This window comes from Apium graveolens, chromosome 3 (genome assembly GCF_009905375.1).
Source record: "Apium graveolens cultivar Ventura chromosome 3, ASM990537v1, whole genome shotgun sequence".
Taxonomy (NCBI): Eukaryota; Viridiplantae; Streptophyta; class Magnoliopsida; order Apiales; family Apiaceae; genus Apium; species Apium graveolens.
The window spans coordinates 159,735,854-159,807,942 of record NC_133649.1 but is presented as its reverse complement, the minus strand read 5'-3'; the positions used below and the strand labels follow the sequence as shown (position 1 = coordinate 159,807,942).

General features: G+C 35.0%; 1 protein-coding gene, 1 non-coding gene and 1 pseudogene across 3 annotated transcripts; 2 read left to right on the top strand and 1 right to left on the bottom strand.

Moving 5' to 3' along the window:
• The first annotated feature begins 26,177 nt into the window (after positions 1-26,177).
• On the top strand, positions 26,178-31,146 carry LOC141712899 (ras-related protein RABC1-like). 2 transcript variants are annotated; one of them, XM_074516022.1, is made up of 8 exons: positions 26,178-26,379; positions 26,488-26,638; positions 27,501-27,569; positions 27,829-27,894; positions 29,840-29,961; positions 30,165-30,293; positions 30,878-30,985; positions 31,107-31,146. In XM_074516022.1, the coding sequence occupies exons 1-7, from the start codon at positions 26,194-26,196 to the stop codon at positions 30,980-30,982; spliced, it is 828 nt and encodes a 275-aa protein (XP_074372123.1). In that variant the 5' UTR covers positions 26,178-26,193; the 3' UTR covers positions 30,983-30,985; positions 31,107-31,146. The 2 variants fall into 2 exon arrangements, with proteins under 2 accessions (XP_074372123.1, XP_074372122.1); XM_074516021.1 differs by having other exon boundaries at positions 30,878-31,146.
• Positions 31,147-32,673: 1,527 nt separating this feature from the next.
• LOC141714676 (putative DEAD-box ATP-dependent RNA helicase 29) lies at positions 32,674-43,257 on the top strand (annotated as a pseudogene).
• LOC141716255 (small nucleolar RNA R71) lies at positions 36,351-36,457 on the bottom strand. The gene has a single exon (XR_012572972.1). It is a non-coding gene; the product is annotated as a small nucleolar RNA R71 (small nucleolar RNA).
• Positions 43,258-72,089: the final 28,832 nt, after the last annotated feature.

Genomic DNA, 72,089 nt, shown 5'->3' with positions numbered 1-72,089 from the left:
GTTAAGGGATATGGAACTCGTGACAACCCGAATCCTGACCCCGGATTTGGGGGTGTTACAGAAATGGTATCAGAGCTAAGCGTTATAAACCTCAGAGATGATGTGACGTTAAAATAATAAATTCACTAAGATAATAAGAACTCTTGCCAAGTTCATAGTCGGGCTACCTAACGTAGTACTGACAGTTAAAACCCTTATGGGAACCCTTATAAATATCGTGATGGAAGCGTAGTTCGTTATCGTATATGGTAGCGGGACTCCGAACCCTGAGGTTGAGGAGCAACAACGCGATGATGTTTTATTACTTATTGGAGATTAGATTATGGATCCGATAGAGCGTCCTAACGCGGGATCGGAGGATGTTCATATTGAGGATGTTGTCCTAGAAGGGATAGTGGCTGAGGAGGATCCCATGGAGGATCCTGACAAGAATGAATAAAGGACCACTGAGGAATTGATGACCATGGTTAGGGGAATTACCAGAGGTAGGATTGGCTGGTCACTACCGAAGGTTCGTTCAAGTTTGTAAAGATAGCAGCCCCTTTAACACGACTTACTCGTAAGACTCAGAAGTTCGAATGGACAGAGAAATACGAGAATAGCTTTCGAGAACTGAAGCAAAGATTGGTGACGGCCCCTATGATGGCGTTGCCGGATGGAAAAGGAGATTTTGTGATGTGTAGTGACGCTTCGCATAAGGAGTTAGGGTGCTTCTTATACAGCACAACAAGGTAATTGCGTACGCATCAAGACAATTAAGGGAATATAAAATTCGATATCCCCACCCATGAGTTTGGGCTCGTGGCAATAGTTTTGCCCTAAAGATTGGAGGCACTACTTGTATGGAGAAAAGTGCGAGATTTACACAAGCCATAAGTGCTCTAGTACATTTTCACGCAGAAAGAGCTCAACATGCGCCAAATGAGGTGGTTAGAGCTAATCAAGAATTAGGATTGGGAGATTCTTTATCATTCAGGGAAAGCCAATGTGGTGGCTGATGCCCGTAGTAAAAAGGAGAGACTCAAGATAATAATGTCTTTGGGAGAGTTTATAAGAGATTTTGAGAAAATGGAAATAGAAGTGAAGTTAACCGGAGCCGGTACCGAAAAGCTGTTTGAGATTGCAATACAGACCGAATTTTTGGAAAAGAACATATTGTGCCAGAAAAAGTGATGAATGAAGGCAGAGAGTCAATGACTGGAGAAGAGATCCATACCGAGAAAGATGATAAGGGGATAGTGAGGTGTTCCTACAGAAATTGGGTTCCAAAAGTTCAAGAGCTTAAGGATGAGAACTTAGATGAGAGCCATAGTTTGAGGAATAAGATTTAGGGCAAACCCTGAATGTGATAGTCAGGGAGGTTGCCATCAAGAAAGAAAGAACCCATAACATAATAGAGTGGAAAACAAGGTTTTTAATGTATAAGATAACCCCGATTATGGGAGAAGGTTGAAACATTTCATACTAAGGAAACAGAAAGTCGAGTAAGGAAAGGAGACCCGAGACGGTACTCCTATACGGCAATTTATGGACCTGTCTAGACAGAACTTAGACTATTATCCCCAACCACCACCTTGAGGAAACAATGCGGTAGGAAATTCTTTCAGGACCTTTAAGTCTCTAAGCTCTCAGATTTCCAAGGAACAGGTTGACCTAGTCGAGGCAAGAGCCTGGCTAAAAGAAATAGAGGAATCATTTGAGATTCTGAATGATTGACGAATCACAAAAGACTGTTTTTGTCACTTACCCTCCTAAGAGAGAGACCACCCGTTGGTGAAAGGCCAAGGAAGGCACGAAGCAAGAGATTATAATAAACTGATTTAAGTTCAGTCAATTGTTTTCGGGAAAGTAATTCCCAAAGATAAGGAGATAGTGTAAAAGCTTTGGAGCTAGAACAAAAGCGGATGAGTATGATGAATTATGAATCTAAGTTGTAAAAGTTGTCAAGATTCATTCTGAGGACACGAATCCAGAATGACGGGATGTTTGAAATCAATACTTATGTTGTGTTGGTTCATGAACTAAGGATAAGATAAAGGAAAATAAAAAGAAACTGAAGTGGAAAGGAATATAAAGGCAAGAGAGTTTGAGGAATGATAAGGGAGTTGGATATGAGGAAACCCTAAAGACTCGTAGTAATAGAAATAGAAAAGTATGTAATCGTCAGGATGAGGGTGATTCACCATGAGTTAAATTGATGGTTGAAGGTATAAGAGATACATATATTTTATCCCCTGTAAGTTGGGAGGATTCGAGGAAACCTTGAGATAGTTCGAAGGATAAATAATGAGACGCAGATAGACTGAGGAGACAAGGAAGTAAGAAATTAGGAAAATTGGATGAAGGAAGTGACCTTCAAGAATGTGAAGTGTAAGACCAGTGGCTTGATACCCAGAAAGGGAGACGCCAGGTATGAACGATATCCCAACATTGAGATGACTATTGAGATAAACAACAAAAGTAAATACGGAATTATTAAGAAGAAGTTCACGTTGACCACGACCAATATCTTCCAGAACATCCCTGTTGTCATTACCAAATTGGGAAAGAAAAGCATATAACCGTTGTTATCTTTTGAAGGCCATAATTGATTGACCTCATTTTGAATACAGATTTTATTGTGAAATTCGGTATAGACTATCGAGGTGGAAATGATTGAATAAGATACCCTTATCAGGGATATATGACTTTATTTATCCATGGAAGGATGCTTGTACCTTTTTAAAGGTGGAATTAAGGATAGAATATCGGTAACTTAAAACGAATCCTAGGGGAATGCATAAAGGTTGGCATTTCACCCTTAATAGGGATAGTATGAGTTTTGACAGTATGAATTGGAAAGGATTAAGGTAATAACAACCTTTAAGAATCAGTGGAGAAATTTTTCAGAAGTATATAGACAATGATTCTGGTATTAGTAAACGGTATTTTGATATGCCCTGTATCTAGGGAATACAGGAGGAACGATTCAAGGATAACCCTAGAGGTTTTACAAGGAGAAAGGTAATATTCAAAATTCTCAAGAATAGAAATTATGATAAAGGAAATGTGACGTAATTATAATGATGCCAAGTGGGGCACGTGTTAAACCACGAGAAAGTATGGATCGAACCAGTAAAGGTCGAAATTGTTCAGGGCAATTAGGACCTAAGATAAAAGATGTTCTAAGTATGATTGAGAGTCAGTCGTGACAGTGATTAACCTCTAAAGACTAAGGCAATAACTTATGGAAAAAGGGTGATATTTTTTTTACTCATCAGATTTTAAGGAAAACATCTTCACATAAGCTGTGATTGAAATAAGGTAGAAAATTTATTTGGAGGTGGTTAAAATGACATTGACTGTAAGGAAATTTTACTATCAGGAAAGGCCAAAGAGGTGGCCGACACTTTAAAGGTAAGAGGATAATTATAGGCGCTTGTGCCAAAGGAATACAGTGATGATGGTTAAAGCTATGCAGGTTGTATTATGGTTTGGAAGATTGACATTCCTTCTGATGACTGTGCAATACCCAACCGTAATAGTAGTTGGTAAAGGTTTAATTCGTGTAATCGCCATGAGCGGGCTATCTATCTCAGAAGATACTATCTTGCGATAAGCCAGGACCATGTTTCAAAAAGGACTAGACGAACCCTTGAGTTAAGTCTTCTATTTAAGGTATACGATTAAGAATGGTATTAACCTGCTATCGTTGCTTCGACTGAAACTCTTCTGCAATTTTATCTACTTCATGTCATGAAAGTACGTCAGAGTTTGGAGTGTTCTTCATAAATCATGAAAGGTGATTATGTTAACTCCTTAGAAGAATTTGATACGACAGTTATGGACTCCGTATGGTTAGCTATTAAGATTCCAAAGAAAATGAATGACGACAGTAGGTCAGTGGTGGACCATAGTAATGCAGCAACGATTCTTTGAATAATGAGCCGATTACAACCGTGAGAGTTGTAGTGTAATGGATGTTGAGATTGGGTACCCCTAATCGGGTTGTGGTGATGTATAAGTTGTCGTTGAATAGACTGGTTAAGTAGATTATCTACCTATTGAATATTTATTCCTTCTTATCAATAGAGAGTCGTATTACTATACGAGGAAGGTTGCGATGCAAGCATAGAATTCTAGTAACAATGATGTCTAGAATGAGATCCCAGATTCGAATTTCGATATCGAGGGAGTTTCAAAGGTGATTGTGTATAAGCTCGAGGAAGAGCATGGGTCCATAGAATGATGGACGGAATAACAAAAATATTTAGGCATGTGAAATACGATGCTATAATACTTGATGTTGATATAAATACATATATATTTTGTTCTCCTATGACAAACCTCTATAGTTCAGAGGTAGATTCCAAGCCAGATATTTATGGCAATATTTTTTTACATATATACAATTCTCTTCAGTTCGTTCTTTTCTCTTCTTTTCATTTCATGTGAGCTGAGAAGAACAACCCTTCCAGAAGGGGAGGTATTACCGAATGACTATCTATCTTTGTGATAGAAGCCTAGTAGGATACCACATGTTATTTAATTGCTTGTCAAGTACTAAAGGCTGGCCACATTCTATACTAACTATGCAATAGAACAAGTGTTCATGATCATAGTGATCTCTCAACAAATTCCTTTACTTCTATATGATGGATCAAGCTTTCGAAGATGGAAGCAGCTAAAGGAAGTAGTATCAGTACGGTGGTATTCCGATTCTAACGCGTTCGTGATACTAAGGTTGACGTGGTTATTAAAAGGTTATAGAACGCTAACGAGCAAAAGTATAACCAGTATAATATTAGGAACGGAAGGTAGTAGAGATTACGAACTGGAAAAGAATGGGTATTGAGAAGCAAAAGCTCTAATGCTAAAAGCTATAATGAGAGTCTGTGCAATAGACTTGAAAGAAATTGGAATGATCACTTAACACGGATTGAGTTTTCTTACGACAATAGATCATATGTCAGTATTGAGATATCGCCTTATGAGATCCTTGAGGGAAGACAATGTCGATCTCCCTTATGTTAGGATGAAGTTGTAGAGCGCAAGATGCTCGGACCCGCAGTATCCAAAGGACCAAGGATATAATAGATCTAATCAGAGGACGGCTGGTGGTAGCCCAAGATGGACATAAGAAGTATGTTGATTTGACACGAAAGGACAAAGAATAGGAAGTAGGGGACCTAGTGTTTTAAAGGTATCCCCTTGGAAACCCTTGGAAAGGATTGATGAGATTCGGAAAGAAAGGAAAGTTAAGTCCACAAATTGTTGGACCCTTGGATATATTAAGACGTTTTGGGAAGTTAGCATATGAGCTAGCCCTACCCCCGAACATGTAGCAAGTCATAACGTGTTCCACGTATCAATGTTAAGGAGGTGTAATTCGGATGCCAGATAAATAGGGGCATATGAGCGCATAGACATGCAACCCGACGTAACCTTTATGGAACAACCAGGAAGGGTTATAGAGTGAAAAGGAACAAGTGCTTAGGAGAAAGGTTATCAAACTAAGCAGAGTTTGGTGGTAGGACCACAATGTGGGAAAATTTACTCGAGAGTAGGGATGGCAATCGGGTCGGTCGGAACGGGTTTGGCAAAAACCAAACCCGAACCCGATTATTTTTTGCTAAACCCGAACCCGAACCCGGAAAAACCCGAACCACTAAACCCGAACCCATCGGGTTCGGTTCGGGTTCGGTTCGGATTCGGGTTTGTAGATCACTATCAAATTGTACCTTAATTTGCACAAACTCTAGTGAAAAATTATTATGATTTGATATGAGCAAAGTGCTCATCAATACGACGATATTGAAATTTTTGGGATTGAATTAGAGGGTTCAGATAAGACAATGAATCATACCTCTATGATTAAAACTGTTAGTAAAATAATGCAACAATCTTGACCTTTAGTATACTTGTATTGAACATACTTGCTAAAAACATATTTAAACGACTTTAATGCAATAATTTATAAAAATTAATTTTTTTAGTACTAATATTAGTAATATATTATATTATATATTATATTACTACTTATAAAATATAAAATATTATTTATATATTAACACGGGTTTCGGATCGGGTTCGGGTTCGGGTCGGAATGAAACGGGTTTCGGGTTTTCGGGTTCGGGTCGGAACGGTATGCCTTAAACCCAAACCCGACCCGAAAATGGTTCGGGTTTAAAAATCAAACCCGAACCCGAATCCAAACCCGAAATATTCGGGTTCGGTAAAACCCAATCGGATCGGTACGGATCGGGTATCCATTAGTTCGGTATAAATTGCCATCCCTACTCGAGAGTTAGAAAGTGCAATGCTAAGAGAGTATCCCTATTCATTTTCTATCTGATTCCAGGACGGAATCCTTTTAAGGAGGGGAGACTGTAATAACCCCAATTTTTGGAAATTTTTGAAACCCTTATGAATAGTGATTTTGCATATTATGCTGAATGAGAAAACTTTTCATGCCACACTATGTAGGGGTTCTGTTATGGATATTCTGAGATTTTATTAGTACTCTACATGGTATATAAGTGTATGTAAAGATCGTTAGAATCCAATTCCGAACACTTTGATTTTTCCCGGAAATCCACTACATACGGAAAGAATTGAGTATAAGGTAACAGGATAAGAAGGATTTAAATTAAAGGATTATAAGAGAGGATCATAAAAGTGTTCTAATGTATGGAGAAAGGTTAAGGAAACCCAAGTAATAAGATCCCGGGTATGATCCCTCAAACGAGAAACGAGAACGAAAGTTAAGCGAACCGTATAACAGATCGACGGTCATTAGGCAAACAATTAGAAGCTAATCAAAGGGATTAGTGGGGATGATGTCATCAAACCAATAGGAAGAGGACAAAGGAGGGAGGGTGACATCACTTGATGATGTAAGCATGACATGGGGGGGAGGAAGTGTGGTTGAATGATAACCACACAAAATCAAGGTTAATTAGGTAATTAACCTAAAACAAATCAAAATTCAACCAACCAAGCCAAACATTTCATTTTTCACCAAACAAAACACAAAACCCTCCATTTTCTTCATGAAGCTCTCGGCCCCTTTTCTTAAAAAATGAAGATCCAAGCTCCACCACTTACTATTTGGCAAGGTATTTATCTAAGCTTCCCCATGGATAGTTACATACTTCCTATAAGTTTAAGCTTCTAATTCCAAGCCAATCTTTTTTTATAAATCAAGGAAGAAAATGGTGAATAGTACTTTATTGAAATTAATTTTTGTGTTCTTGATTTCTTTGAAAGAACAAGCTTGTAGGAGGTTAGATTAAGGCTTCCATGGGCACTCCAAGGATCTTTCATGGATTAAAAGCTTCAAGGAAGGTATAACTCTTCATGATCTTAGTCTTAAGCTTTGTTGTTTAGATTTCCTAATGTTTAGATGACGGGTTAGTGTAATGGGTGTGTAATCATGTTTAAAGCTTGTTATGAGTAGTTTAGTTGATGAGAGGCATGATTATTGTGTGTTTAGAGATTGGTTGGTTTTGTGATATTTTTGGAGTTGGAAGTCTTGGTTATTAGTTAATGAACTTAAGTAAACTCTTAGTTCATAATTGAGAAATAAGTATGAATTGGTAATATTGAGTTGTTGGGGCTGTTGTAGTATGGTATGGATGGAGTTTTGATTGGGTTGTGATTATGGATTGATTGGTGGTTGAATTGGAATGGTATAAAATTGGGAAATCGCGTAAATATAGTCGTCGTAATGCCCGATTTACTTTAGACTGCTTTTGTTCATAACATTAGGACCCGAGAACTCCCTGCTAGATTTTGACCATTGCCATGTTTAGATAGTTCATGTTACGAGCTTCGTTTTGATATGTAGTTCGTTTGATTCCAATGTACGGTTTAGGAGAAACGGCCGTTTTAAGTAACGACGTTTCGCGAACGAATCATTACCCCTCTCCTCACTTTGAAACCTTGGTTAAGGACCTTAAATGACTAATTGGGGTAAGAAACAATTATGTAAAGTGGATTAGGCAGTTGGTAAGATACTCGCGAAAGAATCGCCTTAAAACCCTTAGTGGTTAAATTATTAAAAATGGTGGAGCCGAGGGTACTCGAGCGACTTAAGTAAATCGTTAAGCTCGAAAGCGAACGTTAGGACTCTAAATGGTTAAAGTCTAGTTTCTTAAGCGACCGGGGTTTAATTCCGACTTATGTTGTTGTTCATAGGTTATCGGACCCACTCTAAGCTTAAGCCTATCCGGGAGCACTCAGGCAAGTTTTCTACCCGTTATACTGTTGTTGTGATGTATATGTGTATATGCATGATCTTGCGATAAATGCATATTTGTTATTAGCAAATTCTTGTGATATATTGTAGCATGTGATATGGTATATATGCATGCCTTTTTCATATTCTTGATTTATATATCTGTTGGTTCAATTGCTTATAAAGTTGCATAATACATATGCTAGAGATAAGCAGTAGTTGTGTATACCCTTAGTATAGGGACCCAAAGGTGAAAACATTTTCTAAAACCGGGAGTCGAGGATCCCGAGTAGATTTTATATATATATATATATATAAATTTATATATATATATGGTTATAGTTTTCAAAACTATTAATCGAATAAGGTTTATTCGATAACTTTATATTATTTAATGAATATTATTTCGAATATTCATTCGAGGGCTTATGACTCAGCTTATTTTATTAATTGAATATTATTTGAATATTCATTCGAGGAATTATGACTTAATTTATATTATTTATTGAATATTATTTTGAATATTCATTCGCGGATTCATGACTCTGATTCTTTATATAATTATTATTCTTTATTTTATTAAAGGATAATGTGTCGATAATCAAACTTACTTTTGATTATTCAAATAAAGATATTACTTTCGTATAAGTATATATTTGGTTATTTAATAGTCATTTCAAGTATAAGTTTTACAACATCTACTTCAATTATTTTTATAAAGATTATTCTTTATGGGAATATTATTTAAATAATAATATTCAGATATTTTATATATATTGGGACTGATTTATTTTATTAAATCAGCATCACTCTGAACATTCTTAAAAATGTTTTGCGAGTCTTCAAAATAATTTTTAAAAGTTAGAGCGGATCCCAAAACTCATTTTTATATTTAAGATCCTCCTTTCGAAGGGGATTTAAATACTCGCTCAAAAACTGAGGGATCCGGCTCTGTGGTGTGTTTTAAATTCGCAACAAGGTTGCTGTCCTGATAAAAGAATTTTGATTACTTACCCAACACTCGGGAAGTAAAAATCTTGGAACAAGTTAATCCATTAACAGGCATCGCCTGGGAAATATCGGTGAGTTTTCCTTTCCAACTAGATACGACTTCTTGGTGGAGCCATATCAACAAGTTTCTACTTGGGGAAAGGGGGGACGAGCTTTACGTTTCAGAGTCATGGATTTTATCTGAACTAGGAGTGGCGTAAGTGGTCGAGTGGTGCCGGCCTAGCCTTATTATATTGGCCCAAAATGGCCTGGAAGTTCCGCTAAGACGGCTCATTCCTTAGGAGTCCAGTGTTCGGTTGACAAGTAAATCCGACAGGTTCTCCTCTACATGTAGAAAATGGTGGGGTTGTACTACTACGGCTGATCATCGTAAGTGGTCTTCCTGGCACGGCAAACTCCCGTAATGAGTTCATCATCCAATTGGATATTTCTGCAACACTACCCAGAGCACTTCGATAGAAAGGCTACGGTTGGGCGATTGTTGAGTGTTGGCAGGGTCGAGTTTTTAAAATGATGTTTGCATCAAATGAAGTATCTCGTAACTTCATTTTATTTTGATGATATTTTAAAGATTGATTCTATACAAGTTTTGTCTTGTAGCTTAATCTATGGGAGGAACTAATTATAACTTGAACGGTGGTAGTTCAAGTAGTATTCGGAAAGATATAAGTAAATTGGAGTATCTTGTAACTTCATCTTTTAAACTTATATCTAGTAAATGATTATCTTATGCATGACAAAGATTTTCAGAAAAATGTTGAGACAAGGTTAGATATATGAGATCACCTTGCAACGATATTTTATACAGTTATAAACTGGAACTCTGTGTATATTATGCATGGAAGAGGACTTCCAAGATTTTGAAAAGTATATATGTATATATACTGAATATTTTGCGACTTCATCGCATTAAGATATCAAACTTGGTTCATTTCTTCTTGACCAAGACTTTCATGAGTACTATGAGAATGCTCATATATTGTAAATCATTATACATATTATTTTGGTGGGCTTGTTGCTCACCCTTGCTTTCTTCTTTCATCACACAACATCAGATAGACAAGATGAACAGGACCAAGCTTCCAATTCGCAAGCGGTTAGAAAATGTTCCGCAGTTTTCTGGAAGCGTTGATGCCGCCGTAGCTGAGGTAGGAGCTACCAATAGGCTAGGTTTTCAATTATTGATAAACTAGACTTATGTATAATATGAATTGTAATAATGGCAAAGAAATGTAAATTTATTTAGAACCTTCTTGAGGTGTAATGACTTATTATATAGAATAAAATGACTTGTGTTATTTTTTTTTGGGTATTCATCTCTGAGACTATAACTTGCGGTGTGTGTGTGTATATTGTGGGGTCACAGTACGCAGAAATTGGTTGATTGTTAAGATTAAGTGTTGTTAAGGGATATGGAACTCGTGACAACCCGAATCCCTGACCCCGGATTTGGGGGTGTTACAACAACCCTGATTCAACTTATAAATCAGGCAAATTCTGCTCTTCAAACCGCCACAAATGCCAGCACCAAAATGCTCCTTCAAGCACATCTTGCTTCTCTGCAACTACAACAAATCCAAGGTCTTCAACATGCTCAAGATATCAACACTATCAAAGGTGATATTGATCAGATGAAAAAGGACATTTCTGACAGGATGGACTCTAAACTTCCAAAAGCTACAATGTTTGACATTAAGAGACAACTCAGGAAAAATTCTAATTTTGCTACAAAGATAGATGCCTTAGATACAAGAATGACAGCAATAAAAGCATCTCTTACAGCAATCCATCTACACCAAGCTCAACAAACAGACTTGCTTCAGAAAATGGTGGCTATACAAACCTCCTCCTCTACTCAGCTTGATGATAACAAAAAGGGGGAGAAAGAGAGCTCTAGGAGTGAGGGGGAGCAAAAAGTACTCAACATTCAAGTTAGTAAAGCAATTGTGCCAATAATTGCTTTCACAAAGCCACCAGCTAAAGATAGCATTAATCTAATTAATGAAGCAGCAACCACTTTGAGAGTAGCTGAGAAGAAGCAGTTTAGTACAATAAACTGGGAGAAAATTGATGAGGATATTCAAAAGAAATTTGGCCTAGCAAAGAAGCCAGAAAAATCAACCATTCATCACTCTCAAGTCAGGAAAATTTCTGTGAATGAAATGAGCATGAACTATCGGGAAAGAGGCCAGACATCCTGCATCAAATCTCCAAAGGCAGATCTAATCATGAAGCCAAAGGTGAACTACCCAAAATCTTCACTAAAGAACCCTTTGGACACAGTGTATGAGACACCAAAGCCTGATAAGAAGAAACTGTTGTTAAGATCTATTGCATTCTACAAGGATCCAGCTGATTCAGCATTGAAAAAGAGAATTGTAAAGATTTTCAGAAATGGTAAGGAAATTTGTGTGGTGGCTGGACACCCCCAATTTGTTGAAGCAAAAAGGGAAGAAAAGGCAAGATTGAAGCAAGAAAAGAAGCAAGTTGCTCTAGATGCTAAAAAGCTCAAACAAAAGAAGGAGCAAGCTGCTATCTTGGCCAAGTTGCAAGCTGTGAAACCCACACAACAAATTTCTGCACAACCATCTGTCATTGCTGAATCTCAAGATCAAATAGTGCAAGATGAACCTCCAAAGACCAAGAAGCCAAGGTACAAGCAAAGAATCAAGAGAAAATTGGATTTCAGTGATGAGGAGATGGAAGGATACTTTCCCAAAGAGTCTACTTCTATAACAACTCAAACATCCATGCCCTCTGTGGCACGTGAAGAATTCAAGATAGATCCATCCAAGAATTTCCATGGTGAACATATCATTCCAAAGGATGAACCAATAGACTGGGACAGTCTACCAATTCCTGAACTTAACCTACCTCATTTCATGGAGCCAAAGAAGACAAAGACCAGGGCAGTCAAGAAAGTGAAGCCCTCAACTCTCAGATCCAAGTTCCTAACCAAAGCTCAAACAAAAGTCAACAAGGAAGATATCATGTACATCTGTGATATCAAGGAATTCTCTGATCTAAACCACTATCTGGATGAACTGGAAGAAGTTAGAGGGATTGATGCTTACAGGAATCTACCTGAAGGTTAGTATTCAAGTACAAGGGAGGAAAAGAGATACCACTGCCACTTTACAGGATTCTTCAAGAGAGCCAATCTGTACTAATAAAAGTTTATTCATCCTTCAAAAAGAACTTTGGATTCAATGTGACAGCTAGAAGATTAGTTCCAAAGAAGATTGAAAAACTAAGGAGTATTAGAGCCAAAGATGCACTCCCAAATACTTTAACCAATCCTTACACAAGGAGTAGAGTGCATCTAAGGCCCTACTGGCTAATGGAATTCATGGATGATAAGGGAGTTAGAAGATTCTTCAGATTAGAAAACCACTTGAGCATCTCTAGCAATGAGACTCTTCTGGAAATGTAAGGAATGCAAGATCTCTCAGAATCTGATGAACTTGAATTCCACAAACAGCTCCAAAATCAGATTGAAGAAAATAACAGGAAGCTTGGGAAGAAATCCATACTATCAAGGAAATAGATCAATCTGCTCAGACTAGAGGAGCACCTTGAAAATGATTGTGAGCAAATCTTTGTACACTTTGTCTTGTAAATTTTTCAGTGACTAATGCAGCACTTTTCAGTTGTATCTACTATTTTTTTTAAATCTGTATTCTTAGAGTATTTTGTTATCATCAAGTTTCTCTTAATTTATGGCTACAATTCTAGTAGACATAAATTGGGGGTGATTGTTGGGAATATGTTGTGAACTTGATGATTTCATTAACAAAACACTTTAGCAGATTTAATTTAGTGAAAAAAGTAGCACTCGGCGGATAATCAGATATAGTCCCGACGGATGACTCAATATAGTCCCGACGGATGATGATTTGACATTCATCGAGTGAGTAGCTTATGTAACAATAAGTCATGTAGCACATTTCTGCAAACACCTTTGTATAGACTCTGTAGTAGCATATAAGTCATGTTGACTTTAACTAGATATGCAGAATAGGTTGATTAATTATAAATATAAGATGTCTTGTAATTCTGCATAAGTGAAATGAAGTCAAGTGACAAATACCTACTCGACGGATGATCAACAAAGCTACCGACGGATGATCAACAAAGCTCCCGACGGATGATCAACAAGGCAACCCAACGGATGATAATCATGTACCCGATGGATGATCAATTCAAACATCTGTTGATAGTGACAACACGGTCACATGCGTCGAGTGTTTGCAAAAGGAATGTGGCAGACTATTCAGCTGGGTTTTTGAGAACAAAAAAGCATTACCATTTACATGCTATTATGAAGATATTCAAAGATGCTGGAATAGAGTAGTGAAGTAGCATGGTATTAGACTTGATAGGTTTTGTTTTATTATCTTGTCTTATTACTATGTAATCTTGGTGATATATAAACCAAGAGTAGCAAATAGAACAACAAGAAGACTAAGCAATTACATTCTCAGAGAAACAACTGTAAGATGAATCCTATAGCATTTATTTAGTAAGTTTAGTTGTTCATATTTGTAAGCAGTTGTGAGCTATTCAAGCTTCACAGGGTTCTCTTGATATATATATATATATATATATATATATATATATATATATATATCTAGTGGATACATTCAAATCCACCAGAAAGTTTTTAAAGACTTGTATTTTTAATTACTTGTGTTTTGATTTATCTAACTCTTCATTCCGCACTTTGCAAATCAAACACTTATATATTATTAAGTTAGAACCATTTTTCTTTAATCTTAAAAAGTAGCTAAAATTACATTCAACCCCCCTCTGTAATTCTTGTTGTATTGTTAGGGACTAACATAACTACAGAGGTATGATTGGCTCTTTACTCTATTTAATTGCATGTAGACCTGATATCATGTATGCTACCTGTATTTGTGCAAGATTTCAGGATGATCCAAGAGAACCTCATCTAATAGCTGTGAAAAGAATTTTCAAGTACCTCAAGGGTACAGCTGATCTAGGATTGTGGTATCCTAGGGAATCAGATTTTAAGCTAATAGGTTACTCAGATGCAGATTTTGCAGGATGTAAAATAGATATGAAAAGCACTAGTGGAAGCTGCCAATTTCTTGGAGGCAGATTGGTTTCTTGGTTTAGCAAGAAACAGAAATCAATTTCCACATCAACTGCAGAAGCAGAATATATTGCTGCAGGAAGCTTCTGTGCACAGATTCTTTGGATGAAGAATCAGTTACTGGACTATGGGTTAGAATTTTCTAAAATACCCATTTACTGTGATAATCAAAGTGCTATTGCTATGACAGGTAATCCAGTTCAACACTCAATGACAAAACACATCAGCATTAGGTACCATTTCATAAGGGAACATGTGATGGAAGGTACAGTGGAATTACATTTATCCCAACAGACCAACAACTAGCATATATCTTCACAAAACCACTATGTGAAGCTACTTTTACAAGACTGGTCAATGAACTTGGAATGGTTTCAGGTTCTTTCTCAAAATCTGTTTAGTTTTTGTTCTCATACATCAGACTTTATGATCAGTGTTTACAGATTTTCTTATCTCTATGTAATTTGTGCCTAAATTGTAACATATTATACATTGCTTGTTATCTGATGTGATTCTATATACTCTGAAAGTGTTTTGAATGTTCTGTGACTATTCAATCCAATAAGGATTATCTTGTTAGATGCTGACTTAGTGGTCTTTAACAAATTATGAATCCCATGTTTGAATTAGTTATTTATGTGGAAATCAATAACACAAGCAAATTCTGATTTTGATCTGAGTCAAATTTACTTTGTGTATCTTATTACTAAGTCACAAACTAGATTATTGCTTCTTATCTGTCAAATTCTGATTTCAGGAAATCTTAAGGATGAACTACATGCTTGATAAGCCTCACTTATCTGGAAAAAATAATAAGAAAAAAAAATTGAAATCAGGTACTCCTTTAAGATCTAGAGTAAATATGTGACAGGGAAGACCCAAGTGCATTTCTAGTATTAAGTAATATGCATTAGAAAAGCAAATTTTTCTTGGTGACTTTTCACATTCTCTGATTACTGGAGAAATATTCTGATAATAACATAAATTCTGATAGCAGTTGTAACTCATTTACACTGAAAAGCCACTGTCAAAAGAATTTCAAAAGATGCATAAAATGAGCACAAACAGTTGAGGTGGATACTTGCATAACTTTATTCTATAGTAGACTTCACAATTCAAGACAGATTTTTAGCACTTTTCTTAGTTATGCCTTATTTCTAAGATATACTGAAGTTTATCAGACTTTAGTCTTTATCTGATCATTTGCACATACACACACTATCACTCCATATGAATGATGAAAATTATTGTGGTGATTAAGTTGTTTCTGACAAACAATTAAGTATTATTTGCATAAATTCTGAGGACAAGTTCTGATGAAAGTTCTTTGATTTAACTCTGAAGAAACCAGTCAGTATTTGTGTGAAGAAACACAAAAACAGTCATTCATTTTTTTGAGTACAGGAGCCATACTCTGATGATCGCTAAATTCTGATGATAGTCAAGTTCTCATGCAAATCCTGATGCTTATGTGGCATTATTTATTTACTTGACTTATTTATAGTTTTTACTGTAACGGTCATATTATCTGAAAATATTTAAGTGAGATAAAAACATTGTTAATCATTTGGTTAATGGGTTGCGTGTTTGTTTTGGTAACCGCATGTGAGCAATAATTATTGCACGTTTACCGTGCCCACTAATAATGTTTTGACTGTTTACATGCTGCCAGGTGTAAAATGTTTGTTCTACTTCCAAAAAGAGCCGTTATCACGTGAAAAGTATAAATACTAGAGTTAAAAGATTTCAACAATCTTTTACCTACTTTTATTATTTTCTAATCTCTCTTATTTTACTCTCTCTCTCTCTCTCTCTCTTTTTCTATCTATCTTCTGACGGACTTTCTTACAAGCATTTAATCAAACACCTTGCAAACACACAACTTTTCACTTAATTTTTCACAGAAATGGCACTAAAGGATCTTATTTATGATGGAGCCAAGTTTGTTCCCAACAACTACATGGCTATTCTCAACAAGGACGAGTCTCCTTCTGAACTTCACTTCATTCAAGATTTTCTTGCTCAAAGTGAAATTGGGTATGCTCTGACCCAACCACAACTTCTCTCAGGCAAACAAATTCTGGAGTTCTGGAGGTCTAGGGTATATGATGATGGTGGTGAAAATGGGTCCCCAAGTATTATTTTTTCAAAGGGGAAGATGAGCATCTGGTTACCTTGTCTACTATTCTATAAGCTTTGCATCTACCAGAAAACTGTACTTACAGTTCACAAGTTGGGGAGTCAGCTCTTCAAAATATGATTGCAAATCTTGGGTATGAGAAATCTTTGTCCAAGTTGGGACAACTGAAGAGGCCCTACATCAGGAAGGAGTGGAGCTTCTTTTTCGACTGCATTACCAAAGCTTTTACCAACAAATGCTCCAACTTTGATGTTATACCAATCCCGAGTCAGCAAATTTGGTATGCCCTTCTTAATCAAACTCATTTTGATTATGCTACTGTAATTTTGGGTTTTATAGGTGATAGGATGAAAGAAGATAGCAACACAGTTTATTTTGCTAGATTTTGTCAGCTTATATATAATTTCTATTGTTCTGATACACCTCAAAACTTTAATGAGACAATTGAACTCTTTAAACTTCACAAAAGGGCTTTCACAGACTTATAATCTGCTGATAATAAGAAGAATGTACTAAAACCTTCCAAATTCCTCAATCTGTCAAATAATTCTTAGTAAATTATGATCCTCACACATACAAATCTAAATATCCAGATGTTGCACCTACACAACCTACCAATTCTCAACCTCCACCAACCCAGCCTTCCAATACTCAACCACAACCTACCATCAGAACCTACTTTCAACCAGCACAATCCTCTCAACCATAATCATCAGTACCTACCATTAGAACCTCACCTCTCAAATCCAAACCAACCTCTGGTACTTCTTAAAAGGTGTCAGTTGTAAAATCTGACACATCCTCAAGGCCCAAAACCAAAAGGACCAAATATGTTCCTCAATCTCCACCAAGGAGAAAGAGAAGGCGGATTATGAGAGATGAATCAGATGAGGATAAACAGGTCCAGGTTCCAGCATCAGAACCTGTGACAGTAGAAGCTGAAAAGATAATTTTTCAGAAGGAGGTTGAAGCTAAAGAGGTAACTCCTCAGAAAAAAAATGAAGCTGAGGGTTCTGGAATTTTAAAAAGGAAAAGAACTTCAAGTTCTGATGCTGCTCAAGCAACACCTTCACAACCAAAGTCCAGATCAAAGAAGAAGAGAGCAGGTGTGATACACAAGCTCAATATGAGGATGCTGAAGAAGCTTTTGAAGGGGATCAGGAATCTCTGATCTCATCAGAACCAATAGTCATTGAAGCCCTTCCAGCACCTGAAGACACTGTTCCAGACACAGTGATCACACCTCTCATCTCTTCATTCAAAGAAACAGCTACAGTTGAAGATTCAGGATTTAGTCCTGAAATTGATATTCACAGGTTACATATACCAACTGTCTTGTATTTGGAAGCACCACAAGCAAATGAGTCAACTCCACCTGTTTCTCCATTAAATGCTGATATTCTTACTACTCCAATTCTGGATTTGGATCCTGAAACAGATAAAGTAGTTCCAGAATCTCCTTCAGCTACACACACTCTTGTGTTATCAGAAGATGAGGAGATGTTATCAAGTTCTGGAGATAGTGCTACAGTTAATGCTCTAATTCTTGGAAAGGAGGCACTACTTAAATTTGTTGAAGAAGATGCTCATGTTCCATGGGAAGAAACTCACAGAGGAGTTGAATGGACCAAGAAGTGGAATGAACCTGAATTCATTCCAAGCTCAAATGTTCTGAAAGATCATATTTCAAAAGCTGATGAGTTGCTGGAAAATTCTGATTTTAAGACACAACTTAAAGTCACTGCTCTCAGTACTAAATCTCTTCAAGGTCTACACTCCACAACTCAAGCAAAGGTTGATAAACTTCAAGAAATAGCTGATAAACTAGACATGGAGATTAAATTAGACAAAAAGAGGTTTATCAGACCTATTCAAGAGAAAGTGGAAGCAATTGAGAAAGTTCAAGAAAAGCAGCAGGCCCAACTGGATGAGGTCTTGCAAAATCAAGCTGCTCAACAAATTCAATTAACTGAGATCCAATCTTCAGTGGAACTCCTTCTTTCTCAACTCCTACCAGATGATGCCAAAAAGGGGGAGAAGGTAGTTAAGTCCAAATGCTCAACTAGCCAAACTCTGAAGAAGAAGGATGATAAAGGAGATGACCAGGGAAACTCTAGCAAGGGCAAAGATCAAGGTCAAGGAAAGCAAAGCAGCAAAGTTTCTTCACAAAAACTAATTTCTAATTCTAGCAAATCTTCTACACAGAAGAATTCAAATTCTGAAGCTATGAATGTGCAAACTGTGATAGCAAGTTCTGATAATCAAATTCTGATGACAAAGTCTGATGTTCTGATTCAGTCTGGAAGTCAAGACTCTCAGAAGTTTTTACAAACTCTGAAGCTTAAGGGAAGGGAGATACTGTCTACTATAAGGATCCCAAGATTCAGACTCTTGATGAAGAAATTGCTAAAAGATTATTTCTCAAGCATAATCCTGGAATGGATTTAGAGACTCTAAAGGAGGAAAAAGCTAGATTTGAAGCTGAGAAGACAAATCTTAAATCTAAAGCTTCTAATGCAAAGAAACCTCCAAGGCCTAAGGAAAAAGGCATTGTGATCAAGGAAAGGTCAACTTCTGAGGCTTCAAAGCCCAAGACAAGATCACAAGTTGAAATTGATCCCAAAAAAAGGGAAAGCAAAGATTGATGAACCAATAAAGAAGCAGAAAATGAAGATTCCTCAAATTCTGATGAATCCTGTGTGCAAAATGGTTCAAGTCTTTGATGATACTGTTGCAGAAGATGAAACTGTTGAAACTCTGAAAAGAAGAAAGATGACAGAATAATCTAAGACAACCTCTGACATAGCTCAAGTTATTCAAAGTGAAGAACAGCAAGCTACAGGAGGATCTGCAAATCCTAATCAAGTTATCAAAACATCACCCTCTAACAGAGCTCAAGTTGATTTGGGCAAGATGATAATTGCTGATAAGATGAAGCTGCTATGGAACAAAGCTACTCCAGTAGAACTTAAGACCAATCTAATGATTAATCAACTTGCAACATTTGGGTTGAGAGCCAAGCAACCTAGAGATAGAGTTGGATTAGGTTCTAATGAAGAAAAGATACAAACAGGAGTATAAGTCACTCTCAGAGATCCTTTCATTTTGACAGATAAACCATATGAACAAATCAAACAAAAGCACCTTGACAAAGTGTTGTCTGCTCAAATTGTCATGGATACTCATGATAAATCAGATGTGAAAAAGAAGTTATTTTTATTTCTCAATGATGGTAGAACTTACAGATTAGCTGATACTGATGTGCTAAAGAAGTCTGTCAAAGAGCTTCAACATATTCATTATCTTCTGGAAGTAAAATCTGATGTTACAAGAAGATGGTCAGATTACATATTGAAGGCTATAAGAGATCTTCTCAGAATCTCTGGTACAAAAGCTTCTCAATACATTCCAAAAATAACTGAAGATGATGGAAGAGAAATTCCTATGAGGAAGAATTCTGCTAAGGTAGAAGTAATTCTGAAAGGAAAATGCCTATGTTACAATGAAGACTCTTCACATTCTAGAGTTATCAGACTTGGATATGGTCTTGAAAGAACATCAATTTTATGCACTCAGAACAGCCATTTATCAGATTGGTGACAATGAAGATGAAGAACTGATGTAAGTCAAAGCAGAGTTAGTTGAAGCTCTGAGAAAAGCTGAAGACAAGCTGGTAACAGACTTTACAAGGAATCACTTTGGATTCAGATTGATCAGTGAAATTGGTAAAGCTACATGTATTGTAAGTTATAGTTAGTTGTCTTAATAAACTCTCATTGCATTTGTACTTAAATGTTTTTGACATCATCAAATCTATTAACTTGTATATTTTTCATAATTTACAAGTTGAGGGGGGATTGTTAAATATATTTGTGATGTCATGTCTAATCTGATGTGTTTAGTTTCAGAACTTAATATCAGGACTTACTAGAAATCAGAACTTACTGAAGTCAGAACTTATATGAGAACTTAAGGCATCAGAAGATATATCAGGACTTAAGTGCGGGAAGACTTCAGATAAGGAATGCGGCTGATTTACAGGAGAGGATATGGATTAAACAAATAAAGATATGCATGGAAAGTTGAACAACTATAGGATTACAGAAGATAATATCTGATTGATATATTTTAGGAAGAGATATATTTCATATCAATTAGAAGATATCTTGTAACTGTGTACTATATAAACACAGCTTAGGGTTTACACTATATGTGTTATCATTCACGTGAATATTATTCATTGTAACCTAGCAGCTCTTAGTGATATTGTTCATCACTGAGAGAGTAGTTTAACCTACTTTGTAACAGAGCTTATTATATTGAATAAACTTGATTACTGTTACATACTTTGTGTTCTAAATCGATTTGATTGTAAAAACACTATATTCAACCCCCTTCTATAGTGTTGTGTGACCTAACAGAATCAAATTTTGTTACCCAACTTTGTACCTTTAGCACGATGCATACTCATTTAAGAAACCAACTTAAATACTCCATATTTATACAAGTAAAATATTAAGGGAGTGGTACTAATTTCGTCATTTCAACTTATTTTCTTATGTTATATAAATTAATTATAGCATATTATAAATATTGTTTAAAAATCTTTCTTTGTAAATAATTTGGGTAAAATTATTTTATCTAACTCGATTTTGTTTATATCATAATAATTAGCGTGTTTATTTTTAATTCTTTGCGAATATAATATGATTTTTCTTTTTGATATAGCAATTTTTTTTATTCTTGACTTTTGATCATGGATTTTGTGCAATAAATTATATTTTATCTTAAATATCATATATAATTAATTTAATATTCAAATATTTTTCGGTATAGCTTTATATTTGTATCCATATTCAAAATTATTGAATAAGAATAAAATGTAGTTTCTTTCGGATGTGATTAGAACTATTATTTAAATTATTATATTAATATTTTGTTTTTTTAATGATAAACTTTATTTACTAAATATATTACCAACTTATAATCAAAATTATCTAACCACATAATTAACCTTTACGTCACTTATATGTAATTTCTCACTTTAAATCATAAATTAATTTTTTTAAGAAATGTCAAACGCTTCGTAGAGCATCTCCAATCGGAGTGTTAAATAAAGATTGTCAATATTGCCAACTCATCAATTATACTAATGTATTATTATCTATTTCTTCAATTATACTTTTGGTACCCTTGTTACCAAAATTTATTTCAACGATTTGTATTAAAATTTATCAACTATTCATATACAAGTATAATTTAAAATAGATATGAAGATAAATGCCATTAGTAGTATTTCTAGCATTTTTATCATTTTGGGGGTGCCAAATGATGTCAAAAGGTGACTACTGTGATTGGCACCTCTAAAATTTCAATGAGTAGCCAACAAGACTATCATGCCACATGACATTTTTACACTCTTTTTGACACCCCAATTGAAGCAGTAGAGGTTGCCAAATCTTATGTGACAGGTTGACAATCTAATAGAGTTTTAGAGTTGGCAAGAGGTTACCCATCAAGATTGCCATAATTTGGCAACTTCTCGAATTGATATATATATATATATATATATATATATATATGTGTGTGTGGTCTTACTCAAATGAGAACCCATTTTAAAATAATATATGAGATTTAATCTACACCACACAAATTTAAAATTACTTTTAATCTTCACCACTAATTTTAAATCTCAACATCATCTTCTCCAACCATCACCTCCTCCTTCATCTTCTTTCTAACCCAACCCTCCGCCACCACCTAAGATCACTATTTCCAGCGACTACCAGAAAATCACCACCGTCAAAATAAGAAATCACCACTGGAAATACTAGAATCACCACTCCAGCCACCTATAAATAATAAATCACCACCGAAAAATGAAAATCACTACAACTGATATCATCAACTACAATCAACTACAAAACACCAACTCCAGTCACCAACTCCGTTCATCAACTACAATCACCAATATCATCACAAAAATCACCAGATCTAATTAAAAAACACAATGATAAAATTATAACCATCACATCACCACCACCAAATATTTCAATAAATAAATCTGAGCACGAAAAGAGTGAATTCGTCGGAGAAAGAAAGCTTATGGGCGAGGAAGTGGTGACAACGAGGGGGCGGTAAAAGGAGGCACAGCGGCGTAAGGTTGTGGGGCGGGATGTATAGCAGGTTGTGGTTGTTATCGGTAGTGAAAGTAGGGGGGATGATGGTGGTGGACAAGAGAGAGAGAGAGAGAGAGAGAGAGAGAGAGAGAGAGAGAGAGAGAGAGAGAGAGAGAGAGAGAGAGATTTGATGGATGGGTGGTGAGTGTCAAGAGAAAAGAAAGGATATGTGAGTGATGATTACCGACAATACAGCGGAGCAATGACGGTGTTGGGAGAAGAGAGACGGGGGAGGGGTGGGGGTGTCGATTAGAGAGATGAGATATGGTTGGGTGAATGATCAGGAGAGAGAAATATATGATGTGGATTGGAAGAAAAATATAAAAATATTTTAAAATGGAAGGTTGAGATTATATCTCAGTTCTCACAATTATTTGGTTTCTCATTTGAGTAATTCATATATATGTGTGTGTGTGTGTGTATGTATGTAATATAGGGGTCTGATCAAATAGAACCGCCTTAAAATAAAAATTAGAAAATCATGCCCATTTCATTAAATTTTAACCCAGTATATTGCACTCTCCTCTTTGCTCCCCGACGCACTTCTTCTTTTTAGTAAAAGATACATGCATAATACATACACATACAAAAAAAACAACCAATACTACATTCTTGGATTACAGATTCGTCAAAATTATACTTAAAATCACTAATATAAGAACATAAATTGACGATTTACATAGAAAGTTCACCAAAACTTCAGATATATAACCGAATTTCATATTTTATATAACACAAATGACCGAAATACTAGTTAACGTTGAAATTACTAATTTTCCTTACACAAATCACTAATATAAGCTATAAAAATCACCGATTTATATTATAAAAATTACAAAAATTGATATCGGGTTATACACATACATTATAGCGCTACTGCATATCTCACCATTATTGTCACTTCCAATCAAATCCTCACATTTATCGCGCAAGAATCATAATCTCAAATAAAAATCACTAAATAGAACTATTAAAATTGTAATTACAATAGAGAGATATGGGGAAGAGAGAGAGAGAGAGAGAGAGAGATGCGAGAGAGGGGGTGGGGAAGAGAGAGAGGTCATCAAGAAAAATTTCAAAGAATATGAAAGGAGGAAGATGATAAAAATGAAGGGCAACTAATGGGATGACGGTTTTGAAAGGGGGCTATTTTGGTGGGGAGGAATGATGGAGGTAGTGGGGGTGATGGCGGTGGTAGCAGGTTGGTAGGTTCAAGGGTGGGGTTTTGGGATTTGGGGGAGGACTCGGGGTTTTGGGTTACAGTAAAGTGAAAGTAAAGTGAAAGTGAGGTGGATGAATAATGTTAAATAGGGGGTTTTAGTTTTTATTTTAAAACATGAGTCTATACACACACAGACATGCATATATATAAATATGAATGATCAAATACAAACCACTTTTAAAATAGAAACTAGAAACTAACCATACCCACTCATTATTTTAAATTACATTAAATCTGGACCACACAAACTTCTTTCATCTTTATCTCACGCCCGGCTGGTATCCCATTAATTTCCCAGCCCCCTGTTTTACATTATCAACATGTTGCATCTTCACCATCGTTTCAAAATTCAATCAAGCACAATATTACACCTCTATCATAACAGCAATTCATGCCATTAACACATCCTCTAATTATCACAAATTATCTCATTATCAACACTAAACATCATTATATATATTATACATATGTATATCTTCATAACCCCTATTCACACATCATCGTTGTTTATAGTCACACACACTCCAGCTATTAGCCCAAATTTCAAACATCAACAAAAATATAAATTAATGATTTTTATAATACACCCAGTGATTTTCGTGATATTAATTAGTGATTTTTGTCATACAATTTAGTGATTTATACATGAATCAGTGGCGAAAAGTTAAATCCGGTATCTTTAAATATAATCGAATTTAATGAGTGTAGATAAATGAAGATCGAAGCGGAAGAAAGAAGAAGTCGTCAAAATTTATGTATTTGACAATTGGGATTGAAAAGTTTAGTAGTAGGTGTTGGTGTAAAATATTTGGAGATCTAAAATGGCGGAAGTAGATCAACGATGACAGTGATCATTAGAGATATGTGGTGATTTAATATGGTAATTGACTAGCTGTAATGGAAGATGGAGAAGAAGGTGTAAGCGATTGTAGTGCTAATGGTGATATAGAGTTGGGTGTATGTATATCTGCTTTAATATGTAAATGAATTGATTTAATGGGTTGGGCTGAGCCGTTATAATTAGGTGGGTTTCACTAGTTTCTAGTTTTTATTTTAAATAGGATTCTATTATAGTAGCTTATATATATATATAGGGGCTATTTCAATAGAAACCAATTTAGAATAGAAACTAGAAACCAAATAATTTTTTTAAAAAAATTAATTCGAAATATAACACATATGGTATGCAAATCGATTGTTGAGAGATGTAGAAAATATAGTCAAATCGGATTTTAAAAAAAAAACTTACGGTTTGACGGGAAAAATCAAATTAAAAACGGAACGGAAAAGTTAAAATTGGGTGTAGGAAGGTGCATAGTAATTGGGTGGGGTGATTTAGGGGGACCAGTAGATTAGGTAGATCTAATGGTTTAGATTGGTTCATAGTTTCTATTTTAATTTTAGTTTGTATTTGATCATTGTTTTATATATATATAAGTATAAGAAGTGTATATTAATAATAAACTTTTTAGTTTATGGGTCATTTATTATTTATTTTAGAGAAAAAATTTAAAAATTGCTAACTATTATAATAGAAGTTTATTTAAAATTGAGTAAAAATAAAATATTAATTAATATATATATAATAATAATTTGACAAAATTAGCAATTATGTTGGCTATCTCTTGTTGAATATGCTCTTGTATACACATGAATTTAACTCTATTTTTTTCTCTTTAAATGACCAATTAAAATTTGAGTTAATTATGAATTAGGTCACTTACTAGTTCAAATATATCAAGTGAGTCAGTGATTACAAAACTGACTAAAATAAGTCACTCATTTGAAAATTTGTATCAAAACTATCACGCTATCGTTAGTAGAAATTCTTAAAAATATTATATACTGAGTAACACACATTTTTTATGAATGATATTAATATTACATCCAAATGAAAGGTTATGAATTCTGCTATTTTAAATAATATTTTTAGTTTTTTAAATTTTTATCAACTATTTATTTTTAATTTTTTGATTGTTTTATTTGATCTAAATAAAAATAAATAATAGATAGATTTTTAAAAATCTAAAAAAATTATCTAAAATACTACAACTCAGAATCTTTCATTTGGATATAATATTATTTATGAAAAATATGTGAAATTTAATATATAATATTTTTAAAAATTTTGACTAACGATATAATATATTTTTGATACAAATTTTTAAATGAGCTTTGAGTCAAATCTGTAATTAGTAACTTTCTTGATACACTTAGAAACGGTAATTATATCTCTACTTGGTAATTAACTCATTAAAATTCGGAAAAAGAAATTGTGGGACCACAGCTTTACCGACTACCTTAATGAGGGACAATAAACAAAAGGACTTTGTAGTGCGCTCTGCAACTTCCTTTCGCTTTTATCTCATTTCTTCAATCTTTTCTATTTTATTCTTCATCATCAAAGTACACAACACGCAATTATACATACACAATCTCTGTATCTGTATTCATCCTCATCAATACCCTAATTCATACTCGTTAACAAAGGTACCTTCTCTTCAATTCATTTGACTTTTACATCGCGCTAGTAATCTTCATTTTTTGTATTTTTATTAATAGTAATAAATTAATTTATCTGTAATTAATTAATTTTAGGGTTTGAAAAGGATGGCAATGGATCAATCGAGTCAACCAGAGTTTGATTACTTGTTCAAATTACTGATGATTGGGGATTCAGGTGTAGGCAAAAGTAGTTTGCTTTTGAGTTTCACTTCTAACACCTTTGAAGATCTTTCTCCTACTATTGGTATTTTCTTTTTCCTTTTTTTAATTTCATTTAATGTTGTTCTTTTATTTTTGCTTGTTTTTAATTTTGTTGCTTGTACTGTTTTGTTTAGTGATTTGAGTATTTTTTTTGATTAAGTTTCGGAAGTGGAGAACTCTGATTGTTCAAATGAGACTATACACTGCTCAAAATTACGGATATTACAGATATAAGTGAGATCCTTGTATTTTTTACTTCATTACACATAAAAGATTGGGGTATGGTACTAGTGGCAGTGATCTTCTACGTAGTTATTTTGCACCCAAATAGTGGTTAATCATTTGCAGTCGAGGTTTTAATTGAAGGTTTAATGTGATGTTTGGTTTCCTGGACTTGAGAAGCATAACAACAGAGATTACATGTTTTTTTAGTATTTATTAGAATAACGCAGCAATAAAGGGGACTGAGACAGGGAGCCTGTTGTGTAGGCTTGAAGTGATTTTCTACTTTCAGTTGAGAAATGTATGTTTTTTTTCAAAAAATGACAAATTAAAAAAAACAGCTTAAAGTAAGAAGTTGGTGTGAGTTACTTTCTCAAGCAATTTTTTTTATGATTTTATTTTTATAAGTTAATATCATCATTCAAATGGACAAGTCACCAAATTTATTTATTTTTTTACATTTTTAATAAGTCATAAGTTACCTATAATACGAAATTACCTATTGACTTCAAATTTTCACATTTTACTTACCACTTTAAGCAACTTTTAAGTCGCAAGTATTAATTTTAAGTTTATCCAAATGGGCAGAGTAAAAGGTTAATTTTATGTGGGGGATAGCTATGTTATTTATATGTGTGGTTTGTTGTCATGATATTGCTAATATTGCTATCCACATTGTGCAGGGGTGGATTTTAAGGTTAAGCATGTTACCCTTGGGGGTAAAAAGTTGAAGCTTGCAATTTGGGACACAGGTAAAATATATTATATTATATATATACTTGAAATTTGTATATTTTGTGTCATGAGGGATGAAATTGAATGAAAAGTGTGGAGATATTGCAGATCCGCTTCAACTTGTATGGAACATACAGCCATACAATTTATATGTACCCCTCCCTGGCTTCTTGCAATAATGATATATGCTCAATAATTTGCTTATACCATTTTTTGTGCTATATAATTAGGATATAATTAGAACAACTGAACAAGTTTTCTTAATATATTATGCAGCTGGTCAGGAGCGATTCCGAACTTTAACCAGCTCATACTACAGAGGAGCCCAAGGAGTGATAATGGGTATGATTTCTTTTGCTTAAGCAATTTATTGATTATGTATGCATTGTATTAGCGTTAAACATTCCTATGTTTATTCTTCTGAATAATCTGCATGTTCTTCGGGAAATCACATATGGATATCAAATAATCCATTAGGTATAAATTCATATGGATAAAATTGCTTCTTACCCTTATTATTATGTAAAGGATCTAGTTGGTTGGATAGCCTTTCTTCCATTTTCATTTTTTATGCTCCTAATGTTTTGGGGCATCCCGACAATTATATACCGCATGTTCATCGGGAAATAGACTTTTTTTGTTTGTGTATGGACAACATTGCTTGTGTAGCATTTTAGCTGTAAGACTTGGTTTAATTTTCTAGCTCGCCACTATTAGAATTTCTTGATTAATAAAGTAATTTAAGTGTGATTTTGAGGCATATAATGTTTATTGCCATCAGTTTAAAAAGCATGGAGAGACATCGTAAACCGAACCAGATGGACACAACGTATCCCACTCGTATAAAGAGTGAGATGCAGATACCCCTCCTTGAAGTATAGACTGCAGACCTTGCCCTACTTCTCGAGTGAAGAAGTTTTATTGTGCCTCCTCGGAAATGTTTGGGATGGTGAATGTTTCACAGTTAATTTACCCGAGCTAGTTTAATGCACCATCATCATCCGTTCATGATTCCTAGTTCTCAAATTATGTAATATTACTTTTAACCAGTTTCGTTGGAATAAATAGGAAAGATAATTTATAAATACGTAAATACTATATAAAGTTAGAGAAAACAGTTTCAAAATAAGGGAATTCTCATATATAGTTTCCTGAAAATTTTTGTTGTTTTACGGGACTCAATAATTACCAAATATTTCTGGAAAACCTTCTAAATGAAGCCGAAACCGAATCTCCTGATGGAAAAAGAAGTGTAATTTTTTTCTAAATGGTTTAGTTTTTGGTTACGTGACACAATTATAAAGAATGCTCGAAAGGTATATGATTCAGTGCCCGGGAGAAATATTGTTTCATGCACTATAAGGGTTAGAGGTTATTTGAAGAAAGGATCAATTACAAAGGCAGAAACACTTAATAAACGAATTCCAGAAAAGAATATTATCTCTGAGATTGTGATGTCGAGTGGGTTAATTTAAGATAATTAATTTGTTAATATTCATAGATTGTTGACATGATGCCAATTAAAGATGCAGTTGCTAGGACTAATATGATTGCTAGGTATTGTCTGGGTAGTTCTGGAGTTTTGATTTTCATCTTCCCTTCCTAGTTATGACCGTCTATGTTCCACATATCCAAAATACCATAAAATTTTGAGTATTTGAGGCGGTTAGCTTTTATTGACAAACAATTGTGAAAGGGATGAAAAGTTTAGTGGGTCAAAGTGTAGTTTATAAATTGATGGGTTGCAAAGTCCTATGTGAAGTTATTCCGGACAGAATTTCAGGGATGTACCGCAATTAACTCTTATTATTATTTTGTAGTTGTGGTGGGGGTATAGCATGCGGTCCCCCTAGACTTCTTGTTTTGGAAGTTGGTAAGGGGGATATACAATGAATTTGTTATAGTTATTGGACTTGAGTGAAGTTTTGATGTTGCAGCTTGTTAGATGCCCAGCACTAGTAAATATTTTTTCAATCCAATTGATTTCTAATGTTTTTTATAAGTAACAAGATATTGATGTGGAATGAGGTTTAGATTTGTTATGAAGGTCGAAGCTGTTACTGCCAATTACTTTCACATATGTTCTTTGTCAATGCTTATCCATTGCATACTTTTTCTAATTTTGTCAAACCTCTCAATCTGCCTTGTTTGAGATTGTCACAGTATTACGTATGATATTTAGCAAAAACACTTATTACTTCTGATCCTGATTTATGACTGTTTAACTTAGAATTATGTGATTTGTACTTCATATTACATACCTAAATATGTCCTTGCACCTGAGCAGTTTATGATGTAACACGGAGAGACACTTTCACAAATTTGTCGGACATATGGTCCAAAGAAATTGATCTGTATTCAACAAATCAAGATTGCATCAAGATGCTTGTTGGCAACAAAGTTGATAAGGTATCTGCTTATAAACTTGATCAAGATCTCGTGCACCTGCACCGGTACACTTAGTTGCTTGTACCCTAATGCCATCATACTACTTTATAGTATCTGTGAGAAAATTTATGTTATTTCACAAGCTCTTGGCATTCTTAGACAATGGAGCAATTTTTTTTTTTTGTGGGTGGGTTTCATTTAGTTCTTGCTGACCTTCTTGTCAGGAAAGTGAAAGGGTTGTCACCAAGAAAGAGGGGATTGACTTTGCTCGGGAATATGGATGCCTCTTCATTGAATGCAGTGCAAAAACAAGGGTCAATGTAGAGCAATGTTTCGAGGAACTGGTATTGAAGGTATAAGTGATCCTTAACATCTTATATCCTTGCAGTTTTTGTGTATGTTCATTAAGTTCTCACTTGTATCTCATGCTCTATTTTGAGCATCAAGTATGTTTTACTTGATTTTATGTCATCATGATAAATCTTGATTTGTCTTGTGACCATGGAATGGTACAAATTTCATTACCAAAACAATTTTGGACAAATAAAACAAATGCCCTTAAAATAAAACAAAAATCACCGAAAGTGTTGCTTCAAGATGAAAAGATGTGCTGTGACGTGTGCCATTTAGTTACCAATGGTCCTATCACAAATTGGTTCAATTTTGTGGAAGCAATATGCAAGGAACTGTTAGTTAACTGAAACGTTGGATTGTGGTCCATTTATATATCACATATATATTATTTTACTACATACCAGGTCGATAGTTTCCGTCGTGCATCTGTTGATTGCTTATGTATAGATACTGATTGTGTGGCTGTGCTCTTATTTGATATATTGGAACTTCTCTGATGTTTGTTTAAACCTTGACAAGAATTACAATTGTGCTCACCTGCAGTACGTTAACCATCTCTGTTTGTGTTTTTTCTTATATGCAGATTTTGGAAACACCTAGTCTCTTAGCAGACGGGTCTACTGCTGGCAAACGGAATATATTCAAACAGGCTCCTGCACAAGATGCAGCAGCTAGTGGTTGTTGCTGAAAAGTACATGCCTTAGTTTCCTGTTAACCTGTTCCGTTTAATGCTTTTATCAATTTGTTTTCTGTTCAATAGCAAATTTATTTCCAATCTATGTTTTGAAGTGTATATTTTGTTGCTTGGATAGGCACATGGTGACAATATATCTTGGCCTCTTGTTCCTTTCATGACAAATTTCTTGATCTAGACAAACACCCTTATCGACAATAACCAAAGATTGATATGCCGAAGCAGCCAATTTTTCTGAAAAAATAGTGGATAAATGTGAATAAATTACAGTAAACAGAATAACAGAATTCAGAATGGGGTTTTGGTTTTGGGGTCATCCTTTGTGGTTCAAATTTGCCTCCCAGTAATGTGTGGCCACTTTGTTAGCCTGCAGGTTATACTCTGTTGCACCTTGTGGGTGGCTAGTGGCTTAATAGCTTGCAGTGCTCTTGGCAGTGATGTTGGAGATTTGTGTGTAACTACTTGTTGACGCTTTTGGCTGTCCGTCACAATGTAGTTGCCTTGTTAGAGTTGTCAATGTGGCTTTGTTTCCGTCTTCTTGCCTTGATAAATGTAATCAAAAAAATTCTTGTTAGGGGGACCATCGTGGCTTTGTTCCGGTTTACTTATCTTGATCATTGTACTTCAGTAAGTAAAAAAGGAACTGCAGAATAGGACACCTGCATTTGCAATCGTGTACACATAACTAAATCACTAGACATTTAGAACTCTGTACAACGTATGACAGTTGTCAACATTACTGATTTTTTTTATATATTTGATTAATTAGCCTTACAATTTATTATATGTTCTAACAAAGTGCTTGATAATTGTACTCAATACCTGAGACAATAAGTAATAAACCTAAGACGATAAGTGATAAACAAGTAAGAATTAAGAAGTATAACTGTAACATGTACTTCTTGAATATCATTTTTTAGTAGATTGAGGCTGGGATGAGTTTATGAGGATAGATGCATTTGGAAGATAAATATGAGGTACTAAAGAGAAATGTTTTCTCTAAAGAATAAAATGAAATAGAAAAAATAATAGAAAAAAAAAGTTTGAGAAGGAATAGTGCACAAGGGAGCGCAAAGGCCCATCATGTAGAAGGGGGTTTAACGTAGTACGTATTTAACAAAACCCTACGTCTGTTGTATTCGTTAACCTGTAAATTAACACTTACATGCAAACTCTCACTCCTGGGTATTCTAGGAAGAACCCACACCGATACGGGGACACGGGATACGGGGATTCGTCAATTATTAAAGTATCCTGGATACGCGACACGGCAAAAAAAAGTTATAAAAATATAAAAAATATATTTATATGTATTTTATATATATAGATGTATGTATATATTTGATTGTATATATATAGGGTTATAAAAGATGAAGAGGGGAGGTTATAAAAGACAGAGATACACAAAATTAGGGTTAATATAAGATGATTTGAGTTTTAAAAAAAGATTTTGGGTTTTTTTAAGATGATTTTGGGGTTTTTTATATGGGCTGAGTCGGTGGGCCGTGTCGAACCCGTGTCGGTCGCGTGTCGGTTGACTTTTTTTGTCGACACGCCATGTGGCGTGTCGGACACGTACTCAGCCGTGTCGGTGCCGTGTCGCCGTGTCGGCCGTGTCCGACACACATACGGCATCATTTTTGGAGTGTCGTGCTTCCTAGTGTGTAGCTAATCAAACTCAAATAATGGCCATAACTTTCCAGTCGTCAGGTTTAAATCCAAGTATAATAAAAGGAATTGAACGAAAAGGATACGACGTTCCCACCCCAGTTCAACGCAAAACCATTCCGCTTATAAACTCTGGATCAGATGTTCTGGCCGTGGCTAGCAACGGTTCTGGCAAAACGGCGGCGTTTCTGTTACCCATGTTCGAGATGTTGCGGAATCATTCTCATCAAGCCGCTGGCCCCAGGGCTTTAATTTTGTCCCCCACTAGAGTTTCTGCGCTTCACACTTTTAAATCTGCTCAGGATTTTGGATTATTTACTGGTACCTATTTTATTAATTATTACTATTTATTTTCATTAACTCGTTTTTTTAACCCCATGTTTTTAATGGATGTGAATGATAATTCCTTGTTTCGGATAACACTAGGTAAAGATTCCTGTTTTTTAATGCAGATCTTCAAATTAGTTTATTAACACAAGGGGATAGTTTGGAAAGTCAATTTATAAAAGAGTTGGCGCTGAACCCTGATATCATTATTGCAACCCCTGATAGGCTCTTACACCATTTGTCGGAGGTTGAACATGTGTCATTGCGTAGTGTGGAGTACCTGGTTTTTTATGAAGCTGACTCTATTTTTAGCATGGGATTTGATGAGCAGCTGCATCAATTTTTCTCCCATTTAAATGACAATCGCCAAAACCTTGCTCTTCAGTGCAACTTTACCAAGTGCCCTTGTCGAATTTGCTAAAGCTAGTTTACGAGATCCTCATCTTGTTCTGCTTGATTTGGAGACTAAGATTAGCCCTAACTTGAAACTTTTCTTTTTCACTTTAAGGCAGGAAGAAAAACATGCTGCATTGTTGTACTTAATTGAGGAGATGATTAGTTCTGGTGAACATACGTTAATTTTTGTTTCCACAAAATATCATGTTGAGTTTCTCAATGTTCTTTTTGAAGAAAGGGGTATTCAGCCATCTGTTTGCTATGGTGATATGGACCAAGATGCTCGCAAGATGCATGTATCAAAGTTTAGGGCAAGAAAGAATATGCTGCTGATCGTGACTGATGTTGCAGCTAGGGGAATTGACATTCCTTTGCTTGATAATGTAATTAACTGGGATTTCCCATCTAGACCTAAGCTTTTTGTCCATCGAGTAGGACGAGCTGCAAGGGCTGGTCGAACTGGTACTGTATTTTCATTTGTCACTTCTGACGATATGCCTCATATTTTAGATCTTCATCTCTTTCTCTCAAAGCCAATCAGGGCTGCTCCAACTGAGGAGGAGGTTTCACATGATGTGAATAATCTCATGTCTAAAATTGATCAAGCAATTGCTAGTGGAGAAACTGTTTATGGGCGTTTCCCTCAGACAATACTTGATCATTACTCAGATGTGGTTCGGGTGTTACTGGATTCTTTTACTGAAATAGATGCATTGGAGAGGCCCTGTGCTAAAGCATTTTGTTTATATTACAAGAGAAAAGAAAAGCCTTCGGAGGAATCTGTTAAAAGAGAAAAGAAGTTTCCTCGTGATGGACTTCATCCTATATTCAAAAGTTTTCTAGGTCCGCTGGCCGTCCTTGAGCACTTGAAAGCATACACGTACCTTATATATGTTACTTACAGTTTTTTTGAAGTAATATTGCTTGGTATAATAACTTACTGAGGCTTCTAGTTAGTAATTGATAAGTGTATTTATATTCACTTGGAACGCTTCATTACAAGCTTAAATTGGTGTTTTGAACTCAATTTGTTGGTATTTTGATGTGTTTTGTGTTATTGCATTTCAGGTATTAGTTAACTGAAGAAAAGAGTTTTTAAAGGAATTATGATAAAAAGTGATCAGAATTGGAAGCCTAGGCCATTTTCAAGTTGTAGAGAATCTCGTTAGCTTCGCGTGGGCAGTTGAATCGCCTAATTCTGACGAGTAGAACTCAAGTTATGGCCAAAACAAGATTCATCAGAATTTTTTCCAAACAGGCTCCAGGCGCCCGCCTGGGAGCTGGGGCGGCCGCCCGGGAGCTGAGGCGCCCGCCCGGAGAGCTGAGACGGCCGCCCGAGGCGCGGCTGGTCGCCGATTTCGCTGAAAAAGCCTTTTTTGAGTGGAATTTGACGATTTTAAGGGTCCAGGTCCACTAGGGGCGTATATATACTTAAAAAAAGGTTTTCATCATCCAGGAAGATTGGGATACCAAGGAGAAGACCTAGAAGCACAGAACAACTCCGAAAAAGATCTTGTTTTCAACTTGTGATTCTTTGAATTAGTTGTAACTTTGGATGCTCGTTTTCATTCTTGTTGAACCTAGATCTCATTTATTCGTACTTTAATTATTATTCAGTTTATTAAGACCCTGTTTTATACCATACTTTCATTGGAACCCATGGTGACGATGAGTTCAATTATGGACTAATCGTTATCATGGGATTCTAGCGGATTTACTTATGGATTTCAATAGTTAATTATTTTGATATCTTGGTGTATGGTGATTGATTGATATCCTAGTATTGGTTGTGCTTATTCGTCTTATGTGCGTAGCTAACATATAAGATAGCGTGTTAATCTCTATTGAAGCGATAATGAATATAGAGGTTTAGAACTTGCCATGCTAGCATAGGTTCATGTATTGTATGCATGATTAGTGGGTAACTCTAACCGTTTTACTTGCCCTATGTAATCATTATGGATAACTTGTGCTTAAACCGTTATGTTGTCAAATTCTATAGACATATAGGGTCTCAATATAATTGGTGCATATTCAGCTTCTATCTCTTTTGTGGATGTCTGGTAGAATGGTACTGGTGCAACAAAAGTTGGCGTTTATCAGTTTAGTGTTATCTGATTAGTGTCATCACCATCACATGCTAAGGTTAAGTACGAAAAAGCTATTGAATGGAGTATTTAATGAAGTTAGGATCACATGTGTGTCATATATATTAATTCAACCTCAATTCTCTTAGTTAATGTTATTTAGTATAATCTCTTAGTTTGATAAAAACCCAATTTGTTATTTGTTTTAGCATTGAGCGATAACCATATATTGTTGTATGGGTGCATAAATTGAACTTAACCTAAACCAGTCTCTGTGGGAACGAATCTAATTTATATCTTATACTACTTGCGAACGCGTATACTTGCGTGAATATTAGCGTGTGTTTTTGCCCTAACAAGTTTTTGGCGCCTCTGCCGCGGACTCGGTGTTAATTTTTAGTTTATGTGCTTGTCATCAGTGGTTGTTAAATTTCACTGACTCGGATTCTTTTACTTTCACGGTTTATTTGTTTGTGTTTCAGGTACTCATTACAATGGGAGATCCAGCAGCACGAACGAAAGCCTTGATGGATTTTTCTCAACCCAAGAATAATGACATTCAATCTAGCATTGTCAGGCCAGCTATCACAGCTAATACCTTTGAGATCAAGCCTGACATAATTCAGTGGGTACAGAATTCAGTCCAGTTTGGGGGTTCTCCAACGGAAGATCCCAATACACACATTAGGGATTTCATAGAGATTTGCAACACCTTCAGGTTCAATGGTGTTTCTGAAGATGCTATTAAGCTGAGACTTTTCCCATTCTCTCTGAGGGACAAGGCTAAGAGCTGGTTACACTCTCTACCAGCTGGTTCGATTGCTACTTGGGAAGATCTTGCTCAAAAGTTTCTCACTAAATTCTTCCCTATGGCAAAGACAGCTGCATTCAGAAACGCTATTACTCAATTTGCGCAGCAAATGGGAGAATCTTTGTGTGAAGCTTGGGAGCGCTACAAGGAGATGCTTAGGAAGTGTCCTCATCATGGAATTCCTGATTGGATGATTATCACTTGTTTTTACAATGGGTTGGGAGCGCAGTCCAGACCCATGCTCGATGCAGCATCAGGCGGAACATTATGGGCAAAGAGCTATGAGGAAGCTTATGATCTAATTGAACTGATGGCTGCTAATGAATATCAGTATCCAACCCAGAGATGTCCACAGGGCAAGGTAGCAGGAGTTCTTGAAGTGGATACAGCTACGGCTATCACTGCTCAACTAAAGGCGTTGTCTATGAAGATCGATTCTCTGGCTAACTATGGTGTTAAGCAGATAATTAGTGTTTGTGAGTTGTGTGCAGGTCCGCATGTGACGGAACAATGCGCTATATCTAGTGACTCAGCTCAGTTTGTGAGCAACTTTCAGAGATCGCAGCAGCCAGTTCCTGCCACTTATTATCCTGACAATTAGAATTATCTTAACTTCAGCTGGAGCAACAATTAGAATACGATGCAACAGCCGTTCCAACAGTTTGGAGCAAAAAAATTCAACCCTCCTAGTTTTCAGCAACAATGTGCACCAAAACAACAACTCTAAATTCAACAACAAAATCATGATGCAGGTCTATCTTCGAATGAAAAATCTGAATTGGAGGAGTTGAGACTTATGTGCAAAAACCAGGCGCTTATATGCCAAAGCCAGGCTATTTCTATCAAGACTCTAGAGAACCAAATAGGGCAAATTGCTAATGCCTTATTAAATCGGCCAGCAAGAACGCTTCTTAGTGATACAGAAGCCAATCCAAGAAAGAGGGAAGTTGAAGAACATGTGAACGCCATCACCTTAAGGTCTAGAAATGTCGCAAGCCCCCAAATTTAGCAAGACGAAGAGCCTGAAAAATCTCAAGATTCAGAAAATGCAGTTGTGGCTGAAGAAGAAGTGTAGAAGGAAGCAGAGGTGGAACCAAAGAAGACTACTGTGGAACACACTCCTCCTGAGGGTAATACAGGGGAGAAACAGATCTATCCACCACCTCCTTTTCCTAAGAGGCTGCAGAAGAAAAGGCCGGATAAGCAGTTTGAGAAGTTTTTGGAGGTGTTCAAGAAACTTCATATCAACATACCTTTCACTGAAGCTCTTGAACAAATGCCTAGCTATGCGAGGTTTATGAAAGGTATTCTCTCTCGGAAAGTGAAGCTCGATGACTTAGAGACCGTTGTTCTAACGGAGGAATGTAGTGCTGTGCTGCAACAGAAGTTGCCTCCGAAGCTTAAAGATCCTGGAATCTTCACTATTCCTTGCACCATCGGAAACTTGTCGTTCGACAAGTGCTTATGTGATTTAGGAGCTAGCATCAATCTGATGCCCTTGTCTATCTTCAAGAAGCTTGGTCTGCCTGATCCGAAACCAACATACATGTCATTGCAACTAGCTGACCGTTCCATCGCTTATCCATGAGCTATAGTGGAGGATGTCTTGGTCAAGGTGGATAAACTCATCTTCCCTGTTGACTTTGTAATTCTTGATTTCGAGGAAGATAAGAAGATTCCCTTTATCTTGGGAAGACCATTCTTGGCTACAAGCCAAACTATGATCGATATGCAAAAAGGAGAGCTTTCGATGAAGGTTTACGATCAAAAGGTCACTTTTAATGTGTTCAAGGAAATAAAGTTACCCACAGCTAAAGAGGAGTGCTTTAAAGTAGAGCAACTGCAGGTTTTGAATGCACCTCCGTGGAAGAGGAAGTTGGATATGCCATTCGATTCTCTTGGGTTAGCAGAGCTGAAAATTTCTCAGGAATATTTTGAACCATTTATTAAAGAAGCTCCCACACTTGAGCTCAACCGAATGCCAGATCACTTGAGTTATGCATTCTTAGGTGCACCCCATGATAAGGGCTTGAGATATATTTTTGATGATGTAGAGAGTGGTTGGACGGATCTTCCAGTGCCTACAGAGGGTTCTTCTCATGCGTCACAGGTAGTTGATAGGACTTGTGTTGGTGATGAGCAGTACATGCGAGTGACTAGGCGTATGGAGGCCATGCACGACATTCACCATCATTTTACTGAAGATTTAACACACGCTTTCGGTATTATTTTCTGAGACACTAGTGGCGAGGTTGATTGGCCACCTGATCCTCCACCCGAAGAGGGTGATATTTACGACGACTAGGTATGCCTGAAATCCTTATTATTACCTTCAATGAGGACATTGAAAATTTTAAGTTTGGGGGTGATAATGTAAGGATTAGTAGTGTGTGTCCATATAGATTCATATAAATTCATATTGCATGTTTAGTTGTGGTTCATTCATATTTTTGCATGATTATTCATTTAGGACATATTTGTTTATTTTTATGTGATTTCATATAGTTGTATTTGCATGCATATTTAGCATGATCCCTTAAGATGAACTATGATATTTGATAAGTTGATGTTGATTTGTGTGTGGTGATAACGAATAGAGGGATGTTTAAGTCCTAATGAATTGATTTGCATGCCAGAAACAAATATTTTCACAAAGTCTTATTGGGTTTATTTTGATCTAGATCATGATCATACCCTTTTGTTGTTGAGATTTAATCACTTGGTTATATTTAGAATTTGTGATATTCTCATAATGACGTAAAAATACTGATTTTTTTATCTGGAGAAAAACTTGGATTTCATTGCTAGTTGTTGTAAGGCTAGGCGTCAAATGGCTAGTAGCCGGCTCATATTTTTATGAGTAGTCTAGGATTGAATGAGATGGAGCGAAACGCACTCATTCAGAAATTATTGAAAAAAAAGGAAAAAAAAAGAAAAAAAAGAAAAAAGAAAAGAAAAAAAAGTATGTGTTTATGCATAATTGATCAAGAGTGAGCACTTTAATACCCGAGTTATTAAGTTCTAGGGGACTTTGTGCCTAGTGACCTAAGACTTTTATAGTCTGTGATCGGCTAACCTAACGCTCACTACATGGGTATTATTGCATAAGTCTTTTGGGACCTCATTCATTGCACGGTCAAATAAGCATCTTTGCTATGTGTTCAATAATAGTGTGAATCCCTGTATAACTCTAGTAGAAAGGAGGTGTTGTGAGTCATAATGTGTTTATTGTCTATTCTGTTTATAAACTTTTGATTGTTTCGATGATAGATAAGTTATGGTTATTGATCTAGTATCGAGAGATATCTGTTAAGCATTCCACACACGCACGTTTCTGGTTTGTGAGTTGGTTTGTGGGATTTATTCGAGCTCTATTTAAAGTCATTGCATTCTTAGAGGCATTGGCTTATTCATTTGGTTATGTTATTCTGAGGGGATCGATCGCATTATCATTTAGTTGCATTCACGTAGTTGCATTCATGCAATAGGTTTGTTTTATAGTTTTGAGTCTGTTTATGCTTGAGGACAAGCATCGATTCAAGTTTGGGGGTGTGATAAATGGATTTTATATCCACTTGGAACGCTTCATTACAAGCTTAAATTGGTGTTTTGGACTCAAGTTGTTGGTATTTTGATGTATTTTTGTGTTATTGCATTTCAGGTATTAGTTAAATGAAGAAAAGAGTTTTTAAAGGAAATATGATAAAAGGTATCAGAATTGGAAGCCTAGGCCATTGTCAAGTTGTAGAGAATCTCGTTAGCTTCGTGTGGGCAGTTGAATCGCCTAATTCTGACGAGTAGAACTCAAGTTATGGCCAAAATAATTTTCATCAGAATTTTTTCCAGACAGGCTCCAGGCGCCCTCCTGGGAGCTGGGGCGGCCGCCCGGGAGCTGAGGCGCCCGCCCGGAGACTGAGGTGACCGCCTGAGGCGCGGCTGATCGCTGATTTCGCTGAAAAAGCCTTTTTCAAGTGGAATTTGACGATTTTAAGGGTCCAGGTCCACTAAGGGCGTATATATACTTATAAAAAAAGGTTTTCATCATCCAGGAAGATTGGGATACCAAGGAGAAGACCTAGAAGCACATAACAACTCCGAAAAAGAAGATCTTGTTTTTAACTTGTGGTTCTTTGAATTAGTTGTAACTTTTGATGCTCGTTTTCATTCTTGTTGAACCTAGATCTCATTTATTCGTACTTTAATTATTATTCAGTTTATTAAGACCTTGTTTTATACCATGCTTTCATTGGAACCCATGGTGACGATGAGTTCAATTATGGGCTAATCGTTATCATGGGATTCTAGAGGATTTACTTATGGATTTCAATAGTTAATTATTTTGATATCTTGGTGTATGGTGATTGATTGATATCCTAGTATTGGTTGTTCTTATTCGTCTTATGTGCGTAGCTAACATATAAGATATCGTGTTAATCTATTGAATCGACAGTGAATATAGAGGTTTATAACTTTCCATGCTAGCATATGTTCATGTATTGTATGCATGATTAGTGGGTAACTCTAACCGTTTTTTGCCCTATGTAATCACTATGGATAACTTGTGCTTAAACCGTTATGTTGTCAAATTCTATAGATATATAGGGTCTCAATATAATTGGTGCCTATTCAACTTCTATCTCTTTTGTGGATGTCTGGTAGAATGGTACTCGTGCAACGAAAGTTGGCGTTTATCAGTTTAGTGTTATCTGATTAGTGTCATCACCATCACATGCTAAGGTTAAGAACGAAGAGGCTATTGCACGAAGTATTTAGTGAAGTTAGGATCCCATGTTTGTCATATATATTAATTCAACCTCAATTCTCTTAGTTAATGTTATTTTGTATAATCTCTTAGTTTAATAAAAACTCAATATGTTATTTGTCTTAGTATTGAGCGATAACCATACATTGTTGCATAGGTGCATAAATTGAACTTAACCTAAACTAGTCTTTGTGGAAACGAATCTGATTTATATCTTATACTATTTGTGAACGCGTATAATTGCGTGAATATTAGCGCGTGATTTCGCTCTAACAGTAATAATCAGTCTGTTGTATACTAGATCCAAGCAGACCATCTTGGAAGCTGAAGGTGATGTTGCTAAATCAAAGCATGGAAAAGTAAGGTTTACATTGGTCGTTATGAATTACGTTGGTGATTTTAAATTTTAAATGTGCAACATGAACTTATTGTAGTTTATGCATACATATGTTCTTTTTAGTGGGTTCTCGTTGAGTTTACTTTGGTCTCAAAAATATAAAATATTGTAATTCAATTTCTAGTAGGAAATTTATCCCATGTATTATTAAATGAAGCTATGTTTTCCTGAAGCTATGTTTTCCTCTGTATAAATTAGTGTAGTGGTTTACTGATCTATTAAACAATACATTCTTACATCCACCATCTGTTGTGTTTGTTTGGGAGGATTTTAGTTCCCTTTCTATTTTTGTTGGGATTTGGGGTAAACCGTCAACCTCTCCTTACCAAGAGAAGAGGGGGCTATTCACTCTGAGGATTTTGGCTCCTTTCCTACACTGTTCTTTTAGAGTTGTCTGTGAGCAGGAACACAAGGCCTACACTAATTAAATGACTGTTTTGTCATATTATGTGATATACATTGAGGTTAATGTGTTCAAGAGAGGAAGGGAAGTGTTGTACGACACAGGCACAAATTAATCTTAGAATTGTCTTTGAGCAGGAACCCAATGTTTGTTCTAATTGGAAATGACTTATAGACATTAGATATCTAGTGCATTGTGATGTTATGTGATTGCAGGAGGATCTTGAAGCAATGAAATGAAAAAGAGCAGTTCATGAGCAGATCATTAGTCAAGAACATCAGAAACGCTCCAGAGAGCTCGCTAAAAAGGTATGCTGCGATGTTATAAACATATAAGTTGACATTTTGACTTTATTAGCATACAAGGAACTTTGTTTTATATATATATATATATATATAATCTTGTTTTGTATTCTTAGAGCAACTTACAAAACATCTGTATCAGACTGGTAAGTACTTGAGGGAGCTGCTCTGATAGGCTTGCAAATGCTGAAAATTTAGACATTAGTATTTTGTCTCCGAATCTTCCTAGGGTTCAGTTTTAAAACCGTAAGTTAAGATGATCATATTCAGAAACCCTTGGCTTTCAAATAGATTGTTTGTCGTGTGCAACTGTGCAAGTGCCTCATAGCAGTGTCTGATATCTAATTCATCCTGTTTTGTAGAGAACGGTTATATATGATCAACTTTAAGATATATCCGAAGTGTCAGCTGATGTTAAAATACCTTCACTTAAGTTGATATTTTGAGTTGTCAAATTGTGAAGCTGAATAAGAACATGTCCAATGTAATAAAAAGTTTTCTAGATCTATGTGACGTTATTGACCTACCTTTTTGCATGTGTTTAGGATGATAAAATGGACGATGACATGAATGATGAAACAGAAAACTCTCTTTAGGCTGGCAATGAGAAAAAGAAAGGTTTGTCCTTAGTTACCTGTTTATTGCATATTTCAGTCTTACGTAATATGTAATTTTAGGGCTTGTTCGGCCCTTTTTTAATGGGAAGGAAGTGATTAGCAGGTAAATTATTTCATCTCATTTTTGGAGTGAAAGATTGTCAAATTTGCATTCACTAACATTTACTTTTATTTTTTTTAAAAACTCTGAAGTACGATTACGGAAAGAAGTGAAATTACTTTACTTAACCTTCACTTGTTTTCCTTCCTTTTTAAAACTTGGGAGTAAGGGGTTAATGAAGTTGAGCCAACAAATGTTCTTTCCTTAATACTGGCTTCTATATTGAAGATGTATCTTTTCGTTGCATTTCTAGTTAGATGTTCTAATACTATAAAATGTGATACAGGATACTTTTAAGAGAAGAAAAAGATGGTGAAATGGCTGATATTAGGATTTAGGAGAAAAGAAGAATGTGAAGGTTGAAAGGTCCAGAAAAGTGTTTACTATAGTAACAATATCTTCAAATTAGAAATTCTTTGTTTATTATTTTAATTACAAAACTTGATATATTTTAAGTTCCCTTTGGTATTTAGATGTTTTAATTTTTTATTGTTTTGATATTATTGTTTTAGAAATTTAAATAACAAAGACCACCTAATTTCAATCTATTTGACAAAATTAGTCAGTATTCTCTGAATTTAAGTTGGAAATTCACAAAAAATGCACTAAATTTGGTACGAACATATGAAAATCTACAATTTTGACAGAAATTTTTAATTTTTTTTGATGCTCTAGTTTTGGCACTCAAATTAAAAATATAAAAATTTAAACTTCCAAATTTTAACAATAGAATTTTAGTTCTCTAGCCGTAAAGCAAAATATTTTTGACACTAAAATTCGTAATTTTTAAAAAATCAACATATAGTTAAAAATTGATATGAAAAAACCTAACTTTTCAATCTTTTGACACTAAAATAATAATTTCGAATATTAGGAACTACATTTTAAAAATTAGAATTTGATGCGGGGAAAACAAATTCTCAATTTCTAAAAACTTATCCCTAAGCCGCAGTTCTTCTTTCTTCTTCTTTACTTAACCGTCTGGAGCTTTACCCGCGGAAAGCCTCAAACTTATTCTTTTCATTTGTTTTTAGTTTTTTTTCTTTTTATAATCAAATTCCATTAAAATAAAGGCACACACTACTTAGATACAAAGGTAGTACTTACATACAAAGGTGATTTTAGCTTCGTGAAACCTATTGATATGGAAAATAAAGTGTTTAGTTATAGAAGTTACATGTCGATCCACAAAAATTACGAATTTTTAAAATCCTAATTAACAATTTAAATCAGGCAAAATAAATAATAAAATTTGAGATGAAATTTGTTTAACCTAATTAGCACATAATAAATAATATGAAAAATATAGAAATCTGAATCCGTCAATCAATCACAATTAATAAACCCGCCCTAAAATTAATGCTCTTTTCTTCATAAAAATATCGTATATCAATTAACGAGACAAGCATATACTATTAAATTTATTATCTAACAATAACCCATCAAAATTTCATGGAGCAAGCATAAACTAGGAAAAATAAATCCGGTAACAATAATATATCAAAATCATTTTATCAATTGAACAATTAAGTACCAAGAAAAATCGCGAGAATCAAATAATTGGAACGAAAAGATATCAAAATAATTAAATTAATTTAATCTTCATTCTAGGGAAAAAATTTAACTACACATGATAAAAAGATGAGTAAAACAAATAACTAATAAAAAGCATTGAAGGGAAGTTGATTTTGAAATTGATGAATTTATTATGAGAATGAGGAAACAACTGAGGCAATTTATACAAAGGCTAAACATTATTACTTTAATATCTCTGTAATTTTTAGAATTCGATTAATAAAGAATAATAGAATAAAAAGGAATAAAATGAGATAAGGATTAGGATTTAAAATTGGATTAGAGTAATGGGCCTAAAATTTGGATCAGATTCTAATATGGATAATTTGTAGGTTAAGATATAGGGTTTTGTATTGTTATAAATCATATTCGTCTTCATCGCTTTTTGTATTAAAATTCGTAGGGCTTTTAGCCATAAAAATTAGTAGTCTTGTAAAATTCGTAGAAAATTTATCGTAAGTCAGAATTCGTTGATTCTGGACTTTTCGGAAAGGTCTTTTCGTTCTCTACAATTTTTTTGCTTCGTGTTTTCTAAGATAACGTCGTTTAAAGGGTCAAAAAAGCTATATTCAGATCTGGTCATGTTTTGAGTTTACTTTTTGACCTAATTTTATTTTCGGAAAAGTTTTGATACTCTGATTTTTGAATTTTGTATAAGATATAAGAATTCTGTTTCGAACTGCATAAGAAATAAGATACGAGAATCTTTTGAAACCCAGTCTCTACATTTTCGAACTTGTTCGTAATTTACGCTATAGTTCCGGAACTAGACTTAGATACCCTTATTAGGCGCACAAGTGTACAACTTTAGATACATATTAAGGGCGCGTAATGATTGAACTTTAGATACCGTCCACTGGCAAAGTGTGGTATATAAGAATAAGAATTAGATGTCAGCTACTGGCAAAGTGTGGCCATAGAACAAGACTGTGATATTTATAATAATTATCGTTTCGTTCTGTTTTATTCTGTTCTTATCTGTTATAAAATCCGCCATGTTCTGTTTTAAATTCTGAATTTTAAAATATAAAATTTTGGGTCGGATTTATTTTAGAAAATACTTAACAAAATTATTATTGTTTTGAGAAAAATTGTTTTATTAAAACACCCATTGACTTCCGGTTAAATAATTAGTCAATTTGTATTTGCTGAGCTGTATAGCTCATTCCTTACAATTTCAGGTTTCGTCTAAGATTCGAGTTGATTAGCATTGGAGTTCGAGGACTTAGAATTGGAGTAGATTGACTTTTGGACTTCCGTTAGCTGCGCGTTTGTAATAGACACCTTTGTAATTGAATTTCGATTAGTAAATTGTATTTTATTTTAGTTTCGATTTTAGAATAAATAGTCCGGAAGTGCGGACTGTTACAATTGGTATCAAGAGCAGGTTGTCCTTCAGAGTGTATGTGATATGAGATTAGTACATTCTCTAGGATGCGTTTCTGTGGACCATAGTTTAAGTTTACCGTGTAGGAGATTACCGGGCATAGACCTATAGGATTATTGTGAATTTGGGGACCAAATTCTTTTTAAAGAGGGTAATATTTAATATCCCGTAATTTTTAAAATTCAATTAATAAAAGAATAATAGAATAAAAAGGATTAAAATTAGATAAGGATTAGGATTTAAAATTGGATTAGAGTAATAGGTCTAAAATTTGGATCAGATTCTAATATGGATAATTTGTAGGTTAAGATATAGAGTTTTGTATCATTGTAAATACATCATATTCGTCTTCCTCGCGTTTTGTATTAAAATTCGTAGGGCTTTTAGCCATAAAAATTAGCAGTCTTGTAAAATTCGTAAAAAAATCATCGTAAGTCAGAATTCGTCGATTCTGGACTTTTGGAAAGGTCTTTTCGTTCTCTACAACTTTTGTGCTTCGTGTTTTCGAACATAACGTCTTTTAAACGGTTAAAAAGGCTATATTCAAAGTTGGTCAGGTTTTGAGGTAAGTACTTTTTGACCTAATATTATTTTCGAAAAAGTTTTGATACTCTGATTTTCGAATTTCGTATAAGATATAAGAATTCTGTTTCAAACTGTATAAGAAATAAGATACGAGAATATTTTGAAACCCAGTCTCTACGTTTTCGAACATATTCGTAATTTACGCTATAGTTCCGGAACTAGCCTTTGATGCCCTTATTAGGCGCACAAGTGTGCAACTTTAGATACCTATTAAGGGTGCGTAATTATTGAACTTTAGATGTCGTCCACTGGAAAAGTGTGGTATATAAGAATAAGAATAATAATTAGATGTCGGCTACTGGCAAAGTGTGGTCGTAGATCAAGACTGTGGTATTTATAAGAATTATCGTTTCATTCTATTTTATTCTGTTCTGATCTGTTATAAAATTTGCCATGTTCTGTTTTAAATTCTGAATTTTAAAATATAAAACTTTTAGTTGGATTTATTTTAGAAAATACTTTACAAAATTATTATTGTTTTGATAAAAATCATTTTATTAAAACACCCATTGATTTCCGGTTAAATAGTTAGTCAATTTGCATTTGTTGGGCTGTATAGCTCATTCCTTACAATTTCAGGTTTAGTCTAAGATTCGAGTTGGTTAGCATTGGAGTTCGAGGACTTAGAATTGGAGTAGATTGACTTTTGGATTTATGTTAGTTGCGTGTTTGTAATAGACACCTTTGTAATTGAATTTCGATTAGTAAATTATATTTTATTTTAGTTTCGATTTTAGAATTAATAGTCCGGAAGTGCGGGCTGTTGTAATTACGGTTTCTACTAACTTCTCACACACAATCAGGGTAAGATATGATCAAAGGTAAATCACACATGATTAATATTACTATTAATACCAACACATGCAGGATTTTGCATGCATCTACTATGATCTTGCTGATGGACATGCACCCGATAAGAAATTTGACAATCAACTGTTTCCCCCCTAAGCATGCTTAGAAATGACCACCATCTTCAAATGCTTTGTTTCTATCTCAACTAAAATTCAATGATTTTCATATTTATCATCCATACACACTCTTGTTTCTGAGCATCCCTTCTTTTTCTAGATTTGCAATCTCAGAATTAAATATCTTATCTATGTGTACCAAATTAATGTTATGAACCATATCTTCCATCTCCTTCCAGCTATTAGCAAAATCTAGTACATAACGAAAGTGGTTAGGATTATTTACCAGCTATCTTGAGACTAAGAGAATAATAATTTGTTTCGATTTGAATGGGCTTTGCAATATTTGGCCCAAAAAAAAGTTTCCAAGGGGCTTGAATTGGGCTAGAAAAATAAATTTGGTTGCAAGAGTTCTTGAGATGAGGATCCCCCCAATTCCAGCAGTTATGACTCCATCACTACTACTTTTTCAAGCCCCATCAAGAAACCCCAAAAACTCAGATGAACCAAGCTAGAATTCTAAAATTTTCCTTTTGAATAACACAATATTGTTGGTCAGGACTGTATGACGATTAATAACTCAAATGTCTGTGTTATTCCCAGTGGACTAATAATGAGATTTACAGAAGGGGGGTTGAATGTAAATCTCAAAACTTTTTCAAGTTTTGAGCAGTTTCTAAGGCTAAGTGTTTTAGAGAGCAAATGTGTGAATTGCTTGAAGCTAATACAGACAGATATATATTCAAACACAAATGTAAAGAACACAAAGAACTTAAAAACTTTTCTGGTGGATTTGTTGTTCCACAAGAGATGTGTTATTTCAGAAAATCTGTGATTTAAAGAATTAAATCACAGCTGCATCCTAGTACAAACTAGATGATTTTCTCTTTGGATTTTTCTAAACAGCTCTGGAAAATTCACACTCTAATTACTAGCTGCTACTTGGTTTATATACCACCAAGTTTAAAAATGAAGACAAAACTGTAAAATATAATTAAAAGATTCTTCACATGTTTCTTCTTCATTTCTCTATCCAATGCAATTTAGGTTTAGCTATGAATCTTTGAATACTTCCTTGTTTACACCAGAATGGAAATGCTGCATTTTCTTGATTCCTCCTAGAGGCTGCCACATTCCAGTTTGTCTCTGTCAACCCATGTGCCTCTGTCAGCTTATGAATTGTCACTATCAACTGCTATTTGAACTAAACATCCGTTGAAGCTTTCATCCATTGATGACTTTATCCGTTGAAGCTTTATCCGTTGATGCATTTATCCGTTGAAGCTTTATCCGTTGATGCATTAGCAGTTGAAGATTTATCCGTTGAAGCACTCATCCGTTGATGGATGTTATCCGTTAAAGCTTTAGAGACATCCGTTGAAGCTTTGTTTCTCATCCGTTGAAGGCCTTTAATATTAGTTGATACTACTTCACTTATACAAAGTTACAAGGCATGAAATATTTACAATTAGCCCTCCTATTTGCATATCCACTAGTAGTCAACATGACTGATAATTTCCCACAACATCTAAGAATTACAACTTAAATACAGAGAATGAAATGTGCTACAATACTAAACTTATTTCTAAGTAAAGCTACTCCTTCAACGGATAGCGAAAATGGTCTTATCCGTTGAGGCTACAAACACTAGATTTCTACTTAAGTGTTTTGTTTAACTTATCATCAAACTAATACACATATTCCTAACAATCTCCCCATATTTATGTCTACTAGAACTATAGGCATAAATTTGGGTTTAACTTGATGATAACAAAACACTTATCAAACATAAGAACTGAAATAAAGTAGATATTCAAAAGTGCTGCAAAAATGTGTATACTGAGATAGAATTGAAGAATTACATTGTTTCCAAGGGTGCTCCTTTAGCCTGAGTAGATTAATTTCTTTTCATTTGATCCCTTGTTTTCTTCCCTAGCCTCCTGTCATTCTCCTCTATTTGGAGTTGGAGTTGTCTGTAGAATTCAGCTTCATCTTCTTCATTGATGTCCAACTTAGATTGCATATCCTTGAGAGTTTCATTACTGGCAATCTTGAGCTGATCTTCAAGTCTGAAAAATCTTCTGACTCCTTTATTGTCTCTGAACTCCATCAACCAATGAGGAGATTTATGAACTGTAATTCCTCTCTCTTGGATGAGTAATGTTCTAGGCAAGGCATTGGGCTCCCACCAAGTTTTCCTTATGCTGGCAATCTTGTTGAGAATCTCAGTTTTGGCAGTCCTGGTAAAGCTAGAATCCCTTTTTATGGCTGAGTAGACTCTAACCAAGGTAGAATAGCCTTCATTCAGAATTCTGTAAAGAGGCCAAGTCCTTTCCCCACTTCCTTTATATTTGAACACTAGTCTTTCTTGAAGCTGTCTATAGGCATTTATTCCCCTTACTTCCTCCAGCTCATCCAGATAGAGTTCAATGTCTGAAAATTCCTTTATGTTACAAATGTTAACATAATCATCCTTTGAGGCTTGTGGCTTAGGCTTAGGCTTAGGCTTCTGAGTGAATTTGATTGAGGTTAGAGGAGGTGTTGATTTGATTTTTCTTTTCTATTTCTTTGATGGTGGAGAAGTGGTTAAGAAGGTGGGCAATTTGATGGTGTCCCAATCAATTGGCTCCTCCTAAGGAGTGATTGTTTCACCATGGATGTTTATGAAGGGGTCAAGCACAATGGGTTCAGGAATAGAAGGTAGTGGTTTGGAATTTGATTGGGTTTCTTCAGTTTCATCTACCATCTTCCTTTTTGCATTGGCCTTCTTTATGTTCCCTTTCTGCCATTCCTTTCTTTCCTTACTACTTTCTTCCACATCATCACTAAGCATGTCCCCCATACCTACATATTTACCCTTGTCTTCAATTTCTTTCTTTTCTTCAACTTGACTTGACTTTAGCTGTTTTTTAAGCTTTGCTTGTGCTCTTTTGTCAGCCTTTAGCTTTTTAGCTTCTTCCTTCAACCTTCTGGCTTCTTCCCTCTTGGCTATTGAGAATTTGGGATGTCCTTGTATCACACAGATACTCTTTCCCTCTCTAAAGATAATAGCCATGTTCATCCTTTCAACCACATCCTTGGTCTCCTTGTGCTTCATGATATTACCACCCAAAACCTTGTCTTCATCAGGCTTTGGAAGAGGAAAATCCACTTCTTTAAACTGAGCAAGGCTTAGAGGGTTCTTTGTAGAGTCCTTATTGGATCTGTTGTTGGGCTTGAGAACCATAGGTTTTAGATTCTTGGAAGAAGTCTCTCCAACCTTATTCCTCCTTACTGGCTTGAGCTCCATAATGATTGGCTCTACCTTTGTGCTATGATTCACAGATTGTGATTTTGAAGTTGTAGGACCAAAAATTTGTTGCATCCTTTCATCAAATTTCCTCCTTTGCTCTTTGACTTTCATCTCAGCTGCTGCTATCTGGATTAGATCAATTCCATCAAGCTTTCCTTTGATTTGAAGTGTTGGAGAAGTGGTAATGGAAGGAATTAGCACTTTAGATATTTGAACTTTTATTGATGGCTCTCCTTCCCCTTCCCCTTTATTCTCCCCCTTTTTGTTATCATCAAGGATAGGGGTCAAGCCTTGTGCTTTTGCCAGCTGCAATAGTAGATTTGTCTGAGATTGTTGATTTTGAAGAATGGTGACCACAGAGTTTTCAATGACTTGAACTCTGTTTTCCAACTTGGCCAGCCTCTTGTCAGCATCAGATTCTCTCCTCAATCTCAGCAACAAATCTTGCATTGTACCATAAGGCATGACTGAATCCAACTTCTCAGAATTGTAGGATTTCAGATCAGCAATATCCTTTTTGAGTTCATCCACACTCAAATTCTGTCTGATGTGCTGCAGCTGCAGGAGATGCAGAGAGTCTAGATGAGCTTGAAGAATAGCCTTGGTACCAGCATCTGTAGTCTCCTGAAGGGCCTTTTGAATAGCCATAACTTGCTTGACCAAAGCTACACCAAACTATCCTGGTGTAGATTTCTTTGTCCATGCCCATTCAGGTAAATCTGGAACATAACTTGGACCTGCATCTCCCCCTAAGTTCATGTTCCCATCCAAAGAAATAGAGTCATCATCATTAGAATTTACTTCAAATTCTTCATATGGCTCACCAGCTTGAGAAGGTATCCTATTAACAGCAGCTTTATCTCTTTGAAGAGAGTCTGAAGTGTGCACTATATTCAAAGTCTGCTCTGCCTCCACATTGCCCTGAGCAGCCAACAGTTGATAGGCTGAAACAGGATGAGTAAAAGTGTCAGCATCCAAGGAAATGTTATCAATTTCAGCTTTGTAATGTTGCTAAAATTGTCTTCCCTTTTCAGCATCATCCACAATCATTGACTGACTAGCAATGGCTGGATCCACCCTTATAGCTTCTGTACCTGTTTTTCTCTCATTTTCTCTATATTCTTGCATCAGGGGCTCCCCCTGGCTCACACACACCCTCACACCCTCACCCTCACCTACTAAGGTGGCACTCCCCTTACTCACTTTTGCCATGCTGGAAGAAATAGCATGCATATTTTGACTCTCAACCTCTCCTTTTGCTTGGGAGCAACCCAGCCTCTCACTCAAATTATCACTCCCTTCCCTCAATCCTAGAAGTGATTGTACAGTAACCATGTCTTCTACAGTTGGAATTGAATCGGTTATATGTGTAGAGACCATCAACGGATAGGGAGTATCCGTTGAAGTGGAAACTGATGATATCAACGGATAACTGCTGTTAAGCTTATCCGTCGAAGAACAGCCACTTTTCAACGGATGAGAGATATCCGTTGAAGAAGGAAAAGATGTAGATTTTGAAAGTGACATAATTGTTGAATCTGTGTGAATTGATTTTAAGTGAGCTGACACAGATTCTTCAACTAAGTCTGAAAGAATTGGCTGATGATCCAACAAATCATCTAAAAGATGATGATCACCAGGATTTGAGTGGGGCTCCTCCCTGAGTTTTAAAGAGGGAGAATCAGGAATTAATGTGAATATCATATCCACATCCAGAGATGGTGATGGAGAATTTGGTGATTGATGTGTGTCTATTATGAGAGAATGGGGCTGTGACTCCACATTTGCTGGAGCCACATCAATCTGAATTTGAGAAGGCAAAGATACATGTGGATGTATCTGTGCAGTGTGTGCCTCCTGTGTTAAAACTAGGGTTTTAGCCTTCTTTCTTCTTGAAAAGGTTTTGATAGGTGAATGTGTGGCTTCAGTGTCCCTCCCTCGTTTGTTCTGTGTCCCTGGTTGGGGACTATTTTCAATAGCTGCATCATTTTGGGAGGATGCAACTAGGGATATGTTTGACTCCTTTTGAACCACCACAGTCTTTTGAGAAACTGTGGCTTGGATGGCTAGGGTACCACTCACCTCTCCCACCTTATCTTGGGGGGTTTCTTGATGTTCACCACTCCCCTCACCACTCACACCCTATTCACTCCCTTCAGGGTTTATGGTAGTTGTTACAACTGTTGTCTTTTGAGAAACAACAGAGGTGGTTTTCTTTGACCTGTGTTTTGGAATTTTAGCTTTGGTGGCTTTGGTAGGAATCTGTTGGGATAAAAACACAGATTCCATTGCCACACTAGAAGGCAAAGAGACAATGGGGTTGGAAGAAGTAGGAGTTGCAGAAGTATTTACCTCACTTACCTGAGGTGCATTCATTATTTGCAAATATACCAATGACACCTGACTGTTGAGGTTAATTCTCATAAGGTCTGGAAGGACCCTTTTCTCTTGTGCCCATCATTTTAGTTTATTGCTCTCATTAGTTATGACAAAACATTCAGCAACATGGTTAGCCAATAACATAAAGAATCTAGCATAGTAGATGTTATGAGGTCTATTAGCTTTGTTACCTAACCTGGAACCTAATTCTAGCATGACATAGTTGCTAAAATTAAAGTACCTATCAGAAACTAGCATATAGAGCATATTAACAAGAGATGAAGTTATGGCATCAAAATTGCTAATCTTCCCAGAGAAAGCCTTGATAAAGGCATCTCCAAGAAAACTCCACTCTTTCCTAAGGCTCTTTCTTCTAATGCTCCCTAAACTAGTAGAATCAAAAGAATAGCCTATGGAATCTAACGTAGCAGATACATCATTATCAGTGTGTGGTGTCATGGCATTATTTTCAAGTAGCTTAAGGCAAGACGGTATATCATCACAGTTAATACAGCAATCCTTACCTTTGAGAGAGAAAGCAATGGTCATATCTGTGGAGTTGAACTCTGCAGTTGTCCAAATCTCCTCAATTACCTCACAATAGATAGTTGGGGCTTTCAGCATTGCATAGCTTAGTTTGCAGTTCTTGATGAAGTCCATCATCTTGTGATAATCAGAGTAGGCTTCATTCTTTTCCACCAAGGCTACGAAATAGTTCTTTTCATAAACAAAACCAGACTGAGACATAATCTTGACTACTGGTGCCATTGTTGTGAGTAGAGTTTGCAGAGAAAAGATTGAGAGTTTTGGGAGAGAAAGAGAGTAAAAATTGCAAGAAAGCGTAAAGTGAAAATAAGAATTCAATGGGCTTTTATACTTTCTCAAATTAAAATGTAAATAAAATGAGTAAATGATACTTTTAAGTAAATTACAGCCGTTTGAGAATAAAGAAAACTGTAGAAATTCTGAAAACTGCCTTTAATACAAATACATACAACTATATACATATGTATCAACGGTTAAGTAAACGAATCAACGGCTGTGACTCACTTAAAGTAACTGATGTGACACTTCAACGGATGAGGTAAATAGTTATCCGTTGAAGATTAACACTATTTTTATCCGTTGAAGGATAAAATTACCAGAAATGTATTTGTCTTTCAATGGATAATGAACATCCGTTGATAGAACAATTTTGGCTTTCAACGGATAGGGAATATCCATTGATAGAATAAACTTAACTTAAAGCCAACTTTGTTCTTGCCACAAATTCATTTCAGGCTTCAAAGCAGATTATAATGAGGATATGTATTTATGAGTAATTAAGCATACCTAGCTCACTTACTAATCTTGTGAATGTTGATTCATCAAGTGGCTTGGTAAATATGTCTGCAATCTGCTTTTCACTTGGAACAAAATGAAGTTCCACTGTACCTTTCATCACATGTTCCCTTATGAAGTGGTATTTGATGTCAATGTGCTTGGTTCTTGAGTGCTGTACTGGATTTTCAGTAATGGCAATGGCACTTGTGTTGTCACAGAATATAGGAATTTTGACAACAATTAGTCCATAGTCAAATAGTTGATTCCTCATCCACGGTATCTGTGAACAATAACTACTAGCAGCAATGTACTCAGCTTCAGCTGTTGATGTTGAAACAGAATTTTGCTTCTTGCTGAACCATGACACAAGCTTATTCCCTAGAAATTGACAGGTGCCAGTTGTGCTTTTCCTGTCTATTTTGCAACCTGCATAATCTGCATCTGAGTAGCCAATTAGATCAAAACCAGACTCTCTAGGGTACCAAATTCCTAGATTTGGAGTCCCTTTGAGATATCTGAAAATCCTTTTAATAGCCACTAAGTGAGACTCTTTAGGGTCAGCTTGAAATCTAGCACAGAGATATGTAGAAAACATTATATCAGGTCTACTAGCAGTTAAATATAAAAGTGAGCCAACCATGCCTCTATAACTTGAAATGTCTACAGACTTTTCAGCCTTGTTTAATTCAAGCTTGGTGGCAGTGGCCATGGGAGTTTTTGCAGATGAACAATCCATTAAGTCAAACTTCTTTAAAAGATCATAAATATATTTAGTTTGACTAATGAAAATTCCACCACTAACTTGTTTATCTTGTAAACCAAGAAAATAAGTTAGCTTTCCCATCATGCTCATTTCATATTTACTTTGCATTAACTTAGCAAACTTTTTACAAAGCTTATCATCTGTAGAACCAAATATAATATCATCTACATAAATTTGAACAAGTATTGTAGAGCCATTAACATTTCTAAAGAAAAGAGTTTTGTCAACAGTACCTCTTGTGAAGTGATTATCTAGAAGAAATTTTGACAAAGTCTCATACCAGGCTCTAGGTGCTTGCTTTAGTCCATAGAATGCTTTCAACAGATAATACACTTAGTCTGGAAAATTTGGATCTTCAAATCCTGGGGGTTGGCTAACATAAACTTCTTCCTCCAATTCTCCATTCAGAAATGCACTCTTGACATCCATTTGATAGACTTTGAAATTGGCATGGGCTGCATAGGCTAGAAAGATTCTGATGGCTTCAAGTCTGGCAACTGGAGCAAATGTCTCATCAAAATCTATTCCCTCTTGTTGAGAATAACCTTTAGCAACCAATCTGGCTTTATTCCTTATGACAATGCCATTTTCATCCATCTTGTTTCTGAACACCCATTTTGTGTCAATAGAAGTCTTGTTCTTTGGCTTGGGTACCAGCTTCCATACTTTGTTCCTTTCAAATTGGTTTAGCTCCTCTTGCATTGCTAAAATCCAATCTGGATCCAATAGAGCTTCTTCCACTCTCTTAGTTCCTCCTGTGATAGAAAGCTACTATACAGACATTCATCTTGAGTAGCTCTTCTAGTTTGTACTTTAGATGTAGCATCACCAATGATCAGTTCAAAAGGGTGATTCTTGGTCCATTTCCTTTGAGGTGGTAGATTAGCTCTAGATGAGGTTGCCTCAGTATTGTCATGATGTGAGCTAGAGTGTTGATTGGTTGAAACTCCCCTTGAGTTGCTGATCCTTTGAAAGGAATTGGGAGTTCTATCAATTGATGAAGTGAAATGATTATCCGTTGACAGACTGTGATCAACGGATGCTTCATTATGAACTTCAACGGATGATGCACTTTGTCTTTCAACGGATGCTGCATTGCTTCTATCAACGGAAGCTGAATTATGACTTTCAACGGATGCAGCATTCTGTGCATTATCCAAAGGCAGATTTTGAGTTCTTTTTGAGGTGCCTTCTTCATCATTCTCATCTTTACTATCATCACAATATATCTCAATGTTATCAAATTTGAGTCCTTCGTGATGTCCCTCATCTGTTAGTCCATCAATCTTTTTATCATCAAACACAACATGCACAGATTTCATGACAATGTTGGTTCTTAGATTGTAGACCCTATATGATTTTCCAGCAGAATAACCAACAAATATTCCTTCATCAGCCTTTGCATCAAACTTCCCTTTATGATCAGGTTGATTCCTTAGAATGTAGCATTTGCAACAAAGACATGCAGAAAGTTTAAAGTTGGTTTTCTTCTCTTGAACAATTGATAGGGAGTCATGCCTTTTGCCTGATTAATTAGAGAAATATTCTGAGTGTAACATGCACAGTTAACAGCCTCAGCCCAAAAGTATGTTGGGAGTTTTGACTCTTCAAGCATTGTTCTTGCAGCTTCAATTAGTGATCTGTTTTTCCTTTTCACCACACCATTTTGTTGTGGAGTCCTTGGAGATGAGAACTCATGCATGATCCCATTTTCTTCACAGAACAACTTCATGGTTGAATTCTTGAACTCAGTTCCATTGTCACTCCTGATATTCCTTACTTTGAAATCTGGATAATTGTTGACTTGCTTGATATGATTGATAATGATTTCACTAGCTTCATCCTTTGATCCAAGAAAGTAAGTCCATGAAAACTTTGAGAAATCATCTACAATCACTAGGCAATATCTTTTCCTTGAAATTGACAATACATTGACTGGTCCAAAAAGATCCATGTGTAGCAGTTGTAATGGCTCATCAATTGCTGATTCAAGCTTCTTACTGAATGATGCTTTCTTTTGCTTTCCTTTCTGACAAGCATCACACAGTCCATCCCTTGTGAATTCCATTAGAGGGATTCCTCTAACTAAGTCCTTTTTGACTAGATCATTCATTGTCTTGAAATTCAAATGGGACAGCTTCTTGTGCCATAGCCAACTTTCATCTGGACTTGCTTTGCTGAGAAGACAAGTAATTGATTCTGAATCTGTAGAGTTGAAGTCAGCTAAGTACACATTCCCTTTTCTAACTCCAGTTAGAACCACTTTGTTGTCCTTCTTACTTGTGACAACACAGACTTCAGAATTGAAGGAAACAGTATTCCCTCTGTCATATAGTTGACTGGTGCTCAATAGATTGTGTTTGAGACCATCAACTAATGCAACTTCATCAATGATGACATTTTCTTTTGAAATCAAGCCATATCCCATAGTGAACCCTTTGTTGTCATCTCCAAAGGTTATGCTAGGGCCAGCTCTCTCCTTGAACTCTGTGAGCAGGGTGAAATCTCCTGTCATGTGTCTTGAATAGCCACTGTCCAAGTACCATAGATTCCTTCTTTTTCCCTGCACACAACAAAATCAATCAAGTTGATTTTGGTACCCAAGTTTCCTTGGGTCCAGCCTTGTTAGTCTTTTTCTTAGACTTCATTCCTCCTGCATCTTTTGACTTAGGTAACTTTGGGTCAACCTTGGTCTCAGATGTAGTCGGTTGAAGTGTAGGGTTAGTCACAGAATCATTTAGCACATTTGATTGAATTTGATAAGGCATAGATTGTGCAAACATATTATTCCACATAGGCATGTTTTATGGCATCTGAGGCATACTGAATGCAGTAAAATAAGTATTATTAACATATGGCATGTTTGCAAAATGTGCATGAGGATTCTGATGAGACATAACAGGCATAGCATGCAGAGGTGACATAGACATGTTAGGCATGGAGGGAGTTAAAGGCATGGGAGCATTTTTAACAGATTTACAGTTATCAGATAGATGATTAACACTTTTACAATGCACACAGCTTTTTCTAGGAGCATACTTATCAGGTGTGTAATTGTTGTGTTTATTAATCCCTACCTTCCCATTTCTATTAGATTTTCTTTTAGTTTCCTTTTTATCCTCAACCAATTTAAGCCTATTTTTCAACTGATCTAAAGTCATGTGTCCTATATTCACCTTACTGGCATCTTTGGATGTGCTAGCTCCTTCTTTGACAAAGTTCTTGAAAGTTGAACCAACCTTCTTATTGAGATTTTTCTTTTTAGAATCACTTGCCTGTTTTAATTGATGAGCCTTCAACGGATGCTCTTTTTCTTCCTTCAACGGATAACTTTCATCATCCGTTGATTCCACATCTGTTGACAATCCATCAATTAATTCTAACTCCTTTTTATTTTTCTTCCAGGCATTCTCACAGAATGATTCAATTCCCTGAACCTTGACAATCTGAGCACTAACATCCCTAGATGTTTTCCAGGCCTTGATTACCTCTTGCTCACTTTCTAACTGTTTAGAAAGAATTTCTACTTTCTTAACAGCTTCTTCTAGTTCACTCTCAACAGTCAAGCATTTAATTTTAATCTTTTCAAGCTCAATTACCTGATTTTCTAACACAGCATTCCTATCACTTAAAAACAAATTATTCTCTTTGATTCTTGTGTTTTCTTTACCTAGTGATTTAAGGAAAATACGCAAATGATATAATTCATTGGACATATCATTTATGGCTTCATTACATTCAATTTTAGAAAGCTGAGAGAGATCAGTAGTAATTACCCAGTTGCTTGATGAACTGGTTTCATTTTCATCAGAATTTGCCATCAGGGCTAGGTTGACATATTTCATATCATCATCTTCATTGGCTCCATCTGCTGCCCAATCATCTTGAGTCAGAAAGGCTCTTTCCTTTTGTTTGAGCAAATCGAAATATTTCTTTTTATAATCAACTTGCTCAAATTTCTTCTTATCAGAGGATGGTTTTCTGCACTCATTTGCAAAGTGTCCACTTAAACCACAGTTATAACATTTGAACTTAGATTTTTCCACCATGTTCTTGTTTGACTTAGTGAATTTTGCATTTTTCCTGAATTCATCTTTGCAAACTTCCTGGACAGAAAAGCCAAATGTTCATCAACATCATCAGAGTTATCTTGACTGGAATTGTCTTCATCCTCAGCTACTTGCTCCTTTCCCTTGCTTGATTCTGATTTTCTTGTGCCAATTTTGAGATTTGGCATTATCTTTTCCTCATTCCTGGCTTCAATCTTCTCATTGTCAGCTATAAGTACAACTGATCCTCCTTTTCTCTTTCCCTTTTCCAACAGCTCATCTTGCTTCATCTCAAGTTCATAGGTCTTCAAAATTCCATATAATCTTTCAAGTGTGAAGTCCTTATAATCTTGAGAATTTCTTAGAGAAACAGTCATAGGCTTCCATTCATTTGGAAGAGACCTCAGAAATTTTAAATTGGAGTCCTTGACTTGGTACACTATGCCATACAGCTTCAATCCATTCAACAGTTTCTGAAATCTGTTGAAGGTATCATTCAATGATTCTCCTTCTTCATAATGGAAATATTCATACTGTTGAATGAGAAGCTGTATTTTATTTTCTCTAACTTGCTCAGTACCTTCACAGATAAGTTGCACAGTATCCCAAATTTCCATAGCAGTTTGCCTGTTAATGACATTGTTAAACATATCTTGATCTAGGCCATTAAACAGAATGTTCATGGCTTTCTTATCCTTGTGAACCTCTTCAATATCTTCAACAGTCCATTCTGCTTTTGGCTTGGGAATAGACTGTCCAATAGCAACTGTTACAGTAGCAGCTGTGGCCACCTTGTGAGGGATGTGAGGACCATTTTCAATGCAGTTGATGTAGCTTTCATCTTGAGAGAGAAGATGTAAATGCATCTTCACTTTCCAGTGATGATAGTTATCTCTTTCCAGGATTGGAATCTTTACACCAATATCCTTCTTACTCATGATGTTAGCAGAATAGATCTTTAAACTCTTTGTATGTTAAGAGCTTGCTCTGATACCAATTGTTATTCCCAGTGAACTAACAATGAGATTTACAGAAGGGGGGTTGAATGTAAATCTCAAAACTTTTCAAGTTTTGAGCAGTTTCTAAGGCTAAGTGTTTTAGAGAGCAAATGTGTGAATTGTTTGAAGCTAATATAGACAGATATATATTCAAACACAAATGTAAAGAACACAAAGAACTTAAAAACTTTTCTGGTGGATTTGTTGTTTCACCAGAGATGTGTTATTTCAGAAAATCTGTGATTCAAAGAATTAAATCACAGCTGCGTCCTAGTACAAACTAGATGATTTTCTTTCTGGATTTTTCTAAACAGCTCTGGAAAATTCACACTCTAATTACTAGCTGCTACTTGGTTTATATACCACTAAGTTTACAAATGAAGACAAAACTGTAAAATACAATTAAAAGATTCTTCACATGTTTCTTCTTCATTTCTCTATCCAATGCAATTTAGGTTTAGCTGTGAATCTTTGAATACTTCCTTGTTTGCATCAGAATGGAAATGCTGTATTTCCTTGATTCCTCCTAGAGGCTGCCACATTCCAGTTTGTCTCTGTCAACCCATGTGCCTCTGTCAGCTTATGAATTGTCACTATCAACTGCTATTTGAACTAAGCATCTGTTGAAGCTTTCATCCGTTGATGACTTTATCCGTTGAAGCTTTATCCGTTGATGCATTTATCCGTTGAAGCTTTATCCGTTGATGCATTAGCAGTTGAAGCTTTATCCATTGAAGCACTCATCCGTTGATGGATGTTATCCATTGAAGCTTTAGAGACATCCGTTGAAGCTTTGTTTCTCATCTGTTGAAGGCCTTTAATATCAGTTGATACTACTTCACTTATACAAAGTTACAAGGCATGAAATATTTACAATTAGCCCTCCTATTTGCATATCCACTAGTAGTCAGCATGACCGGTAATTTCCCACAACATCTAAGAATTACAACTTAAATACAGAGAATGAAATGTGCTACAATACTAAACTTATTTCTAAGTAAAGCTACTCCTTCAACGGATAGCCAAAATGGTCTTATCCGTTGAGGCTACAAACACTAGATTTCTACTTAAGTGTTTTGTTTAACTTATCATCAAACTAATACACATATTCCTAACAGTTTGCTAGATTCTAAAGTACAAGTTTATTAGACTTTCCCCAATTAAAAATACGTTGCTTGATAAAAAAAATCTAGCATTGATTCACTAATCCATGTGCCTTTAAAGACACAATTATTCCTTTCTAACCACAAGGACCAGAGAGTTGCTATTAGACAAACAGATCCTTGACAGTGGAAATCTTTCGGACTAGTTATTCTAAATAGAGTTACCAAATCAAATCAAGAGAGTTTTGAGAGGTCTAATGATATCCATTTTGACAGTATGTTCCACCCCATTACTACTAACAGGTAGCTCTTGAAATTATGGTCTATATTTTCATATATTGCTCCACACCAATTACATAAAATGATCTATAATATGCTTCTGCTATGTAAGAAAATCTTTGTTGGCAGATATTTGTGAAACAATTCCAGAGAAATAATTTTAACTTTGGAGGAACGTTCTGCTTCCAGATGTATTTTCAAGGGCCACTTTTTCCATAATTTGAAATGAGCTTGCGATAACAATCTCTAGCTGTAAAATACTTAGAAAAATTCCCCCAGTGCATTATATCGATTTCAATGGATAGTCGAAGTGACTTTATAATATCATTTAGATATCCTACTTCGAGGTTCTCCTTTGTATTAATCCATTTTGATATCGTAGACTTGATAGAACCATACTTGTGAATAGATAGTGCATACATATTTTCAAACTGTTGTGGCAGAATAACTGAAGGGTGCCACTTATTGTTCAAAAAATCTGCCAGATTACTTGTTACTGTTTGTGCCCTAAAGACAACACTATTATGTTTTGTTTATGACATTTGGATTATTAATGTTTATTTTCTATCGATTATTTTTTTTATAATTTATTATATCTTAATTTACTGCAATACAAATATTAGATTAATAAATATCCTTGGAATATGATATGCATTCTATATCTCTAAGTATGTGACATAGAAATGAGATTATGAGAATAGTATCGATATTACTAATATTCTAGTCGAGTATTATTATTAATGGACAATAATAATGCAATCCGACTAGTGTATTTATTGACTGATGATCACATCTCATTGATCATAGGTATATTGATACTAAAGTCGAAATCACAAGCATATGTAAATATACATGGTGCTGGATAGACCCAATGTGAGATTCTACATGTCTATTATGTCATAAGCAATTCTCACAGTGATAATGATGTAATGATCCTTAGACTTGAAATTATTATATTTCTTTAGGATAATTAATATATTTTGATTACATTAAAAGTTACCTTTGACCCGGTAATGATAAAAGTGGACTTTGGTATATTAGGAATCTTATGAGAAATATGAATGATCTAGAACCGATTTAACCCTCCTATTTTTAGAGTGATATTATTGGCCTCTTGTGTGAGCTATACTACGAAATATGTGGCGTCGTGCTCAAATGTTGATTTAAAATGGTAGTCTACTCATTGATCAAGGAAATCTGGATTAAATCATGAAGAGGACGAGACTTAACATGCATTGAGTTTAATCTATAATATATGGTTAAATGTATATTACATTGTAAATTATTCATGAAAGCTTTAATCGATCACCAATTTAATTATTATTACTTGCGTAGCAATAAAGTATTACTAGATGCCGCTCATTGTTTACGATTTTAAATTAGATTTAAAATTGTCGCCAACATAATAATAACCCAAATAGCCAAACAAAGAAAGACCGGAGGATTATTTAATTTAAATTCGAATTTAAATTAAATGTAAGTAATTGGAATTATTTGCTGTTAATGATGTAAGACTTAATTAATTAAATAAATAAGAAATTCAAACTTATTATTAAATCCGAAATTGAGTTATTGGATGATTAAGTAAGACTTAATTAATAATATCTAGGATTTTTCAGATTTATCAAAACTCTAAATTAATTTAGGGTTAGAAGTCTTTTTCTCTTGCCTATATAATATTTTATTAAGCCTAAACTAGGGTTTTACCTCTTATAAGAAAAAACAAAAATTCTAGCAGCTTGAGAGAGAGAGAGAGAGAGAGAGAGAGAGAGAGAAGGCGGCTTCTGATTTACGAGTGCTAGTACACGCTCATCCTCTGTCCGATCATTAATGTGGAAACCTTCAAGGCATAGATCGTTTTGCGATGGAATACATGGTGATTGTTGAAATCTTGGATCTCCATTAGACAACCGAAATCGTAAAACTTTCTTAAGGTAAACATCTTAACCATGAATTAAATATTGTCTTTTAGCATGGATCATGCGACAAGTTTCTATTTTTCTTGTTTTTAAACATTATTTTTGCCGCGTTTATGCCTCGAAACTAACCATTACCATCATCCACCATCCAGGTAAAGTTTGATGAGAACATCTCGCTATAAGGAACATCAGTTGTTAGCTTGAGAACATCCTTCACAAAATATGATTTATCATTTGAGTGTTAAGATAATTCAACGTTTAAGCAAAATGGATTTTCACCATATTTTCACACTAAAACTTTACGCCAGTGCTTATCTTTCTCTAAATTTGCTTTCAACCACCACTTTGAAAGTAATGCCAAATTGCCGATGAGAAGAACCTAATCATAACCCCTATTATTTTGGCAGTGAAATCACCTCCTATAAAATCAAATAAATTTTTCTTTTTACTCCTTCTTCAACATTCATCTATTCCCAAAAGAAACTTCTTTTTTATTTCCGTGGCGCCCTCCAAACCCGGGTCAGAAGTTTGGGGTCCACACACACACACACCTTATTATTAACCTGCTTATAACAATGATAAAGATAATAATAATGATATGCAGTGACCCTACTTATCGATTACCACGGACCGCAATAGGTTAAAGTATGCACACAAGCCAACCACACTTACTTATATTACAAACCGTTCAAATCCCAACTATCCAAACTCAGAACTGAGTATTAAACATTATTACAAACTTTTACAAACTTAAATTATTCCAAAAGAAGCCTACTAGCTCAACTCGATCAACCTGAACCCCTAGCTCTCGCGCTGGACTGGGGATCCTCGGTACCAACCGGTTCCTTCTTAACTGGAAAAGAACATAAACAACATCGTACAAATAAGCTAACTAGCTCAGCAAGTCACAATGACAAAACTGAGAATAATGATCATCAGGTAAATATGGTTATGATATCAAGTGAACAATGGATTATGATTTAGAATTGGATATTATATTTTCATTTTAAAAACCAAGGTTAGGCTGCTGATCAGTCACGCACTAACCCCGAGCAAAGCACACAGCACTGCTCTAACTACTGGATCCAAGGCACACATTGGCCTAACTTGACCATTATATGGTCTGACCGCGAATCTGGTCCACAATTTTATAAAAACAATCCAATTCTACCATAATAACAGAATAAGCAGTAATAAACAATAAACAGGATCATTAACAACATTGGACGTTCAATAATGAAAATGGTTTTAATTTACATAAAGATCAATATGGCATTTCCAAAGCTTGGCTGCTAGGTAGTGAAAGAATTGGATAACGAAAAGATCAATGTTTCAGGGTTTCAAGGATTTGGTCTTTCAAAGCATAAGATACAATGGTTTGAGTGTGTAAGCAATCTGGTTCAGTGTTTGATAATTAGTTTGTATGTATTTGTGGAGTAGTATCGTATATTTGAGGTACGTATTTGGGGATACAACAATCAATGGTTTAGAAAGAATCAGGTTTACAACTCAAGATCAATAACTGGAATCAGGATTTAGGGTTCAGTGCTTCAAAGCACTTGCAATATAAACAGGACTATCAATCACTATAATATCTCGAGAAAGTTCAGAACACTTGCCTGGTACTAGCTTACTACACTGCACTTGCTCTCAATCACCACTGTCTTACTCCTTGACTATCTGTTTCCCTTTCCTACGCCTTGCTTCTTCTGCTCACATATCATAGGCATCTATCAATATTCACTCATACGATTTGATTCAACACATACTTCTATCTACCCTTCGTTTCACCCAAATCCGATTAACGGATTGAAAGTTACGCAATAAACAAGTAAACATCGAATATATAGACCGACAGTTAACCAACAAGTCACATATAACACATAAAACATCACATAATCAATGGTATATCATTTATAAAGAAGTCTCGGGTCATAAATAGACTTTCGGATATTTAAAATGATTTTTAAAACATTTTTCGGAATTAAAACAGATCGTTGAATCAATTTCGAAGTAGTAAACAGGGTTCGGTTGGCTAATTCTGGCTTTAAAACAATTTCATAATAATTATCGAGCCTTGAAAACAATTTAAAATAATATTTTAAAGCTCGAAACTATTTTTCAGAATTTTTAAATCATTTTTAAATAATTAAATCTAATTAAATAATTAATTAATAATTAATTAAATCAATTAATCAATTAATTTTCGAATTAATTGACTAATTAATCAATTAAAAATTAAATAATTAATTCAGATTTATTTTTGAATTAAATATAATTTTTCGAATTAAAAATAATAATTTTTGGAATTTTCAGAAATTAAAATCGAATTTTTATAATTAAAATAAATAGGAAATGTGATTTTTAAATAATTTATAAACAGGAATCCAAAATATGCAAACTCTGGAAACCTGGGGGACTAAACTGTTTCTTCCTCAAAAGTCCAGGGGCCTGTTTGCAATTTTGCAAACCCCCGCCATCAACTCGCCGGAGTGTGGCCGGAGAACACAATTTCGGCCACCTCAGGCCACCAAACTATCCAGAATTAATCTATACATTACCAGGAACTTATTTATGCAATCAAAACACATCAATCATCCCTGTCCTGGCCGGAAATTGGCCAAGAACATTGCCAGTTTCCGGCGAACATCGAAAATCTTCAAAACCCAACTCCCTTCGATTCAAGCATCCTCTGTTAACGAGCTATATACCAATCGATTGCAAATTTCATAAGGAACATAATCCACTATAAATCAACAGCTAATAACCCCTAAATCAAAAAGCCCCAAATTTCAATTGAAAACATTCATACGGGTTATAAACCCTAATTTTAAAATTCGAGAATTAAACTCACTTTTGAGCATGTTATTGAACTCCAAATCAGACGTATGACATATTAAAATCATCAGGAAAACAAGCTCTACAACATGCAAGCATCAAATCATACAAACAATCATCCAAACAAAAATTCATATTTTTAATAAAATTAATTCGAAAATAAATAATTTTTCAGAAAATAAACCTTGATTTCTGCAGTGATTTGGAACACAGAATTTGATAGAACACCTCAAGACCTTCGTTTTGAGTACTCGAGCTTTTCAAACGGACTCCGGTAACACCTCCGATTGTTGGTTTGATTCTCAGAAAGGTTTATGAATTTAGGGTTTTTCTCTGGAAAATTATATATTAGCTGACTGCAAATGATTTTGATACGAAATAAAATACGGTAAAAGGCTATTTATAATTACGGAAAATTAGTATCCCGTTGGATCATTCCGGATATAAAACGGTACGTTTATTTATAAAAACTGATCCAAACGGTATCGGTTTTCGGGACAATTATCCAAATTAGTACAATTTGTATTGCGGTCTTGGTCTCAGCGCCTGGTTACACGTACTACGAGGTGATAATTGGGATAGTTTAATAAAAAGCTCTCGTTTATCGAAAATACGAGTTTTATTGATTTACCGAAACGAATATTGTATCGAAAATATTGCGCCGGGACCCGCGCAGGACAAACCGTATGCCAGATCGAAAAAGTCGAAACATGGAATATGCTCGGAATATTACAATTAGGTTAGGAAGGAGTTCTCGGAAGAGTTTCGGGTTCCAAAAACGTAACAACGGATGACGTCGGTTAGTTCCCGTTTTTATAAAATATATTTTAAATACCCGGAAAAAGATTTTATAAATTTCATATGATCCTTATAAATTCATAAATCAACATAAAAATAATTAGGAATATATGACAATTATTTATATTTTATTTTGGACATATTAAAATACTCAATTAATAATATATTTTTAAACATCCAAACACATTTAACACTTAACAAATAATTCACAGAATAGATACTGAACACATATATTAATTATTTATTAGCAAAAATAATTACACGATATATTCCGGATATTACAATTTCTCTATCATTTTCAACACAATCTTGGGAGCTTTAAACAATCCAAACTAATGCACTAGAAAACTGCTGACCACTTATTTTATTCAGACTACTCTACATATTTTTTCAGATTGTTACATTTCCATTTGGTGAATTTCGTTTTAATCTTCTTCATAAGCATCAACCAAAATTTTTCAGAGAATGAGAGGAGCCAATATTTACTCCTAAATACTGCAGAGGCCAAGTTCCTTGCTTGCATCCTAATTCTTCATTAACAGAGAGAATAAACTTTATCCCCTTTTAAGACTGAGCAGAATTGTGTAGGAAAAGAATCGAATCATCTAAAAATTATAGATGAGACAGCTCCGGTCCATTCTCTAGTCTAATTCCAGAAATTAGCCCTATATTCATTGCTTTGAGAAGCAAAAGGTGAAGCACTTTAACCACTATGTTGAACAACAAGGGAGACAAGGGGTCCCCTTGCCTAAGTTCCTTTTACATTTAAAATACCTTATTAGGACTACCATTTACCACAATTAACATTCTTGAAGACTGCAGAAGTGTCTGAATTCACTTGATCTATTTTTTAGAAACGCCAAAATTTTCCAGAGTGTGAAATAAAAAACTCCACTTTATTGAATCAAAAGCTTTTGTGAAGTCCAATTTAGGATTACCTAATCAACTTTATGTTTCAAGATACTATGTTCTACCTCATTTACCAACACAAATACTATTTGAGGAATGACGTTCTTTTATAAAAGCTGATCGAGTCTCGTCCATATTGCTTTCTATAACCCTGTTTTGTCTTGTAGCTAACACCTTGAGCAAAATCTTTAGTGAGAAGTTAATCGACCTAATAGGACTATACTCTGATAAATATTTAGGACATTGGACCCTAGGAGTGAGAACTACAAATGAAGAGATCACACCCTTTGGAAGTATGTTAAAATTATAGAAATTTGTACAAAAATTGAGAATATATTTGTGCATAAAATGTCAAAATGAATTGTAATATGCTATTCCAATCCTGTTTGGCCCTTGATATATGAGAATTTTCGGAACATAATCAAGGGTGTGATGAGTGTGAGAATACCAAATGTAAGATTACGTTGATTGCATAGTCACTTTGTTGAAAATATATGATGGCATGCTCACGCCGCTGGATTGCATGGTCATGCCAAAAGTGGAAAAAATAACAGTAGATTTTTGATGGCCAGATGGAAGACATCACATGCTCATGCTCAAAACTGCATGATCACGCTACCTTTAGTTATTATTTATTTTTAATTAGGATTTATTTTTACATCATTTTAGGGTTTTATAATATAACCAATCTTATGATGCAATATTTATAATATAATCAATCTTATGATGCAATATATAAAGAATATTTTATTAAAATAAAAAACCCTAGAGAATTTTCTCTTATCTTCCTTGTGAATTCAAAGTTTTTCTTGTGGATTCAATATGTTTAAAGGATTTATCGTGTAAGAGTCATTGTGAGGATTAACGCTGGCTTCTCTTACGTTTCTTCCGTGCTGAGTCAGTTGGCATTAAAGCAGGATATATCATATCTTTTTGTTAATTGATTCATTATGGGAAAATCAATTATTTAAGAAGATCTTAGAGAGGTTATGCTGACTTTAACCGCGGCTCTGATGGTTTTCACCTATTTATTTTTTTAATTAAATTATATTTGTTTAAACTTTATTTTGGAAGGTGTTAACATTCTTTTTAGAAAGGTGTTTACCAACCGACCAAACGAAATCATATTCGCTTATAGTATAGATAATAGAGATTACCCTTACTTAAAAAGTATATAATTTAATTATCTTTTCACTCTTATTACATTTGTAGTGTACCACAGTGCACATTAACTTACTCAGTTAACCTTAATTAATTATTTAAATTCTAATTAATATTAAATTTAACTTATTTTATAATTCTAATCATATTCTATAATAGAACATGAATACTTCAGTGGCCTTGAAAATTACTCCCAATGCGATTTAGTGATGAAAAATAATATCAATTATCAGTTACGAAGAAAAATAGCAAGAGATAGAACATGTACAGGTGATGCATTGGCTCAAACATGTTGTTCACAATAGAAAATAAATAGCTTATAAAATAGGCATTAGAGGAAGCCCAATACTAAATGAAAAATGGCTATAGTCATTGTTATAATATGGCACCAAAAAGTGGTTTTTGGTGCTAAAATAGCACTTGCACTCCAATGCTAGTTGTATTTTACAATCAAATGATTTCACATTTAGCTAAAAATTTCTCCAACTTATTCACTTTATTTTAAAATGGACCTCCTTGCACTTCATTATTAGTAATTTGATGATGTGGCAAAGATGGCTATAACCATTCTTGGTTTCAAATATAAGACCAAGTATTCATTTATACATTTATCCACCAATGTATAGCTATGCATTGGAGTTGAGTTTTATGATTTTATTCTTATATTATGGTTAGAAGACTAAATATAGCTATGCATCGAACTTGCTCTCATAGTTGATCTAGAGCACAAGTAAATTTATAATAGGATTAGGTGTTGAATTCACCAAAATCAAATTATAAACATAACATACAACTTTAATCAATAATCCAAATTAACAAACCCAGGAAACTAACTTGAAGGAGAATCTTACCCTCAAGTCCCCAACAAGTCGCATGCATTTCTTGGTCGGACGAACCAACCAACAATTCACGACAAATCTTTATGCACTTTTAGAACTAATCAAATTTTCAATATTTTTTCTATTATAATATAGTGTAATATAAATTAATATTCATAATTTAATTATATAAATATAAATAAAATTATAATCAATACATACTATTAATTAGGGTTTAAATGAAGTTATACTATTGATCCAAACCAAAATAAAAAATTAAAATAAATTAAATATTACTATCAGATATATTTAAGATAAAAAATCAAATTTTTAATAGTAAACTTGCCTGACCACCTGTATTCTGTTCGTACTCTAAATTTATAAATAAATTTAACATATAATAATCTTATTAACTAATTAATATTTACAATATAATTATATAAATACAGATAGAATTAATTCTTTATAGTGGTCTCAACCTGAATAAAATAATATATACTATTTATCCAGACCAAAAATAATTATATTATCAACTTGTTTGAAAAAAATCAAAAGATAGGTATATTGGCCTCGGGATAAAATAATAATAGAAAAATACTATTCATCTAGGTTTATAATAGTTAACTGGATTTGCTAAACCGGACTAAAATAAAATAATAAATGTTACTAACGTGATTAAAAAATTATACGATTAAATCGGGCTAACACAAAATTAAAATTGAAAGATAATTTGTTGGTTGATATAATGACATCGGTCTAAAAAGATAATATACTATTGTGATTGTCCCAGATCGCACCTTGCTAGCACCAAACCCGAGATATATTGTTGTGCAAGACATGCCTGTACATAACAAGACTAAGTCACCTTGACAACCCTAAGGATAAGTTGGATGAAATGGACCATTCTATGGCTTATTTAGAAAGAAAATTTTCAAACATCAGAGTCAAGAAGCCTAGGTATTTCAAGGTTAATGGTCAAACATCCTACAACAACAAATGGAAAGGAAAGACTAAGATAAATGCAACTGGCAAAGGTGGTTACAAGTCAGGATCTGCGGATAGATCAAAGATTAGATGCTAAAACTATGATGAACTTGGTCACTTTGTCACAGAATGCAGGAAGCCTAAAAAGGTGAAGAAGGATAAGGCTTATTTGGAGCTTGAAGTTAAATATGAAGCACTTTTGAGAAAATAACAGGGAAAAGCTTATATTTCTGAAGGTAAGAGTTGGGATGACACAGATGATGAAGATGATGTTGAAGAATATGGAAACTATGCTCTCATGGCCTTGGAGCAAGGAGAGTCATCTGCATCAAAATCTGAGGTACCTATTCTAATCACCAATGATTTAAATGCTACACAATATAAGGAAACTATTTAAAAGATGAGTGTAGAAATATTTCACATTCACATAAACATGGTGACAGCTACTGAGGAAGTGAGTACACTGTCAAAAGTGATTGAAAAACTTGATATTGAGAAACAAGAACCAGAACTGCAGCTTGTTAGTCTTGAAGCAGTTAGATAAGAAAATGAATACCTGAAGAACAATCTGAAGTGTGAAGAGGAAGTGAAAGTTGTGCTAAGAGAAAAAGTTGAGAAAAATGATCTTAAGCTCAAATCATTTAAAAATGCATCTCAATTGGTTGGTCAATACCATGAGAAGAAAAAGCCTTGTGCTAACATAGCTATTGGCTTCGACTATGAGGCTGTTGCATCTCACAAGAAAAGTGATGTTGATAAGGGAAAGGAAAATGTGAACAAAGATGTTCCTGTTGTGCTCAAAAAGGTGAATGCACCCATGTTTAAAGCTTGTGAGGTGAACTTCAGTGAAGTGGAGCTTATCATCAAGTAGGAAATTACAGATGAAGATAAATAAAAGAAGAATGCAAAATCCACTCTCAACACTGAATGTGCAAATGAACCTGAAGTTAGTTCAATTTTCAAGACACCAGTAAATGAGATCAAGAATGAAAGCACTGGAACAAAAAAGAAGAATGGAAATGGGAATATAGGTATCAACAAAAGCACCAATTATGCCTATATTGCAGATGCTCCCAGAAAGTAGTGTCAAAGATATGGCTTAACAAATTATCTAACTCACCTTTGTAAAAAGGTTATTAGTGAACCAAAGTATGGAGCTTGCA

Bases quoted from the DNA above. Each gene is read 5' to 3' on its own strand.
- LOC141712899 (XM_074516022.1), top strand. From the start codon at position 26,194: ATGAGGGACAATAAACAAAAGGACTTTGTAGTGCGCTCTGCAACTTCC. The intron at 26,639-27,500 runs GTATTTTCTTTT...CACATTGTGCAG, and splicing joins AGATCTTTCTCCTACTATTG to GGGTGGATTTTAAGGTTAAG. The intron at 30,294-30,877 runs GTATAAGTGATC...TCTTATATGCAG, and splicing joins TCGAGGAACTGGTATTGAAG to ATTTTGGAAACACCTAGTCT.